The sequence below is a fragment of the Gymnodraco acuticeps genome, unplaced genomic scaffold (genome assembly GCF_902827175.1).
Source record: "Gymnodraco acuticeps unplaced genomic scaffold, fGymAcu1.1, whole genome shotgun sequence".
NCBI classification, from domain to species: Eukaryota; Metazoa; Chordata; class Actinopteri; order Perciformes; family Bathydraconidae; genus Gymnodraco; species Gymnodraco acuticeps.
Genome location: NW_022991040.1, coordinates 36,434 through 107,953, shown reverse-complemented (window position 1 = coordinate 107,953; position 71,520 = coordinate 36,434). Strand labels below are relative to the sequence as shown.

The window sequence follows — 71,520 nt, the reverse complement described above, 5'->3', positions numbered from 1 at the left end:
AATTAATGTCTACTAATGGTTGTGCCATATCCCTAAACATTGTTTCCACCCACTGTAACATGGCTACTCCAAATAACTCTTTCAGGAAACCATTTTCTTCTATAAATTAAAAATACCTACATGTTTCAAGCACCACATATTTCACACACTATAAAAGAATGTCCCCATATTTTCTCCATTACTTTAAATCTCACTGTTATTTAGAACATAAGTAACTTTTGTGACTGGACATATCTGCAATGTCGCCACAATCTGCTGGGGAATTTTGTTCATAGATTTTGTACGTACAAAGCTGTACTTGTGGGTTAGTAGCCTGTTTCTACTGTAATCATTTTCAATAATTGTGCTCAGGTCACCGGTCGGTTGTCCATAGTCTTAACAGGGGGTGTTTCTGGCACAGACTAAAACATGGATCCAGTGTATTTTTAGATTCCCCTAATCTGTAAATTCCCATCACCTACATATCCCAATCACTTAAACCCATCTCATCATTTGATACAAGAACTGCATATATGGGGGGTGAATCATCTTGATTGTAATCGCCTCACCTTTGGGACAGAGTATTTCGAACTCCTCCTCTTGTTGCTCAGCTGATCTTTTGACTCTAGGGATAAGTGAAACTCTCTGAAACACAGCTGGAGTTGTTAGTGATGTGGGCATTCTCTATGAGTGGACTAATGGATCCATGTCTTACTTGATATTGTACTCCCCATCCAACCAGAAAGGTGCCAAGTGTAATGAGCACAATCAACAATGCTATTCTGACTCTTATCCCTAGGGGACCCCACAATAGCTTTGGCTTTGTTCTTGACATCATCTCTATTTTCTCCCTTGCTGTCAGTTACAGAATTTAAATAATGAGTACTATAATAACGTATACACAAATTGGACTCTTTTTCAGATGTAAAACAAAAATAGGTTTTCACTTTAGTGTACAATCTATAAAAATCTATAGACAATTCGTCTTTTGAGCTGTTTCTATCTTTATCTTATTTCTATTTATTGTTTTGTTCCAGCTCTGCCAAATCAGTCCTAACTCCCAATAATGTTCTGGAAGTTGCCAGTGAAGGGTGACAATGTGTGAGGTGGTGTCAATTTGCTCCTTTTTCTTTACCTTTAAACCGGAGCGCGTGTGAAGTTCATTACAACTTCTCACTGTTCCGTCCACCGGGGATCAGCTCACTGTCTTTTGTGAACTTTCACCCTCACCCAATCACCTGGCCGAACAGGAGTCTCTTCTGGTATCTCTGTAGCTTTCTTAGCCTGTGTAGACAAAACTTGGATAATATTACTCAGAGTTCTGACATATTCATTACTTTTATTCGTCTAATATCTAAAACTGGACCACTCCCTCCTTGGAGGAGGCCCAAGCGTCGGCATACCTTTTGTCGTTATGAGACCTATTATTAACTACATGTTATTATTTATTAACTACAACGTCACTGAAATCAACATATCTGTATAATCATGACACTCCCTCCTTTGAGCAGAACATGCTCAATTAATATTGCAATGATTACCCTATTCTGAACAGGACATGTAAAACCCATAACGTTGCATTAAATAAATATAACTTCTCCGTGTACCCATAAGGTGTACAAAATATCGTATGATGTATGGCTTTCTGATGGTATAAAAACATATTCACTAAAATCTGCCATTAGCACAAAAAATGGTTTACTTGTTGCAATAATGGCTTTTGTCCTGGTATTATGCATCATTGTTGCTGCGAAAAACAATACCCCTGGTGTCGCTAATGCGTCTCAATAATTCTAGGATTAGAGGATTGTTTGATACTGCTGAACAAAGATATGATAAAATAATATTTCTCTAAACTAGAGAGAAAATGCGAACTATTCTCACAGAGGGTGACATGCATGAAGGGCTGGTGGCCCTCACTCAAAATTAGATAGTGCCTTACGCACTACATTATAAATCAGTAAAATTACTCAAGAATAAATAAATAAAAACTGATTCTTGAAACTGTTGTAAAAACCCTACAACTTCTTCATCCAAGCTCTCAATCAGTGTTATGTTATCTAATCTGCAGCTCATTGCCTTAAAACAGATACTTCAGACCGATTATAAAATTGTGTTTATGAGAAAAATGTAATCTGACTCCATAAATCACATAATTGTTTGACTAAAAAACTACACTTCCACTAACAATAAATGAAGTTCCCCTTTAAACACAGCCCCGGTCTTCTGACGGGGTCTATCTATGTACTGGCTGGAAAATGTTGTGCCAGTCTCTGTCGCTCTGTCACTGTTCTCCCACTAACAGTCACTCTCTAGTTCTGTTGGGTTCTTGTTGACTTCTTCACTGGTTTGAGACAAGCGACCCTATCGGACACCTCCCTTTGTAGCCAGACTTCACCACAGCAGAATCGAGTTTCTGTTTTTAGGTCTCAACAGCTCCACGTCAGGTGTATCACCGCCCCTTGAACTGCAGTCAGTGTAAACAGGAGGATTTGGTATGGATCCTCCATCTTGGGCGAGTACTAGGTTTCCGTCTTCATATTTTTTTGTGGAAACCCCATCGTCTTGACCTCACTAGCTGTGTAGACACAATAGTTTTCTGTGTGGGGGAACAACATCACTCGTAATCTCTATCCTTCTCATAATTACAAAAATAGTCTGCTAAATGTTCTACTATGTTTTAATCTTCTACTAATCTGTGGATGCTTTATGTGTAAATGCAATATGCTACTCACTATCTCTTTAAATAACATTCAACTTCTACCTCCTGTGTTGACAGATATGGCTCAATGTAGCTGGGTTTCAAAATACCCTTGGGCTGAGGATGCATCATCTGTTGGTCTGGCCCACTGAGCTTCCTCATTGCTGTGATTGATACCAGGGTGTCAGTTACATTTGGGTCATGTTTGGCACCCCTGTTCGTCTTTTACATCTCTGGGACCCCCTGCCTCCGTTGTCATCATGGAAACCTCCTGGTTGTTGGTTCTGCTTCTGATTTTCTGGCACTATCTGAGATTTAACAGTTTGAGGTGTCTGCCCTGCATTCTCTGGTTCTTCCTGAGCTTGAATTGTTGGAGGTGTCTGGCCTGCCTTCTCTGGAAGTTTCCCCTCCCTTCTCCTTGTCTTGTTCCTACAAGCTACGGTGTCTTTTGTTTTTTCTGCTATGTCTTCCCTCACTGGCAGGTCTGCTACTCGGACCACATTTATGCTGTGTGCCAATAGGCTGGCATATTCCAGATGGAGTATCAGACTTGTAACTCTTATAAATCTTTCTTCATCTTCACTCCATATAGTTCTTTTAATTGGAAAGGTTAAAGCATCTGATCAGATTATTACCCTTTCCTTGATATCTGCAGTTGAGCCTGGCTCTGCGTCTAGTCCCAGTTTAGTTTGCTTTGGTGACATGCTCTCTTCATATTCGAATTAATATTATTAAGTTATCAAAGATTAAGCACCAATCCTCTGACTAGCACCGTCGTTTCTGATAAGTAATATCCTATGTCATCCGAACCTAACTTTAAATCTGGGCTTTTTTAAGTTTTTTTTTTCAAAATAATAAAGTTAATTAAAAGATACAAATTATGCAAATTTTAAAATCTGAAATTATAAAATAAAAAATTGTACAGTGTATGGTTTTGACTTTAAAATATGAAAATTAGAAATCTGGTGAACATCTAAATCTACTGTGTACAGTGCATACCAAAGTGTATGAAATTATGTAAATGTCCTAACTTGTGTTAGCTTCAATAATACATTTGTTTGCTTATTTGAAAAAGTATTGTTATAATATCTTATAATTAGAAACCACTTGCAATTCTATCCTGGCGATCAAGCATGTGTTTATTTATAACTCTTCAAATTAAACTTCTATTGAGTGTCACCTCTATGTAATAATTCTGTACTTCCAGCAGAGTGCGCTATTGTAATTTCCAGCTTAATCCACTAGGGATTACTGTTGCAAAACTAACCTCTATTTAACAAGAAAAGCTTATTTTTCTTCTTAAAAATGGAAAGAGAATTACACTAGGTAAGAACACTACACTATGGTAAAAGAACACAGCACATAAACGCCAAAACACATCTGCAAACTGGAATATTTTTAAAAAAAAACTTCAATTTCAAGCAGAAAATAAACTTCTAAAATCAGATCCCTACAAATACCAAACTTCCCACGGTAAAATAACCTGTCTATTTTATAGTTCCAACTCTGCAAAGAAATGATTTATCCTTCTCAAGACGGAGTGCCTAGCCTCATGTGAGTAGGACTGAGTACTTTCAAATGAGCATTTCACAAAATGGCGACTGCCATTGCTCATTGTAAACACGAGGACAAGACGGCAACTGATTTTCCAACCTTTGACCTGAAGAACAAAGGGATTTGAAAACACCTCGTGGCTCTCAGAGCGGAGTTGAAATAATGAGGGTGATCTTTTAATTCTAGAAAATTCAACACAAAACAACACTGCAGTTTAAAATAACATTTATATGTAATTTACAATTATAAATGGGCCTCATACCCTTACGTCACAGCCTTCAACCTGTGTACGTAATGTTTTGACTTTAAGAGCCAGTATGGTTATCTCCTCTGTTTGAACACGCTATCATGGGACAAAGTAAGAAGCTAATCAAACACTATCAGAAGAATATCGTCTATCTAACGCACAAATGTCGCATTTCTCGTCGTAATCCACGTGCAATGTCTGTTTGAAAACAGAAAAAACAACCACTGAAAGCTACAAACTTTTCAGGCCTTTTCCTCAAATAGGACTTTTTTTAAATAAGAAAGCCCCTTGCTGTAATTAAAACACTCACTCAACTGTGTTCTTGTCTCAAACAGTCCCCACTGTTTAATGGCCTAAAACCATTCACGTTTAAATTAAGACGTAACAAGAAACACTTTAAATGATTGCCATCATCACACAAAGAACTTTTAAAAAGAAAAACAGCCTCACACTGTCCTTAACACAAACACTCACTCCGTGATGTTTTGTCCACTGAAAGCTTCAAACTTTTCAGGCCTTTTCCTTGAAAAGGACTTTTTTTTAATAAGAAAAACACAAACACTCACTCCAATATTCTCAGCTTCCACTGTGATTGTGTTCTTTGTCTCAAGCAATCCCGACTGCTAAATAGCCTCAAACCATTCACGTTAACTTAAAACGTAACAAAAAACACTTATTGGAGCAATTAGCCTTCTGCCGACATGTAATAACAGACAAACAAATAGCATGCAGGGTTAAATATAAGAAAAAGAAGAAATTTGAACTCACCCTGCTTTTGAAAATGCAACGCCACGTGTTATGATTGTTATTGTTATAAATTTGGTTGTTTTAACATTAATTTCTCAGCTATTTTCAGGAACCGGAAGCAGCCGTCCAACACACAGTCCTAAGATTGTTCTGCATAAACTATTGAAGAATTTTGACGTAAAAGGCTTCTTCTTTACCGTAGTTTGAGCTCTCTGTGTGTCGAACGGGTTTGCCAGCGGCTCCGGACAACAGCCGCGTGTATAGTCTCTCCCGGTGCAACGAGAATCACGTCTTCAGGAGCACCTATTGTTAACTGTGTTCTTATTCTCAGCGTCCAGGAAAGAGAAGCTTAAAAAGGAGACTAAATGGAGTCTCTTGAGGTTCAAAATTGGTACTTTAATTAATAAAAAAGGCGCGGTAAAGTCACAAACAGGATATGGTCCGTTGGAGAGAAAGTCTGCAGCTTCCTCTCCAGGTGCCGGTGTTGCAGTATAAATTGAGTCATGACAACTGGCGACATTCTATTATTTTCGTCATAGGAATCCGGGGCGTGTACATTGAGGACCCATTGTGGATTTACCAGGAAATAAACATGTCGATCGCCTCGTTTGTCGTTTACGTTCATCTTTTGCTATATCTGCCTTCCTAAGATCACTTTGCTGCACATTCAGTACTCGTATGTGAGGTTGTGGGTGAGAGGTCGATATCGTGACGCTTACAGGGAGGTATCGAACATTACAAAGTAGGTGACTGTGTGGATGCCTGTTCAAAACATTGCAAACTTGAATAAATCATTAAAATGATATATTTGTGTCCGACTTTCATTTGTACATCGTTCTTAATGTGATGTATAGTAGCTTTGATAGCTGCCCATACCTTCAGACAGCCTAAAAGTAAAACACAAGTTGTTTATTCACAGCCCGAACGCTCATCGACATGACTGGATCATCTGCAGTGTTGGGCAAGTTACTTCCAAAATGTAATACAGTACATTACTTATTACTGTCTTTTTTAAGTAATAGGCTACGTTACATTACAATATTACTGTCTCTGAAATGTAATGAGTTACACTACTTTTATATTAGCCTACTTTTGAGTTACTTTACCAAAAGAGCATCAGGACTGTTTGAGGCATATGATAGCTATGTGATTAACATGATGATTCAGCCTCTATGGAGATAGACATATGACAAGCATGATCATTTCTGACGTGGAGCTAATCTGAAGTAAACATTGAATACTGCTTTCTATTCCTCCATCTTGTGACTGTGTAACTCCCTCTCTTGGATATCAGCATGTGAAGGACACTGTTCAGGAACTAGTTGATGCTCTGTATGTGATGACTACTTCCATTCTGGAGAGGATCAGAAATACATGGATCCTGAGATTGAAGCTCAAGCCGAGGACGAGTGAGATTGTTCTAACAATTTCCAATAAAGGTTATTCTGAAACATAACTATCACTGTTGTCTTTCCTTCTATAACGGTAATGTAGGTCAAGAAAAACTTAGCATTGCATAATATTTAAACTTACATTTAGGCACTATAAATGAAGCCAAAAATATGTCAAGTTGGGGCTTAGCCCTCCAAAAAGTGCATAGTTGCAACTTAGGCAGTTAAGCATTTTATATCAGTGGGTCCTAATGGTGCAACACGGAAGGCAGACAGAATTGCTAAGACACAGGTGTCACATGAAATTTAAATGTTCTGGAAAGTTCCTTATACAGCTTTAGCCTTTTTTATCTCATGAAGTCCCTAAGTGACACACCCTGAACAGTCTGGTGGGTCATGGTCCTTGTCATTTGCTTTTATGTCCAAGATGTCCATGTGCCACGCTAACACATGTGACAGAACTAGCTACATTTGGAAAGGTTTTTTGTTGCTAAAGTTAACATTCAAGCCATTTAAGAATAAAAATGCTTCCATGACATGTCATTTGTTAAACATTAAGCTGTCTTCGGCTCTTTTCGGCTGTAATAAATGTAAATGTCCCCTCTGTGGGACGAATAAAGGTATTCTGATTCTGATTACATTTAACCTGTTGTGGAAACATTTCTTGATGAAATTGATATGAAACAAATGCCATAAATATTGCTGTGACACTGGTGTAACATCGGGACTTTAGCCCTAAACATTCACAGTAAACCCGGAGTGACATATATGCACAATTAGAAATAAGATTATGATCTGGTCAGTTAATTTAGCTGATTCAATTATATTTAGTTAACATATTATTTATTCTTCAATTCAAAGTATGTTCAAACAAATGTAAACCAAAAAATCATCCTTGTTAATTAAGTTATAAATAAGAGTTACTTTACCATTGAAGCGCAAATATTTGACACTAGGGGGGGTTACTTGTCAGAAATGTGTTCTAGGTGGTCTATTTAGTCTAAATGACGTTGCCCTTAATTTCCCCAAAAGTAGAAATGGGTCCGGGTTCTTATGGGTTAAACGTATAGGCTTAAAGGCATAATAGAACTACCGTATTATATGTATTCAACTTGTGCCCCGCTGGACTTACTTTTCTGTGGTTGACCGTTACTGTGACACATCACTATAGCCACGGAAGATAGTTTGTGTGATTCATTCCCATGCATCAAGGTTATTTTCATGTAGCCTAATTGTTTTTCCTGCACAGTATAGAGTCTTGTTGTGATGAGAGGGATACAGGTATTTCATTAAAAAAAAACATGCTCTCTGGAGAATAGCTACAGAATTTATACCACAATTTAATCGGAACTTTTTCATTTACAAAGCCATGTTGGATAAACTACCATCTTATATCTGCTCCCTGATCTCTCTGCGAATTGAAAGTACTTATTGCCTGAGATCGCATGCTGTGGTTTTATTAAATGTGCCAAGTGCTAGGACTGTCTTAGGGAAGAAAGCTTTTAGATGTGCAGCTCCACTAACATGGAACAGTCTGCAAAAAGAATGGAAAATTACCAAGCTAGTACCACTACATGTTTTTAAAGCTCGGTTGGATGCTACAAAATCAGATGCTGTTGGTACCTGTACTTGTGGTTAAATATGTAAATTGTAATCCCTGTACATTTTGCTGTATGATGTCCTTTTGTTGTTCTTTTGTTTATGTCTTCTTGTGGAACCTACTGCTGCAGGTCTCCCTTGAAAAAGAGATCATTGATCTCAATGGGATTTTACCTGGATAAATAAAGGTTTTGAATTGAATTGAATTGAATTGAATTGGAGCTGATCACAACTTGTCATGAGTGATCCAGTCATCTCGATGAGCGTTCGGGCTGTGAATAAACAACTTGTGTTTTACTTTTAGGCTGTCTGAAGGTATGGACAGCTATCAAAGCTACTATACATCACATTAAGAACGATGTACAAATGAAAGTCGGACACAAATATATAATTTAAATGATTTATTCAAGTTTGCAATATTTTGAACAGGCATCCACACAGTTACCTACTTTGTAATGTTCGATACCTCCCTGTAAGCGTCACGATATCCACCTCTCACCCACAACCTCACATACGAGTACTGAATGTGCATCAAAGTGATCGTAGGAAGGCAGATATAGCAAAAGATGAACGTAAACGACAAACGAGGCGATCGACATGTTTATTTCCTGGTAAATCAACAATGGGTCCTCAATATACACGCCCCGGATTCCTATGACGAAAATAATAGAATGTCGCCAGTTGTCATGACTCAAATTATACTGCAACACCGGCCGTGCAGAAGAGAGCGTACAAGCATTCGTCCTTCCCGCTTCCTGGCTGTTCGCTCCTCCTCTCTGTGAGCTGTAGTGACGTAAGGGACTTCCCCCTCTTGTTCGTCTGTGTCCGATATTGATTGATTGATTGATTGAAAAGTTTATTAACAGCTTGTATATTGGGTACAGTACAGTATAGCTCAAAACATACAATTGTTAAGGGGATGCAGACCAGAGAAAGACTTTCGTCTTGTTTACATCAGGGTCCCCCATTTCCAATTCATCATGTCATTTAAGACATATAAGACATATTTGACATACAGATGGCTTATTTACAATTTACATATAGGTGGGTTTTTTTTACATACAGATTGCTTGTTTACAATTTTCATTTTAGATTTCGTTCTAATACATCCTAACCGGACATTTAAGACATACCAAGTCTACAGATATACAGTTAGTAACAGAGTCTAAAATGCGAGTATATACATAGATGGGGGGGGGGGAGCTGTCCATTGAACGACAGGTTGAGATTTGTACCATTACCGGGGCCAGTTTTGCAATGCTCTCCCCCGAAGGTGCTCTTTAAGAGAGGTTTTGAAGGTAAGTATAGTTTTACTTTCCTTTACAGTTGTGGGAAGAGCGTTCCACCTTGATGTGGCATAATTGCGAAACGTGTATTCCCCCTTTTTGTGCCAAATCTGGGTTTCACATGATTTGTGGAGCTCCCTCTGGTGTTATGATCATGGTATTCCTTGACCTTTGGGAAGAATTTTGACATGTACATGAGTACCATAGAGGTGTAGTGGATCTTGTAGACCAGGCCCATTGCAAGTAGCTGTACTCTGTCGTCTACTCTAAGCCATCCTAGGTTGTCAAAGTGGGCAGAGGTGAGGTGGGTTCTAGATGAAAGGTCAAGCAGTAGTCTGACCAGTTTATTTTGCGCTGTTTGAAGTTTTATTTTTAGCGCCTTGGAGGTGCTATGGTACCATGACGTGCAAGCATAGTCATAGTACCCTTGAATGAGTGCTCCTGCCAGAGTTTTAAGGGTGTTTTTGTTTACCAGAGAGGAGATCCGGTATAGGAATCTAGTTCTTTGATTGACTTTTTTTATTACATTGGATGCCATTTTGTCACAGGAGAGGTTTGCCTCAAGAATAGATCCTAGGTATGTAATTTCCTTCTTACTTGTGACAATAATGTCGCCCACTGCAACTGAGAAGTCGTCGGATTTGCTGAGATTATGTTTCGAACCGAAGAGAATGGACTCTGTTTTACCCAGGTGTAATGATAATTTATTATCGCGTTAAACAGAGGATTTCGACATTTTACATTCATTGCTTACTTCCACATGCCTTTTCTCCTCCTTATCTCTTTCATAACTTTATATGTAATGCATGTTAACGGCGTCAATAGCCACTTTAATGATACTAATGGGCGGTAGTCCCGGATGTCGGCAAGAAGGATTTTCAGAATAAAAGCTTGATTGATTGATTGATTGAAAAGTTTATTAACAGCTTGTATATTGGGTACAGTACAGTACAGCTCAAAACATACAATTGTTAAGGGGATGCAGACCAGAGAGAGACTTTCGTCTTGTTTACATCAGGGTCCCCCATTTCCAATTCATCATGGCTTAACAACTGGACGCACAATAACTTCTGGTTTTTCAGTATAAAACAGCATTTAAACTGACGGTATGTTTAGGGTACATTATGCTATCAAAACATTGATTTTAATTTCTTACAGTACTGTACTGTACCCAATATACAAGCTGTTAATAAACTTTTCAATCAATCAATCAATCAACACCCACCCGGCCATCAGAGTCGAACCCGCAGTGGGTCGCGTTTGCCATTCGATCAGTGAGAGGAGAGGAGAAAAATGCATCAAAAATGGTCAAAATCCGTTAATATATGGATGAGTGGGGGAGGGGGACACAGGGTTTGTCAAGCAAAGCACATGGTGTAGTCCCAAACGATAGCTGAGGATTCTGGGTAGTGTAGTGTCTTCGGCCATCCTAAACTGAACAAATACTTGTTTCTCTGAATCGAAGGGGAAAATTACAAAAGCATTGTACACAACTTAAACCAATCAATGTTGTGTAATCAACAAGGATAATCTGGTGTTTTTGAGTTGATGAGTAGGGCAGATATCACTGTAAAATCAATCGACAGTAAAGAGAATACTTACTTCCGGGTGTAAAATCCTCCGTTATCCAATGGGAATGGATGCTCACATTGCTCTCCGTAATACAATAAAGGGGACATGATCAAATCGGAATATAATGTTCTTTTAAAAAACGTTAACTAAAGGGAACAATCTATTTGACACAGCTGAAGCTCTGGCCTTCCTTAAAAACTAACTAATTTAATAAAAATCACAGTTGTATTACACACAATGCACTGTTTTTTGAGAACAAAAATTCGTAACTAATGCACCATAATACATTCTGACGAAAAATAAAAATGATTATGAATACAAATCAAATAAAAGAAGCCTCCCGTGAGTTACTACAAGCTATAAAGTAGATTTTAAAAACGTTTTATAGAATAAAAGCTCACTGCAGGACGTTGTAGAAATGCGTGTGTGCACCACAACAAAAGAGCCTCATTCACTTTACATTGGGGTTGTTTGCGTGGTGCAGACACGTAAATGTAACAAAGTTCGTGAGTCCACCATGCAATGCGGTGTTAAGGAGTCGTGGTGGAGTCACGCATTCTGGTGAGATCAGATTGGCCTGTACAGGTAGAGTTATTTAAAGCATAAATGAGTCGGTTGGGTTGTGGAGGTGTGGTTGGCGTGGCCTGGGCCTGGTGGTGTGGCCCAATGTGATATCTTTTCATGGGGCCCAAAATCCCTGGCGGCGCCCCTAACTGAGTGACAACCATAGACTGTATATATAAAGGTGACAACACTAGCTAAACTCTGTACCGTAGGCTACGGCTATTATCGCGAAGCATGGATAATTTTGATTTGATTTCATTTTATTTTCATTTGGGTATGAATTATAATGATATTCTGCAATCCCTTGCAGTTAAGCACAGTGTCATCCTTAGCAAAAGGCACTTGATTCGGCTGCTGAAAATGCACGGTTTGAAACGTAGTTGAGTAAAGTTAGAACGATATTGGCAGATTCGGATTTCACGGATCAATAACTCATGAACAAAACGTTATTCAGACACAAATTACGTCTCCTAAGTATCGTGGTAAGGTTGACAACGAACTACAATCACATGTTGATCAAAAAAGCCAATATGCGCCGTCCTCGCTCCAAGCTGGACACATTACATTGGTCTCTATCTGCAGCCGGAGAAGAAACGAGTGCTCAGGGACCGTCTGCAAAGTGCAACTCTGAAAAAAGAGAATATAATAATATTCAATCACTTCACTATTCTACAGTATATTACAACCAAACTCATTACACACATCAATAGTCTTCTGTTGCTCATACTACATCAGAGAGTTTGGAAGAATATGGTTTGGAATAATTTTGGTGAATATTTATACTGTATAATAGTAACGTTATTGAAGATGATGCCATATTTATTGAAGATTTTACACTATAAATATTCACCAAAATTATTCAAAAGCACATGTCTCCAGTTTGGAGGACAGCACGTATTGGCTTTTTTTGATCAAAATGTGATGTAGTTCGTTGTCAACCTTACCACGGTACTTAGGAGACGTCATTTGTGTCTGAACAACGTTTTGTTCATGAGTTATTGATCCGTGAAATCTGAATCTGCCAATATCGTTCCAACTTTACTCGACTTGTTGTCACTCAGTCAGTTTCTATAGACTATCTGGATTTAGTTATTGCGTAATAATTATTGTGTTCCCACGAATTACTAATGCGTGGGAACATAATAACTAATTCGTGGCCACGCATTATTAATACGTGGCCACGTATTAATATTTTTCTCACCAATGTCACCAGGGGGGCTCCGTAGGATGTTTAAGTTTGGGAAAGAAAATGTATAACCCAACCCTGACCTATTCTTTCCCATAGCTTTGTACCAAACTGTTTTGAGAGCTCCTTAGTCTTCATGGTGCTTTTTTTTTACTTAACCAATGTGTTTGTGGGTTGATTTAATTTAGTGGTTTAAATGAAACAAAATAGGATAAATGCCAAGGGGGGTTAATACTTTCGTAAGGCACTGTATCTGAACAAAGCCAAACCATTAAGGACTAGCACCAATCTCTTCCAGTCTGGTTCAAAGGCTGCAAAAAAGATGGGAGACAAGACAGGTTTTAAAAGGAAAAAATGGTCAGAGCATAACAGGCGGTGTAGTTCATGCTGCAAACAACCTTCTATTCAGCACCTGTAACACAAAATTAAGCCAGCAAACAAAAGGAGAGGTACAGTACCCCTAGTGTAGAGGAGGGATCATCACAAAACAGTCTATGACCTCTTGTAGGCCACATATGACGTACACATTCCCCAAACTCTACTCTATGAAAGCTTTAGCGCAAGTTCAATAAGGAAGACCTAACTCGAGTCACTCACACGTCACTCTATGGCTCCCTTCCCCCCTCATTAAATATGAGGGCGTCACGCCTCAGCAGCCAATCGCTGCACATGCCAAATGCCTTAAATACCTGCTCTTCCTCCCTGTCAGTTGTCATTGCAGATGATCACACGCAATGGTAGTTGCAATACAATACTGCTTCTCGTGAGAAAAGCCGTAAGAAACAACTAGCTCAAGATGTCCAACTCGGACAATTCGGAACACGAACCTTCTCTGGAACTCTCCGATCCCGGTTCGGCTCCCCACAGCGGCTTATCAACAGAGGAAGACTTCCTCATCGCCCGGCTCCTGCAGCAGGGCTTTCCCACAGCCCCAGGCCTCACTCTCTCTCAGCGGCGATAGCTCTCGGACCAGGTCTCCAGCGTAGCTCCCCAGTCCGGGGCAGCAGCTCCAGCCAGCTTCCCAGAGAGCAGGACGAGGCCGCAGCCGCGGAGGTAAAAAAGGGCAGGAAGTCGAGCCCCTCCAGGATCCCGTCCCCCTCCAAAAAATCCACCCCTTCTCAGGCTCGCCAGTCCGGGAGCGTCACACACCCCTATGGAGAGTAGCGCGGCCGGCTCCCTGCAATCCCTGGCTAGCTCCATGATAGCTATCGATGCTCGCCTCCAGGCTCTGGAAGACTCCGGCACAGGAGCTTCAACTTCCGTTGCACTCAGGTACTAGTTTTAACGAAAACGTTTGCACTCGACCCTTACACAGGGTTGGGTCGTAACGGAATACATGTAACGGTGTTACGTAATCGGAAGAAAAAGAAAGAAAAAAAAAAAATCAGTACATTCAGCTGGCGTTACATTTGAAAAAACGAGTAAACTGAGTGCAGTTACTTTCGTAAACCTGAAGTGAATACTTATTGGAATTATTGGTGGAAAGTTTCCTCACAATGTAATATTCATTACCGGCAGAACCGTGTGCACAGCGCTGCAGCGTATCTGCGAGCGAGAGATGCAGCGTGTCCGTGAGGCCCCGCCCCGCACGCAGATGAGAGAGAGAGAGAGTTCTCTTTCAAAACATATTGGAAGGTAGAAACGGAGATGTTTAGATAAAACGTGGAAGATAACGTTTATGTAGCATTTATTTATTGTCGAAATGATGACATTCATAACGGGATCAAATCTAACTGAATGGCCTGCTGCTTCCGAATGCATGGGGCAAGTAACTGGGAAAAGTTTTAAAAGTGATTACATCGTTTCAGATAATAAATAATAACGATAATGTATTCTATTTAGGGGCGCCTTTCAAAGCACCCAAGGACACCTTACAATGCATACACTTTTCCAAGGAAAGGTTTTAAGACAGTACAAAGAATGCAGTCTGGGTGAGTTTTTCTTTTTATGTACGGTGCAGATGAGAGAGCTGTCAAGAATGACACTAAAATGTTGTGTTCGTGCTCTTCATAAGCCATTAAAACAGTAAAATACGTGTCTCCCGTTCACCAAAACATACCCATCTGTTATGGAAAAGAAAGTATTCTAAAGAGAAAGAAGAGGAAAAGATGAAAAGGAGAAAAGATAAAAAGAAGAGGAGGGAGGAAGAGGAAAGGAAGTATTCTAAAAGTAATCTGCCACCGGTACCGGCGGGATCGTGGTTAGTTTCCGATGCGCAGAAGAAAAATCTGGCCCACCCTATATTTTTACAGGCCCACCCTAAAGTAAATTTCTGCCTACGCTACTGGTCCGCACAGCAGCAACAACCAATCACATGAATCTCTTGCCCCCGACACACAAAGCAATAGCAATGTTAAAACTAAGTAAACTGGAAAAAAAAAAAAAAAAAAAAAAAATCCCCAACAGGTGAAAACCTACCAGTTTCACCCACTGTCTCTGCCTCCTCCCTCCATGCCTCGCTCCTCTGGTTTGTATCCCGGTAGACGAACAGAGACTGATCATACAGCACCGGGTGATTCACTACCGCCATAATGAATTTTCCCTCACATTTTTGGAATATGAGGAATTACCTGCGTAGTCTCTCCCAACATACACGCGGTCTGATTGGCTAGCGCTGTACCGGCAGATTTGCATAAACGGGATTTCATTGGCTGACGCTTCTGCCGAGGCGCCAAAAGTTGAACATTGCTCAACTTTTTGAAGCGAGCAACGCCAGCAAACGCACCACGTCGCTTCCCAAAATACAGTTCTACTAAAAGTGACGTCACCCCATTCAAAGTGAATGGGCAGAAGCATTTGGAAGCTGTAACGCACGCCACCGTGTGGACGGGCCGTCACAGTGGCTCTGCGCCAGAAACATCAACACATTAAAAATAAAAATAAAAAATAAATAAATAAAAACATTCTGGAATATCACCCCTCCACTCCCATTAACATCCCTCAGCCAGCAGCTGCGCTATCTACAGATTCCGTGTTTGTTGACTATCTCCCGTCAGGGCTCTCCCAAGGCTTCAGGGTAGGGGTCCTCCCATCTCCCACAGTGACTTTCGTAGCAAGAAACTTACAGTCAGCCGCTAAAGAACCCAACATAGTTTCCCAGCTCATCGACAAAGAACTTCTCAAAGGATATATAATCGGTCCTTTTAGCTCCTCCCCCTTCTCAGTGTTCCGTTCAAATCCCATCGGAATAGCCACACGTAAATAAAAGGCTGATTTTCGATCTGTCCGCTCCCTGCTCCGGCCCATTCTGCAGCGCCAATAGCATCATCCCTCCAGATCAGTTCTCCCTTCACCATGCCTCAGTGGATAATGCAATAAAGATGATCAAGTTCACAGGGCACGGAGCTCGGCTCTCCAAAGCGGACATTACCGATGCCTTCAAATCATCCCCATTCATCCGTCTCAGTGGAACTTGTTCGGTATTAAGTGGGAGTCCAAACTCTATCTTCGCGTTCGCACGACCTTCGGGTGCAGAAGCAGCCCCTGCATCTTCAATTCCTTCTCGGAAGCGCTCTATTGGATCCTGCTGAACATCGTCAGAATCCCCTCCGTCCTTCACCTACCGGACGACTTCCTCCCCATAAACCCGCCACAGGACAGCTCAGGGATCTCACTGGCCAAGCTTAAACACTGCTTCAGGAGTGAGGTGACCCTCTCTCCAAAGAGAAAACGTTAGGTCCCGTCACACGCTTAGAGTTCTTAGGCATCATCCTCGACTCCATAGACATGAAGGCGTCTCTCCCCTCCGACAAATCGCAGCGCATCCAGGACATCACCAAGTCATACTGCGAGCAACAAGTTATCACAAAACAACAGTTGCTCTCCCTTCTCGGACACCTCAACTTCGCCATGCACGTCATCCCCCAGGGGCGCTCGTTCATCTCCCGCCTCCTGGACGCAGCATCAGCGGTCGACAACCTCCATGACTGCGTTTTCTTAGACGAAGGCTGCCGTTCAGACCTTCGGTTCTGGTCCCTCCTGCTCGCCCACTGGAACGGAATTACTTTATTTTACGATGGCCTCGTGCGTTCCTCTGACTCAATGAGGTCTTCACGGATGCCACCCATCCATGGGTTTTGGGGGGTTTCTTCCAGGGAGAGTGGTTCGCAGGGTCATGGCCCCGTCAATTTCTACCCAAGCAAGTTCTCACTAAATCCAGCCTATCACCCATATCATACCCGGGCATTCCTTCAGGATAGGTGCAGCCACCTCTGCTGCTAATCAAGGTCTCTCTACCTCATCCCTACAACAACTAGGACGGTGGTCCTCCTCCGCCTTCACAACCTTCATTCGTATGGACATCAGCGCCGTACGGGCTTCCCAAAGATCTCTCAGACCCTAACTATGGTAGTTATACATATAACTGGTGGTGGCTCAAACACATTCACAAGTATACATGTCTCACTAAGGTTCCCGATATTCAAAACTGCATTCCTGTCCTAATTCCGCGGGCCCCGCCCACAGGGAATAATGTCTCGTCTCACGCCGCAACTACAGGTAACGGGCTTCATCTCCGGCACACAGGTATTTCATTCCCAGGCCTTGCTCAAACACATCAGTGTAAAATGTATTTCCTGCAGTCCGCGTGGACTCGGGCCACCGTACACTCCGGTGTCAGTTACAAAACAAAGGAAAATAAATGAAGAGTAAAGATATATATATATATATATATATATATATATAGCCTGCGAAGTCAGGCGTGGCGGAAGGCCACCGTACACTTCGGTGCCAGTTACAAAACAAAGGAAAAGAAATGAAGAGTAAAGAAAAAAAAAAATATATATATATATATATATATATATATATATATATAGCCTGCGAAGTCAGGCGTGGCGGAAGGCCACCGTACACTTCGGTGTCAGTTACAAAACAAAGGAAAAAGAAATAAAGAAAAAAAAAAATATATATATAGCCTGCGAAGTCAGGCGTGGCGGAAGGCCACCGTACACTTCGGTGTCGTAGCGGAAGGCTACCGTACACTTCGGTGTCAGTTACAAAGGAAAAAGAAATAAAGAAAAAAAATAAATAATATATATATATATATATATATATATATATATATATATAATAGCCTGCGAAGTCAGGCGTGGCGGAAGGCCACCGTACACTTCGGTGTCAGTTACAAAACAAAGGAAAAAGAAATAAAGAAAAAAAAAAAATAATATATATATATATATATATATATATATATAATAGCCTGCGAAGTCAGGCGTGGCGGAAGGCCACCGTACACTTCAGTGTCGTAGCGGAAGGCTACCGTACACTTCGGTGTCGTGGACGTTGGGCCACCGTTACAAAACGAAACCGCTCGCTCCTCGGCGTAGTCAAGCCCTGCTGGCCAGGCATGCGACCCGCAGGTCGTTTTCAGATAAGACCGGCACTGATTTCGGCAGTCAGAGTCTCAGCATGACCAGTAAGCTCCGGCAGTGATTCCGGCACAGTGTCGCTCATATACGTGTTAATCTATTATCTCTCCTCCCCAGATCACCAGTCACCCCACAAGGTAAGCAACTCAGTTCATCTCAGTATTCATACTTCACTGGTTTTGGGGATTTCATCGGAGCGGTGCTTTCCCTCCTGAATGATTATCCTGCAAACCGGGGGCCTAATCGCCAAACACCATTACATTCTCCTGTTGTACTATCATGGCAATCATTTCATTCATATGACGTGTAAACAATAAATATGTAATTCTTACATCACGTCTCTCCGGTTTGAAATGAAAGCTTTAGCGCAAGTTCAATAAGGAAGACCTAACTCGAGTCACTCACACGTCACTCTATGGCTCCCTTCCCCCCTCATTAAATATGAGGGCGTCACGCCTCAGCAGCCAATCGCTGCACATGCCAAATGCCTTAAATACCTGCTCTTCCTCCCTGTCAGTTGTCATTGCAGATGATCACACGCAACCCGCCTCCACCCCTCTCGCCTCCTTCAGGACAAAGCTAAACCTTCCTCCTTCAGACTGGTCTCACCTACTCATCACCACCACCAGTGTCTAGACCCCGGGGATTTCATCGGAGCGGTGCTTTCCCTCCTGAATGATTATCCTGCAAACCGGGGGCCTAATCGCCAAACACCATTACATTCTCCTGTTGTACTATCATGGCAATCATTTCATTCATATGACGTGTAAACAATAAATATGTAATTCTTACATCACGTCTCTCCGGTTTGAACTACTCTACTCAATAAAATAGCTAGTTCATGTGCCACAGTTGACAAGCTCTTGTTTTCTTATAACAGAGCTGTGCAACTAAACAAACCTTCAACATAGCCCAACTAATGTGAACACACATTAAATATCTATACAAACGTAAAAGGCCTTTAATAGCTGGAGGACAACAATCTCACATAAAAATGACCTCAAATTCCCAATTTGCCGAACAATAAAAATCTTGCTGATTCAGTGACTCCTTTCAATCAAAATCTGATGAAAGGTTTGCCTCATTGATCCGATGTTTCCCAGAGGACATTTGTATTTCTGCTGAGCCAAGGAGTGCTCATGATAAGCAATTATTTTTGGTTTCAAATAAAATGCCGCTATTCATGTAGGCTGCATTACAGTTTACAGCTTCAAAAGTGGTCGGTATGGAAATGCACTGATTACTTCACAAAGAAATAACTGTGCAGGCAGGCATTGATATTTTTAGAACATTTACATCTATAAAAAAGTATTTATGGGCACAGAGGAGGGACAGGAATAAAAGCTGCTTTGCCTGAGCTTAGATTCCTTGTGTTTTACTTCTCTGTGGCCCTAAGGTATGCAAAGGGAGTAATAAAGAAACACTTTTGATCCTTATTTAACACCCCGATAGGGCCACTTATCATTAACTACTACCACTACTTACTAAAACCACGTCTGGTGAGTTTTCAATAACAAAGAAGTATAGTAATATATCATATATTGACTAAGTTAGCTATACATATTAACACAAAGCCCTCCATCAAAATGTTTTTTATGAGAAAGAATACCATTTAATGTTTAAGATTATTTGGGGAAATAAATAGATCCAATATATTCATGTCTCAGTGTGTTTATAGCTATGAACAGTGAGATATTTTACAATCTCAGGCCTACAGCTGGCAATATCTCAGAATTAGTAATGTGAGTTCACTAAAAGTAAAGTGCTGAAACAGAACAAACAGCACACTTTAAACAATCTGATGTTGACGATCTACTCGCATAATTTTAGGTAAAGTTCATGCAAGAATGTCTTTCCATATCCTCAGATTGCAATGTTGCTCTTACTATATTCACCTTAAACGCTTTGTGAGGTTCGAAACTTCAGACCAGTTGGGAAATCAGAGTGGGGAAGATAGAGAAGATATATGAACAGCAAACAGCTGCTGAAGTGCTAATGATCAATATATTTCAGCAGCACACAAGAAGGTTGTCTGTGATCTTGAATCCCAAAATATATGTTTAATTCTTCCGCCCTTCACCCTCCCAACACTTTCGTCATTATAGTGAGGTTGTAAAATCATGGGCCACCTGCCCATAAAATCTAAATAAAATGGTGTTCGTGGAGGTTGTAAAATCTGCAAGAAAGTTAGTTAAGTGAGCCAGACATACATTATGCACATTTAATCTGCATCTCAAAAACTGTGAATCTGATAGGATCAAGGTATTTAAAAATGTTGGTGATTGTTTTGAGGCAGCAGTGACCTGTTAAATAAGAAGAAATACGATCATAAGCTACACGTTTTTCCTGTTAAAAAGGTTCCCTGATCAGTTTTCTGAAAAATAGTTGCTGTGATGGAATTAACAAAAGCGTTGGTTAACACTGACATCTGGTGGAAGATGTTTGAGATTTCAATCAAGTTTTTAATATAACGAAGAGAAGATGTACCTGCGGTACTGACAAGGGACTGAGCATGCTGGGCCTGATGATTATTCAAGTTTTGATTATGTTTTATATACAAGTCCCCTCTATAACCCAGTCCACTTTCAGTACATCAGACTGATCTGTCTAGCTCCAGCTTAAACTGTGTAGTCTACAGATGGAAATGAGGCACTGCATATTGTTTATTTAGTGTTGGAGTGTACAGAAGCTCGGTAAATTGATCAAAGATTCGGCTGTTAAACTCCTGATGTCTCTGTGAAAAATATAAATGGAGACCAATGGGCAATCGCTCCAGCTGTAACGCCAAATCAGGCCAGGGGAGCAAAGTGGGGGCGGGACTGATTAATTCCTGCTGTTTCTTTACAGAGACATAGGATGATGTGAAGAATATCAGTCTGTTTATGAATTCTATGGAGGTAAATAAAAAATAACTGGAATAATAGATAGAAGGATATATGTCATCTTCACATCAGTGATTATAATGCAACAACAAAAGGCTATAAAGCATATTCAAATACAAAAGACACTAGTGTATTTATATACCGTATATAATTGATCATACATTTATGATTAATATTTCATATATCAAATCTAATCACTGAACATTTTCATTTAAATCATGTGAAAATATTATGCGAAGAAACCTGTTAGCTTATGGCAATACAGGATCTACTGTGTAATTCAAAGATCATGTGAAATATAAAGAAACAATGTATTTAGAAGGTCAAAGTTTGATATTATCCAAATATTGATAACAGTCAATATTATTGTTACATATAATATATACTTATATTATATTTTGTTATCTCTTAATCTATGGTTTATGTCCTTCCCTTAACACATGCACATCCATTGGGCCCTATTTTGCCGGCTGTTGTTGCAAACTGGTTAGCAAAAACCAAAAAATATAATTTGTATGAAAAAAGAACAGTCTCTTGTACATATAAATGACATCTTTGGGTGATTAGACAATTTTGAATTTCCTATTCCATTTCAGCCTATGATTCATGTGTGTTTAAATGTAAATATTACAAAGATGGTAAAAGGTATTGATATAATCTGCTTTATGCAAACAGTAATAAGAGTTTAGAACAAGCTACAGTGTGCAGACTAAGTTGGCTGTTACAGTGAAATAATGATTTTATTCAGTCAGAAGCATAGCTACTGTACACTTCATATATTCTACTCTTGATGTAGAAAAGGCATCAAGTCAACTTGTTGCATTCAAGCAATAATCATACTCCTCGCAAAAGTTCTTCAGTCTCACTTCTTCTGTCCTTCATGACACCTGTAAAACCGGAATATTGGGTAACACTGAGGATTTCTGTGAGCAACCACTCCTGTGATTAGTTTTCTTTTTGTTTACTCATGCTGCAGGAGAATTATCACTGTCACCATCACCACCATGGTTCTCTCAAAGAAAATAAATATTTGAATCACAAATGGATGCTTGACACATTTGTCAGGTCTCTCCTTACAATGAAATATTTAGTCTGTGAATCTCGTTAAGGATGGCGTCGCTGTTGGAGCTGTCAGATATTCCGCTGTCCGCAAACACAGACCCTGTGGGAAAGCAACACATAGTATATTTTAATAATATGCTGGCATATAGTATTAAAGATTATAAAAAATCAGGTCTGCCATTGCGACCTGTGAACTTACCATTGCTATTGGTGCTATCACTGATGGTGGAAGAGCTTCGAGAGGTTAAGTGGGGAGCTGAGGTGGTTGCTGTGGCAACCGAAAGATTCATCCTGTTCTGGGTGGCTGTCCGACTCCAATCTGGCAAAAAGTAAATATGACCAAGCTTATATAAGTTTTAAAATGCTTTTAAAATGTATTTTCTTTTTTATTGGCCAGTGTCAGAATCAAATAATGTAAGTGTTATCAACTTAAAAACATTTATTTTACTTGTATGACTAAGTATTTTCTTGTAGCTGACTTGTATTTGCTAAATAGAAGAAGAAGATAGAAAAAGTAGTGCCTTTTTACTGGTTCATAATTAAATGTTATTATTATTATTATTATTATTATAGTTTTACAAAGAACTGCTCATATAATGATGTCCTGAAAGTCTGAATCTAAAAGTATGTGTAGTATGTCTGTGTGTTTAGATGTGTGAGTATGATTTCTGACATACATTTAGGCCATCACTAGGCACCTGGGGCTTTCACCTCATGTTCAGTCAAATGATACTATAGTATAAAAACACATTTACTGCTTACCTGAATTCTCAGCCAAACGCAGTTTCCCACAGCAAAGATATGTTCTCCACTGCCTACGGACATTCTCCTTCACAGCACAGTGGAAAATAAAGACAAGAAATCCTGTACAGAACAAATGATATAGAAAAAAATGGGATACATTTGCAAATCATAAACTTATATGAATTGATCATAAAAAGCACATAAATACAAGTCTCACCTTGCAGAGAGTTGAATATGGTGAAAAGGTAAACAAAGGGTAAGTAAAGGGGTCCCCAGGCAAACAGAGCAAACCCCCAGGTGAGGCCGAGCAGCACGATTAGACCAGCAATGCTGCGCAGATCTGTCATCACCCCCCTGTTGGGAGGCTGGTTCTGGGGGTTCTGCTTCTTGATCCGGGACAGCTGGACCATAACAATAATGAAGACCAGCAGGCACAGAGCAAAGATCAGGAGGAAGTAGGCTACCACTCCCACATAGAAGGCGATGTCATTACGCAGCCAACAGCTACAGGGTAAAACATTAAAAACAAGGAAAAGTTAAGTCTATAGTTAACTACAAAAAGGCTATCATTTTAAAAGAAAATTGTCATTATGTGCCAGGTAGGGTTCTATGTCATATGCCTATTATGGTGTTACAAGAATGCCACAACGAAACAAATAATGCAAATGTTTTGATGAATAAACAAGGTGGTAGCATTAGGCATTAATGGGTGCTATGGTGTTTATTGTGATACTATATTGCAGGGGGGTCGCTTAAAATCAAATCAAACTTTGGATCCCTCAGTGTAAATGTTACAGATGCTCAAGAACTCAAGACTACATTTTACTAATTGCTTGTTTGTAGAACTGTACTGTGCATACATATAATTACACATTATACAGTGATTGCACAAGATAGATATATTTGTAAATGGCAGATTATCGTGACAGAGAAAAACAGTTGTTAGATTATCTTATTTTCTGCTTGGGTTGAAAAGTCTGACTTCTGAATTTGGAGAAAGGAACCTGCTCAGAGAAGGAGCCTAATTAAGCTTTTTCATAGTAGATATTTTAAACCTGAATACTTGAAGCTTGAAGACATTTAATTTAAATGTTTTAGCCTAATGATAAAATTAGAGTACAGTAAACACATCACAACAGCGACAATGGATTATTTTTTTCATTTAAATAATGTTCCTTAATTTATGTTTTCTATTTATAAATAAAAATTACTTTCATCAAAATAAAGCAATACCATTATACATTTGTAATATATTTGCACATGTGTTTAAAATTAAAACACATTCAGCTAGAACACAGAAACAGTCTTGGACTGCTGGCTCAATTTATGGTTTATTGAAAAAACAATCAACAAAAGAAAATAAATCTTTTTGAAAATGTGTTCAAAAAAACTGAGAGATTTAAGCATAACTTACAAGTCGTCTGAAGTGCCATCTGTGTATTTTCCATATGTGACCACACCATAGTTGTCTTTGTCCACTGATATTACAACAATCACCACAAGAAGAGGGATGCCTGCAAAGACCAGATTTTAAATCAGTAGAACAATTTCAGTATATCCCAACAAATTATGGGAAAAAATGATAGATACTAGAATTGTTATATCACATATTTTTTGAAAACATTCAAATAAATATACTGTATTGCATATTTGTAAACATGTTGACAATTTGGAGGTTCATTTTACCCACCCCAGCCTATCAGTGAGAACTTGAGCATGTATCTGCTGAGGTAAGGAGTGAAAACTCGGACGATGCTCAGGTACATGTGCAGGGCCTCAAGCCCCGCCCAGGTAAATGATGTAAGCAGGAAGTAGTGCAGGAAGAAGGCAGTGCTAATGCACAGCCCAACCGCTGGGTACAGTGCCAGCCAGCCGTCCAGCAAGAAGACAAGGTTGAGGAAGAGGAGGGAGAGGCAGAGTTGAACCAGGATCTTGGCAGGAATATCCCGCATCAGTTTTCTGCGTAGAAAATTATTTTTAGGATACTTGCAGGCAAATAAATTGGCTTTATCCTTTTTTATTTTTGCTTTATAACCAAATAATTAAATCTTGGATTAAAGTAGACTTGGTAAAAACAGATTCTTACTCAAATAAAAGATAAGTCAGTAAAGTGAGTGCAAGGAAAATGGCAGAGATTCCACAGCCGATGTAGGTGATGAATGTAAGAATTTGTGCCTGTTGACGATCAATAATTCCTTCTCTGGACAAATCCTTGGGTACACAAAATAAATAAACAGTGAATACACTTAGCCCAACAGCAGCCTGTAACCATAATAATTTCTCTCTTTAACCATTTGATACAAGACAGAGTTAGATCATACCTACCAAACAAATATAAACCAGCATAATAAAAAAAGGCAAAAATACACACCAGCAGAATTGCAAAACTAGTGAGATGGTTGCAGCTGCAGGTTGTTTCTTCCGGAGTATTATTGACAACAAAGCAGCCAGCAGAGCTCCAGCCTCCTCCGCCTGAACACGAGAAACAACAAACAGGGATTTCAATACCTTTAGAAATGTAACAAACTCAATTAGCATGCATTGCACTCACCATTCTGAGTGAAGTCCCAAAATGTACAGGAGGCTGAGTAGTTTCCCTGCAAATCAAATTAAAAGTACAAACACACGTTTTATTTGTAGATCATTTCTAAAAAAAAACGTTTATATTATTTAAGTTGACTCAAAGACTTTTGTTTATCTGAACATCAAAATGCAATTACTTGTAGATTTGGATTAATGCAGGACACTTTTTTGGATGAAATAACTACTATTATTTGTGTGCACACTCACATCTATCGGGTTGACATTTCGGATAGTAAACTGAATGTTCTCAGCCAAATTGCTGATTGACAGATTAGTCACACTGGCAGCCAGGACTGGACTGACAAGGGTTTGGTTGTTTAATGCATCATCCTACACAAAAGATAGACAGCCAGAATCTTTTTACAGGAAGGTTATATGATAAATGACTGTCAAAAACATGCATGGTGTTATCTAAAAAATAAACATTTGTCTAATAGAGAAAATCTGCTTGTAGATCATAAAATGAACATTAGAAAATACTTCAATATTTTTGAGAAAAACTCTGTAAGAGATGAATAAGTACCTGGAATAGGGCAGGTTTGGTGTAAAAGGTGAACTGGACCCTGTTTGCCAGCTGCTGGTCTTCAGGACTGAGACCCGCAGTGAGGGAGGAGGGCAAAGAAACAGACCCAAGAGCAGAACCTGACCTTTTGGACCTGGATCTGCTGAGTGCACGGAGCTGGTTGCACAAATTGTTAATACATTGTTAACATAAAAGTTTGGCACTTCCAGTTTTAAGTTTTAAAAATCACTTTGTTCTGTCACTATGTTTGCATCTAGAGACATTTGCTCCTGTCATTTTGTACAAGTTTTCTCTCTGACTGGAAAAAACTTAAATCGCTTTTGTCAACAGAGTAAATGTCAATTGTTCAGGAGTTGTCGTTCGTCTGAGAAATGTGTGTAGCAAAGATAGAAAAGTGTTTGCCTACATTTGTGGGGGTTTAATTAACAAAAATGTCAATACAAATAAAAAGAAGAAGAAAGAATGATCATATGATGAATATTAATTTTACATAAATGTTGTCTTATTTTTATTTTGTCTAACAATTAAATTCCAAATTAATTTAGATCATAGCATAATAATTATGTTGTCAAAGGAATGTTTGCTGCCCTGTTGCCTTTTGGTTTTAGAAGAAGTGGATTCATTTTTGTAGAGAATTCTATACAATTGGATTTCTGCAACCTGTGCTGGCCACTAGAAAGAGAGCAGTTTTTAGGTAATTCTGCATAGGATTCTTTGCGCCTTATGAAATACGATGAATACAGATGACAACAATTTAAAATATTGTCTACCTGGACATTATCAGTGTTGAAAATGTTAAAAGATGTTTGTGGAAAGTTGGTCCCATCGATACTCCTCACTGCTAGAACCACTGAACCAGAGGGAAAGGATCTCTCTGTCACCAGGGACAATCAACTTAAGACCTACATCTTCTACCACTTGAACCAGTCTGTATACAGAAACAAACACAAACAATTATTTGAAAAAAATCGAATGAATATGAATACATATGGCTAATGGTTGTGAAATAAGTACCTGTTCGCAGATGCAGAGAGGGCCACTGAGTTGCCCTCCATCAGGTTGCTGACACGTTGATGACCTTTTGTCCCACTGCCTTAGAGACAGAGGAGCCATCCAGAAGCTTCTTCCAAGTTCCCAACCAACTGTGCAACCTGCATCCCCAATCAAATTATAAAGTTAACTCTTAAGGATTCCACATTTTCTTGCAAAAAAATGTTCTTCTTGCATACTGTAATGAACTGTAGCTTCACCTGAGAAGAGTTCAGCTGAGAGGCATTTTGTGCTTGATTCAGCAGCTCGTTTGCTAGTTCCTCCTGTGCCTCTTGACTTGTAGTTGTCTCTGCAATGGATATGGACATAACACACACAGTACATCAAGTTATAAAGTGGCCATTGTATTGATAGAATATATCAGTTTTCTACTTTGGGGTTTGATCGAGGATTCCTCCCTATCTGCTACACAGAAAATCATTCTATCCAGGCAGATTAAGGAACTACACCATTAATAAATGTATTGTTGTAATGCTACTAAAACGATTGCCTCATCGATGACTTCCTCAACAAGTCATTTGAACTTTAAACAGCTTTCTAAACAGCAAGCTTTTACAGCAAAATTATGTTGTCTAACCTATACATACCAGGTAACGTTGTGGTTTTTATGGGGAGGGTGTTGATCTGGAAAGTTGTTATAGAGGAAGTCAAGGAAACCTTTGCAGTAGTAGTGTTTTTCCAGGACGGATGTGTACCATGCTTAGTTGGTGTGGTTGACTTTGTAGTTTTCAAATGAACTTCTTCTTTAGTGGTCAGGTTAAAGTCATTGGTTGGACTGCGTACTGTGGTACTGTGGTTGAATCTTGTTACTGCAGTTTGATTGTGATTGATGATGGTATTGACAGCATTGGCCACTGTGGTGAAGGTATCATTTTTGTTGGTTGATGTGGTGTAGGGTCTAACTCTAGATGTGGTGGGATTTTTAGTCTGGTTGTTAAGTGGATCTGCTGTAGGTTTAGTTATGTTGTCAACAACAGAGGTCAGATTGTCCACAGTTGAGTATTTTCTCGAAGTTATATCACCATTGAGAGTTACATTAAGTTGTTGAGCAGTGGGAGCAGTTGTGGTCAGTTGTGTTTCAATGATAGATGCAGTGGTTACATTGTCTGTTGCTGTTTTGTTTTGAGATTCAGTCGTTGTAGTTACATTCTTTGTGTAATTGTTAGAGACTGTAGTTACATTTTTTTCAGTTGTGTAATTGGGAGATGCTGTAAATGTGTTTATTGTTGCATTATTTGTTGTAAATGTACTATTGTGTAAGTCCCAATTGGCATCAGCTGTAGTTAGGTTATACTGTGTTGTATAATTGTTTGAAACTGTTGTGTGATTGTTGGAAGCTGCAGTTACATTAATCACTACAGTGTGGTTGGGAGAGGCTGTGAATGTGCTAACTGTTGTGTTTTTTGCTGTAAATGTACTATTGTGTAAGTCCCAATTGGCATCAGCTGTAGTTAAGCTATACTGTGTTGTATAATTGTTTGAGACTGTTGTGTGATTATTGGAAGCTGCAGTTACATTACTCACTGCAGTGTGGTTGGGAGAGGCTGTGAATGTGCTAAATGTTGTGTTCTTTGTTGTAAATGTACTGTTGTCTTTTCTGTAGCTGCCAATTGTAGATACATTGTACTCTGTTGTGTGATTGTTAAAAGGTGTAACTCTAGTAACATTGTTCTCTGTAGTAGGATTGGTATAAATTGTAGTTGCATTGTAATCTGTTTGTGGTTAATTGTAGATGTAACTGTAGTTGCATTGTACTTTGTTGTGTGGTTGATATAAGGAGTAACACTAGTTACATTGTACTCTGTTGTGTGGTTGGTAGAAGGAGTAACTGTAGTTACATTGTTCTCTATTGTGTGGTTTGTAGAATGAGTAACTGTGGTTACATTGTAATCTGTTATGTGTTTGTAGATGGAGTAACTCTAGTTACATTGTACTCTGTGGGTGTGGTGGTAGAAGGAGTAACTGTAGTTACATTGTACTCTTTTGTGTGATTGTTAAAAGTTGTAACTGTAATTGCATTGTAATCTGTTGAGTGGTTGGTATAAGGTATAAATGTAGTAGCATTGTATTCTGTTGTGTGGTTGGACAAAGGAGTGACTTTAGATACTTTGTACACTGATGTGTGGTTTGTTGAATGAGTAACTGTAGTCACAATGTTCTCTGTTGTGTGGTTGGTAACAGGAGTAACTGTAGTCACATTGTTCTCTGTGTGGTTGGTAACAGGAGTAACTGTAGTCACATTGTTCTCTGTGTGGTTGGTAACAGGAGTAACTGTAGTCACAATGTTCTCTGTGTGGTTGGTAACAGGAGTAACTGTAGTCACAATGTTCTCTGTTGTGTGGTTGGTAACAGGAGTAACTGTAGTCACAATGTTCTCTGTGTGGTTGGTAACAGGAGTAACTGTAGTCACATTGTTCTCTGTGTGGTTGGTAACAGGAGTAACTGTAGTCACAATGTTCTCTGTGTGGTTGGTAAACAGGAGTAACTGTAGTCACAATGTTTCTCTGTGTGGTTGGTAACAGGAGTAACTGTAGTCACAATGTTCTCTGTTGTGTGGTTGGTAACAGGAGTAACTGTAGTCACAATGTTCTCTGTGTGGTTGTAACAGGAGTAACTGTAGTCACAATGTTCTCTGTTGTGTGGTGTGGTAACAGGAGTAACTGTAGTCACATGTTCTCTGTGTGGTTGGTAACAGGAGTAACTGTAGTCACATTGTTCTCTGTGTGGTTGGTAACAGGAGTAACTGTAGTCACATTGTTCTCTGTGTGGTTGGTAACAGGAGTAACTGAAGTCACATGTTCTCTGTGTGGTTGGTAACAGGAGGAACTGTAGTCACAATGTTCTCTGTGTGGTTGGTAACAGGAGTAACTGTAGTCACATTGTTCTCTGTGTGGTTGGTAACAGGAGTAACTGTAGTCACAATGTTCTCTGTGTGGTTAGTAACAGGAGTAACTGTAGTCACAATGTTCTCTTGTGGTTGGTAACAGGAGTAACTGTAGTCACAATGTTCTCTGTGTGGTTGGTAACAGGAGTAACTGTAGTCACAATGTTCTCTGTTGTGTGGTTGGTAACAGGAGTAACTGTAGTCACATTGTTCTCTGTGTGGTTGGTAACAGGAGTAACTGTAGTCACAATGTTCTCTGTGTGGTTGGTAACAGGAGTAACTGTAGTCACATTGTTCTCTGTGTGGTTGGTAACAGGAGTAACTGTAGTCACAATGTTCTCTGTGTGGTTGGTAACAGGAGTAACTGTAGTCACAATGTTCTCTGTGTGGTTGGTAACAGGAGTAACTGTAGTCACAATGTTCTCTGTGTGGTTGGTAACAGGAGTAACTGTAGTCACAATGTTCTCTGTTGTGTGGTTGGTAACAGGAGTAACTGTAGTCACATTGTTCTCTGTGTGGTTGGTAACAGGAGTAACTGTAGTCACATTGTCTCTGTGTGGTTAGTAACAGGAGTAACTGTAGTCACATGTTCTGTGTGGTTGGTAACAGGAGTAACTGTAGTCACAATGTTCTCTGTGTGGTTGGTAACAGGAGTAGCTGTAGTCACAATGTTCTCTGTGTGGTTGGTAACAGGAGTAACTGTAGTCACAATGTTCTCTGTGTGGTTGGTAATAGGAGTAACTGTAGTCACAATGTTCTCTGTGTGGTGGTAACAGCAGTAACTGTAGTCACAATGTTCTCTGTTGTGTGGTTGGTAACAGGAGTAAACTGTAGTCACATTGTTCTCTGTGTGGTTGGTAACAGGAGTAACTGTAGTCACATTGTTCTCTGTGTGGTTGGTAACAGGAGTAACTGTAGTCACAATGTTCTCTGTGTGGTTGGTAACAGGAGTAACTGTAGTCACAATGTTCTCTGTTGTGTGGTTAGTAACAGGAGTAACTGTAGTCACATTGTTCTCTGTGTGGGTTGGTAACAGGAGTAACTGTAGTCACAATGTTCTCTGTGTGGTTGGTAACAGGAGTAACTGTAGTCACAATGTTCTCTATGTGGTTGGTAACAGGAGTAACTGTAGCACAATGTTCTCTGTTGTGGTTGGTAACAGGAGTAACTGTAGTCACATTGTTCTCTGTGTGGTTGGTAACAGGAGTAACTGTAAGTCACAATGTTCTCTGTTGTGGTTGGTAACAGGAGTAACTGTAGTCACAATGTTCTCTGTGGTGGTTGGTAAACAGGAGTAACTGTAGTCACAATGTTCTCTGTGTGGGTTGGTAACAGGAGTAACTGTAGTCCATTGTTCTCTGTTGTGTGGTTGGTACCAGGATTAACTGTAGTCACATTGTTCTCCTGTGTGGTTGGTAACAGGAGTACTGTAGTCCACAATGTTCTCTGTGTGGTTGGTAAAAGGAGTAACTGTAGTCACAATGTTTCTTTGTGTGGTTGGTAACAGGAGTAACTGTAGTCACAATGTTCTCTGTTGTGTGGTTGTAACAGGAGTAACTGTAGTCACAATGTTCTCTGTGTGGTTGGTACAGGAGTAACTTAGTCACAATGTTCTCTGTGTGGTTGTAACGGAGTAACTGTAGTCCAATGTTCTCTTTGTGGTTGGTAACAGAGTAACTGTAGTCACAATGTTTTGTGTTGGGTTGGTAACAGGAGTAACTGTAGTCACAATGTTCTCGTTGTGTGGTTGGTAACAGGAGTAACTGTAGTCACAATGTTCTCTGTGTGGTTGGTAACAGGAGTAACTGTAGTCACAATGTTCTCTGTGTGGTTGGTAACAGGAGTAACTGTAGTCACATTGTTCTCTGTTGTGTGGTTGGTACCAGGAGTAACTGTAGTCACATTGTTCTCTGTGTGGTTGGTAACAGGAGTAACTGTAGTCACAATGTTCTCTGTGGTTGGTAAAAGGAGTAACTGTAGTCACAATGTTTTTGTGTGGTTGGTAACAGGAGTAACTGTAGTCACAATGTTCTCTGTTTGTGTGGTTGTAACAGGAGTAACTGTAGTCACAATGTTCTCTGTGTGGTTGGTAACAGGAGTAACTGTAGTCACAATGTTCTCTGTGTGGTTGGTAACAGGAGAACTGTAGTCACAATGTTCTCTGTGTGGTTGGTAACAGGAGTAACTGTAGTCACAATGTTCTCTGTTGTGTGGTTGGTAACAGGAGTAACTGTAGTCACAATGTTCTCTGTTGTGTGGTTAGTAACAGGAGTAACTGTAGTCACATTGTTCTCTGTGTGGTTGGTAACAGGAGTAACTGTAGTCACAATGTTCTCTGTGTGGTTTGGTAACAGGAGTAACTGTAGTCACATTGTTCTCTGTGTGGTTGGTAACAGGAGTAACTGTAGTCACAATGTTCTCTGTGTGGTTGGTAAAAGGAGTAACTGTAGTCACATTGTTCTCTGTGTGGTTGGTAACAGGAGTAACTGTAGTCACAATGTTCTCTGTGTGGTTTGGTAACAGGAGTAACTGTAGTCACTTGTTCTCTGTGTGGTTGGTAACAGGAGTAACTGTAGTCACAATGTTCTCTGTGTGGTTGGTAACAGGAGTAACTGTAGTCATATTGTTCTCTGTGTGGTTGGTAACAGGAGTAACTGTAGTCACAATGTTCTCTGTGTGGTTGGTAACAGGAGTAACTGTAGTCACAATGTTCTCTGTGTGGTTGGTAACAGGAGTAACTGTAGTCACAATGTTCTCTGTGTGGTTGGTAACAGGAGTAACTGTAGTCACAATGTTCTTGTGTGTGGTTGGTAACAGGAGTAACTGTAGTCACAATGTTCTCTGTTGGTGTGGTTAGTACAGGAGTAACTGTAGTCACATTGTTCTCTGTGTGGTTGGTAACAGGAGTAACTGTAGTCACAATGTTCTCTGTGTGGTTGGTAACAGGAGTAACTGTAGTCACATTGTTCTCTGTGTGGTTGGTAACAGGAGTAACTGTAGTCAATGTTCTCTGTGTGGTTGGTAACAGGAGTAACTGTAGTCCCAATGTTCTCTGTGTGGTTGGTAACAGGAGTAACTGTAGTCACAATGTTCTCTGTGTGGTTGGTAACAGGAGTAACTGTAGTCACAATGTTCTCTGTGTGGTTGGTAACAGGAGTAACTGTAGTCACAATGTTCTCTGGTGGTTGGTAACAGGAGTAACTGTAGTCACAATGTTCTCTGTGTGGTTGGTAACAGGAGTAACTGTAGTCACAATGTTCTCTGTGTGGTTGGTAACAGGAGTAACTGTAGTCACAATGTTCTCTGTGTGGTTGGTAACAGAAGTAACTGTAGTCACAATGTTCTCTGTTGTGTGGTTGGTAACAGGAGTAACTGTAGTCACAATGTTCTCTGTGTGGTTGGTAACAGGAGTAACTGTAGTCACATTGTTCTCTGTGTGGTTGGTAACAGGAGTAACTGTAGTCACAATGTTCTCTGTTGTGTGGTTGGTACAGGAGTAAGTGTAGTCGCATTGTTCTCTGTGTGGTTGGTAACAGGAGTAACTGCAGTCACATTGTTCTCTGTTGTGTGGTTGGTAACAGGAGTAACTGTAGTCACATTGTTCTCTGTGTGGTTGGTAACAGGAGTAACTGTAGTCACAATGTTCTCTGTTGTGTGATTGTCAGAAGGTGTAACTGTTATTGCATTGTAATCTGTTGAGTGGTTGGTAGAAGGTGTTACTATAGTTACAATGTTCTCTGTGTGGTTGGTAACAGGAGTAACTGTAGTCACAATGTTCTCTGTGTGGTTGGTAACAGAAGTAACTGTAGTCACAATGTTCTCTGTTGTGTGGTTGGTAACAGGAGTAACTGTAGTCACAATGTTCTCTGTGTGGTTGGTAACAGGAGTAACTGTAGTCACATTGTTCTCTGTGTGGTTGGTAACAGGAGTAACTGTAGTCACAATGTTCTCTGTTGTGTGGTTGGTACAGGAGTAAGTGTAGTCGCATTGTTCTCTGTGTGGTTGGTAACAGGAGTAACTGCAGTCACATTGTTCTCTGTTGTGTGGTTGGTAACAGGAGTAACTGTAGTCACATTGTTCTCTGTGTGGTTGGTAACAGGAGTAACTGTAGTCACAATGTTCTCTGTTGTGTGATTGTCAGAAGGTGTAACTGTTATTGCATTGTAATCTGTTGAGTGGTTGGTAGAAGGGTGTTACTATAGTTTCATTGTAATCTGTTGTGTGATCGTAAGAGTGAGTAACTGTAGTTGCATTGTAATCTGTTGTGTGATCGTAAGAGTGAGTAAACTGTAGTTGCATTGTAATCTGTTGAGTGATTGGTAGAAGGTTTAAACTGTTGTAACACTGTACTCTGTTGTGTGGATTTTTAGAAGGTGTAACTGTTGTAACATTATACTCTGTTGTGTGATTGGGCAGAGGCTAAAACTACAGTTGGCATTGTACTTTGTTGTGTGATTGTTGAGAAGTTGTAAATGTAGTTACATTGGACATTGTTGTGTAATTGGTAGAAGGTGTAAATGTGCTTGTTGAAGTTACATTGTACACTGTTGTGTTATTAGCAGTGGCTGTAACTGTATCAACTGTTGTTGGTTTGAACTCTGTGGTTTGATTTGGAGCCAATGTAGCTTCGTAAAGTGTTGAAACATAGGGGCTGCTGTGGTGAATTGTAATGTTGAGTTAACAGAAGATAATGGTATGAATTCTGTTGTGTCTTGGTCTGCTGTGGTTGTGTTTGGCAATTTTGTTTGGTCGGTTGGTGTTGTGTTATCTGGCAAAGTTGTGTTTTGTACTGCTGTACTGAAAGTCATGTTTTGTAAGGTCGTTCTTAGGACGGGCTGTTCTGTTGAGGACTGTGTTCTGTTGTTTGTTGTGAGGGAAATAATGATGTTAGGATCAGCTGTCCCTTGTGGGGCATTTGTCTGTTGAGATGTTACAATAGTGTTAGTTTGTTTAGTAGGGTTGGTCACAGATGATGTAAAAGCTTCAGAAGATGTAGAGAGAAGGTGTTTGTTTGGAGTGGAAGGCATAGTTGTGCTTTGCATGGTTTCCAGAGGGCAGCTGTCAGTCAGAAGTACAGCAAGGCTCTCCTTTCCCTCACTACAAAAAATAAAAACATTGCAAAACATTTTATAAATACATTGAATGAACTTTATTGTATAGGCTAGTGCCTTGTCAGGTGCCAACGTCAAGATTATTAGAATATTTAATATTTTGTCTTTAAAAAACACTTTCCACTAATTGTATTGAGAAACATTGAATAAGTCTGACATTTTGGAAATAAGGCTTTCTTTCTCAGAGTTGGATGAAGAGATTGATACTTCTCTCAACTAGATTTGCCAACTAACACCTACAAGATATGCTGAGAACAGTGTAATCCAACCGCTGACTACATTATTATACATACTAGCATTTCCTTTGTTTGTGAGTTCCTACATTTCACAGGACAACTATAATGACTATAATGTTAACCCAAAATGAAAAACTATAAACCAAAAAACAAACAAAACATTTCAATTTCAATTTTCTAAAGCCACCATGAATATATGTATATGAACTATATTTGATAGATTTACCATTTAAGCAGAAGTGGGGGTCAGGTTGGCAGACGTCTGACATCAGCAGGTCACTTTCAACCCAGGTCAGGTTGGACCCCAACAGAGTACGGACTGCCAAACCAGGAGGACCACAAACCACTGGGGACACAAAGAGTACGGTCAATAACATATAATAGATGTTAATATAATAACAACATATTATATTATATATAATAAGGAAAAAGAGATACACTTGTAGACGAACCCATGCGTGTAAGTGGCTTTTCATTTGTTATATAATTGTCTCTGTCAATAATTTGCTTCAGAAGTTTTTTCAGGAAACAACCATTGACAGGTCCAGACATCTCCAGTATCACCATGCAGCTGTACAACCTAATACCAGCAGAAAGGATGTAAAACATTCCTAACATCAGATCCCGGAATTGATCCTCAAAAACATCAATGGTGCCTCATTCTGTATTGAAATGTTATGATTGTCTTTATCCGTCTGTATTCATCATTGACAACAGCAAGTAATCTTTACCTCTGTTCTGTCCCGTGGCATTCCAGATGAGCATGCTGGATAAAGTAATAATTCAGAAAGCATGATTAACAGCAACCTCAATGTGATTTTATAAGGTTTTGAGTAAGTATCAAGCAGCAGAAAACTTTACCTGGTAGCGCTCTAAAAATATCTTGGCACTCTGACCTGGAAACAAATAATTGTCACATTACGTCTCTTAGGTGAACTGTTATAATTTCTCTCCATGGTCTCCATGTATAAATTGTAATTGAAAATTAATAGAAACTCACGCTGACATTGACAGACACATGCGGGCAAGTCCAGCCAACTGTTAAATACGGTAATAAAGTCAGTACATAGGCATGTAAATTCAATAAGAAGTTATGTAAATTATACTTTGCTGTACATACCCATGTTTTTAGGAGGTTAACATTAACAGAGACACTGTGAATATTTATTCTAATGGCAAAAAAACTGTCCTAAAGAGGAAAATTAAAAACAAAGGAGAAGATGTCAGGGGCATTTTATGGACATATTTGTTACACCCTACCCTACCTTTCAATTAAAGGAGTATTTCAGTAATTTGGGAAAGAAGGACAACGATAACGTACAGCCTACAGATATAGCTACATAAGCTACAGACAGGATATGGTTAGCCTAGCACAAAGAATGGAAGAAGATGGAAACAGCTTCATGGATCTAAAAATAAATAATGGTAAACCTACCAGCACTACATTTCACTAATTAACTTCCTATATCTTGTTTGTTAATTAAACTATTTAGCCAAGTTAGCTCTTTCCACCTGATTTCAGTATGTGTGCTAACAAAGACTTTTTTTATAATCCTATATATTCAAAGTAGACACTTATAACATTACTAAGCTCAGCCGGCTACAGCCTTATATTTAGCGTGTAAATATGTGAGTGAACCTTCTCATGCTAATATGAACATTTCCGAATATAAACCTATAGTTTGTTATTTTTACAACATCCATGTATTCAAAGGACACACTTACTTATAACATTACAGGCTATATAATTGGGGGTTTGGGCACATGTACAGTATTTACACAAAACATAGAGATTTTAGTACAAAATATTCAAACAGTTGTTCTTACTTGAAGAATTGCAGAAAGCAGTGCAGTCACAAAAGCTAGGCGCTTCACCTGAGGTTGAGAGAATATGTTTACAGCAGCGGTGGCAGAAGTGAAATGTACTTCATTATATTGGGTGTCGGCATTACATACTGTGATATTCACTGCAGCCAAATTCTTTATCAGGTTGTAGGAGCTTGGTATGAGTTGGGGTTCTAAGAAGGAACTAGGAAAATAAACACTAATAAGAAACTGGGTATGCATGTTCAAATAAGCTTATTCAGAATACTTTACTCACCATGTCAGCTTGGGGTTTGTGTTAGCTTGACAAATATCATCCAGTGAAGAAGTGGATGTACACCTCACAACCTGCCACTCGAGGGCTCCACATCCCCACAAATACCCCCGACCTGATGTGAAACACAATTAAAAGGGGGAAGATAAGTAACTGTGAGTGGGAAATTCATTGTGTGTTATTGGGGTAAGGCATGATGTTATAAATGTCATCTTGGGAGAGGGAATTAATTATGTCAATAAGAATCCTCACAAGAACAGTGCAACACATTTGTTTTTCTGTTTCTAAATTTAGATTTAGTTTGAGATAGTTTACGACACACAAACATACATACAATCATGCACACGCATGCACACGCATATACACACACACACACACACACCATATATAATATGTGAGCTCCTGCAGTGTCATTGTATTGACTGTGATCAAAGCTGGACTGCATTTTTGCTAAATAATGTGTATGTATGCGTTAACCCCTAATACTATATGTCTGTTTGTTATTTAAAGGGACAACCAAAAATCCAAATGTAAAAAAGCATGAAGTATCCAAAACATAAACAAACACTGCCAGTTGAGATACACAAACAAATTGAAGAAAAAAGCATATTTGGAGAAACCTGTCATGTATATACTTACAGGGCAATGTGTGTGTGTGTGTGTGTGTGTGTGTGTGTGTGTGTGGTGTGGTGTGTGTGTGTGTGTGTGTGTGTGTGTGTGTGTGTGTCTGTGTGTGTGTGTGGTGTGGTGTGTGTGTGTGTGTGCTATTAAAAAATGCTCACCGACTCTCTCCACCTCTCCTGTGATTCTCACTTCTATTTGTGTGTCAGCAGCTTGCTGCAGTGCAGAGTCTCCAGCACGCTGCAGTTCACATGCTGAAACAGCGCGGCTGAGCTGCAGCAGCACATCGCAGGTTGTTTGTCTGTAAACAACGCATACACCCCACTGTGATCAGATAAAAACTAAATAACATTTGGAAATAAATACAGAAACATACTGACATGCTGTTACCTTATGTTACTTTTTGCACTGCAGTTTACCTGTACTGTCTGAAAAGAGAGAGAGATAAGTTATAGACATCATGTCTGCCATGTATCATTTTGTTTATTCTGAAAGCGAAAGGGTGTTGCTTGGTTTAGGGAAAGACTGACCTGAATGAATTTGTCACCTTGACAGAAATCTATAAAGTCTGTTACCCGCTGTGCAGTATCACTTCTATTAGTGGCGGCAACTGAATGCATTTGACACCTGAGTGAAAGATGGAGAGACAGACATGATAATACTGTGCAAAATGATGGGATTCAAATACATACAGTTTAGCTACGTACACATAGGTGACAAAAGCATTATAACATATGAGATTAACTTAAGGTTAAGAAAGTACTGACATACAGAGTGAAAAACACTAAGGTACACACATGGAAAGAGGATATAATCCATAGTTTGAATGAAGGGGGAAGAGCAGATAATAAAAGATCAGTGAGTTAAGATTGTAGACCCATCATCAAGGTTTATACTGCACTCAATGGTTGACAGTCCAAATATAATAAATCTCAGATGCATCACAGGGTTGTAATGTGCTACTCAAAAAAAGAAATAATCCCGAGCCGGCAAGACTTGTTTGTGACGAGCTGGCATTTAAAGCTTTTAGCGGCATGACACAAAGGAGTGTTGACCAAACAAAGACGATGAAGAAAGATTGTCACTCTTACCAAGTTGTGAACATCTTGTTCAGTCTTACTGATGCTCTTGGCAGTCACATTTATAGTCATCCAAAAGTAAGCACCTGCAGAAAATAAATCAAGTTGTAAGGCCATAAAATATGACAAAATAAAAGAGTAATTGGATAAAAAGTGGATGTTTCTTACTGTCATTGGAGCAGAGTTGGCTGATGTCACAATTTACTAATGAGGACCCTAAAATAATAGAGGAAACTGCTTTTAAAAGACAATTAAAACATAACAACACCAGCTTTAGTTGTATTTCTTCTTCTTGTGTTCTCTTATTAAACACCCATACACATATGCAACACACATCCAGACTAACCAGATGTTCTGCCAGCTGGGGTTTGGTCAACCGGAGTTGTGATTGGAGTCTTTTGGGTGCTGGTTGACATCTGATTGGCCGAGCGTGTGTCTGACGCAGGAACAGTAGTGTAGGGCCAGGACTGTGGCGGGAGATGGTGTCCAGTCTATTGTTGGTGAATCTGTGGGTGTAAATGACACATTTTCTTGCTTGTCAGTTTTTTGCGTCTGTGCTGTGATTGGCTGGGTGTGTGATTGACGGAGGCTCGGTTTGATAGCTGTTGACTGTAGTGCTTTCAGACGGTGTTTGAAAATAGAAATGAAATACAGACAGCCACCAGGTCTTGAAGTTTGCATTAATTACCTTTTTCAATGATTATTTCAATTATTTTCTTATTTAGGACAAAACTATAAAAAGTAGGCCCATTTCAAAATAAAATAAATTACAATTTAATAAAATCTGAAACAAATCAAGGTCAAAACCTCAAAATTAAAGGCCAAATTGACCTATGTTACTTTAAATTACTTATTGACAATATGATATGTTGTTAACTGTCGGAAATGATGGCTAAAAAAGATGGCCAAAACTACAAAATGAGTTGTTATAAAAGAAGAGCGCAACATCTTTCAGAAAACCATTGTAAAATGGTCACTAAACTTAAGTTACTTGATTTAACCTATACAAATTTTTTTTGGACATAGTCATAATTTCTTACCTGTGATCTTAGAAGTGTGGTTGCATCCATGAGAGACAGCGTTGCTATGACAGGACTCAAGGTAGATGTAGGGTAAGGCACTTTAGGTACAAGGAAGAAGGAAGAAGGATGTTAATATCCTTGTAGATTGACATAATTAGAGGCATTTTTAATTGTATATTATTGTCTTAATTACCAGGTGGTGGTGAGAGAACCTTCCAACTCCAGTTGTTGGTGCTGAAGCAGGGAATGTAATGCTTGATTACCATGATTCATAATGATTACATGATTACATACAACATACATACATACATACATACATACATACATACATACATACATACTACAGACATACATACATACAACATACATACATACATACATACATACATACATACATACATACATAATACATACATACATACATACATACATACATACATACATACATACATACATACATACATACATACATACACATACATACTCAATGTATGTACATATACAGGCGTACATCAGATTAATACACACCATTTAACGACCTTCTGAAAACACGTGCCCCACGCCTTAACCGTCTGTGGTCTACAAGACACATGACAACATGCAACATTCAACAAAGACATGATCTAGAAACATGCACAACTACTGTTACTGGACAAGTCTTGGAGAGGAAAACACCCAATAAACATATACAATCCGTGTATCTACCATCCAATTGTTTTCTTTATTAAACACGTAAACGGAAGAGCGTTTTGAGAGGCCTTTTTGCTTTTTACCTTACTAAATGGGCTAATGGTCAGTGGCAACGGGGGGCGGGGCGAAACTCACGGAAGTGATTTCAAAACAAAAAGCGGTTTGATTGATTGATTGATTGAAAAGTTTATTAACAGCTTGTATATTGGGTACAGTACAGTACAGCTCAAAACATACAATTGTTAAGGGGATGCAGACCAGAGAAAGACTTTCGTCTTGTTTACATCAGGGTCCCCCATTTCCAATTCATCATGTCATTTAAGACATATAAGACATATTTGACATACAGATGGCTTATTTACAATTTACATACAGGTGTTTTTTTTTTTACATACAGATTGCTTGTTTACAATTTTCATTTTAGATTTCGTTCTAATACATCCTAACCGGACATTTAAGACATACCAAGTCTACAGATATACAGTTAGTAACAGAGTCTAAAATGCGAGTATATACATAGATGGGGGGGGGGGGAAGCTGTCCATTGAACGACAGGTTGAGATTTGTACCATTACCGGGGCCAGTTTTGCAATGCTCTCCCCCGAAGGTGCTCTTTAAGAGAGGTTTTGAAGGTAAGTATAGTTTTACTTTCCTTTACAGTTGTGGGAAGAGCGTTCCACCTTGATGTGGCATAATTGCGAAACGTGTATTCCCCCTTTTTGTGCCAAATCTGGGTTTCACATGATTTGTGGAGCTCCCTCTGGTGTTATGATCATGGTATTCCTTGACCTTTGGGAAGAATTTTGACATGTACATGGGTACCATAGAGGTGTAGTGGATCTTGTAGACCAGGCCCATTGCAAGTAGCTGTACTCTGTCGTCTACTCTAAGCCATCCTAGGTTGTCAAAGTGGGCAGAGGTGAGGTGGGTTCTAGATGAAAGGTCAAGCAGTAGTCTGACCAGTTTATTTTGCGATGTTTGAAGTTTTATTTTTAGCGCCTTGGAGGGTGCTATGGTACCATGACGTGCAAGCATAGTCATAGTACCCTTGAATGAGTGCTCCTGCCAGAGTTTTCAGGGTGTTTTGTTTACCAGAGAGGAGATCCGGTATAGGAATCTAGTTCTTTGATTGACTTTTTTTATTACATTGGATGCCATTTTGTCACAGGAGAGGTTTGCCTCAAGAATAGATCCTAGGTATGTAATTTCCTTCTTACTTGTGACATAATGTCGCCCACTGCAACTGAGAAGGTCGTCGGATTTGCTGAGATTATGTTTCGAACCGAAGAGAATGGACTCTGTTTTACCCAGGTGTATTGATAATTTATTATTGGCGAGCCAGGTGCAGATTCTGCCGAGCTCGGAGCTGAGGGTTTTTTCAACCTGCAACCCGTTCCTGTCAGAGACCAGCAGGGCTGAGTCGTCCGCGAACAGGAACAAGTTGCAGTCACATGCTGATGACATGTCATTTACATAAATTAGGAACAGTAACGGACCTAATATGCTTCCTTGTGGAACACCACAGCTCACTGGGAGGGGGGGGGGACAGAGTACCGTTTACCTCCACCATCTGTTCTCTCCCCTCCAGGTAGGATTGCATCCAGCTCACCGATAGTTTTATCAAAACCAATTGCTTTTAGCTTGTCAATCAGAATGGGGTGATTGACAGTGTCGAAAGCCTTTTGTAGGTCCAGCATCACCATGCTGCAGTACTTGCCCTCGTCCACCTCTTGTTTGATGTGGTCGCTCAAATAAAGAAGGCATGTGTCAGTGGAGTGGGATGTTCTAAAGCCAGATTGAAATTCATAGATTAGTTTATTTCCGCGAGGTACTTTTCGACCTGTTCATATACTATTTTTTCCATGACTTTCGAGATGGAGGTAAGTATAGAAACAGGGCGGTAGTTGCCTGGGTCCAATTTGCTGCCCTTTTTGTGCAGGGGGGTTACTCTTGCAATTTTGAAGTCTTTGGGTACTTTTCCCTGTTTTATGGAGAGGTTAATTATGTGAGCTATGACTGGTGAGATGGCGGTTGCTGTGTCTCTGAGGAATTTGGAGGGGATATTGTCGTGGCCAGTGGCCTTGTTAGGTTGGAGGGCGCTCAGTTTAATGAGTACCTCTGCTGTTGTTACCCTTGCTAGACTGAAATCATCTTTGCGTACCCCTAGGTTTTTGTAGTAGGTCATGATGTGATCTACTCCAAAAAGCCCTGAGTGGGAGGGTAATTTATTTACAAGAGTTGTGGCTATGTTTGTGAAAAAAATGTTCAAGTACTTGGCCACATCCAGTTTGTCTGTGATGAGCCTGTTATCTGTCTTTATGTTTAAGTTAGAAAATCTCGTTTTGAGTTTTTTACTGCAGCCAAGCTGGTTATTGAGTAATTTCCAAAGTTCACAGGGTTTATTTTTGTTTTCCTCAGTTTTGACATTGATGAAATTCTTTTTGGCAGTTTTGATCATGGAGCTTACGTCATTTCTTAGTCTGTTTCTTTCAATTTTGAGTTCAGTCACGTGGGCCTGGAGTTCACTGCTCGTGCTTTTGGAAAGCATTGACTGACTTTTATGAAACTCAGAGCATTTTTTGTCTCTGGTTTTCATGGCGGTCAGTATGCCGGAGTGCATCCACGGCTCATCGCGATTTTTTACCCTGGTTGTTCTTGGGGGGGGCCAAATCATTGAGTATTGCAGAGAATTTGTTTTTGAAACCAAGCCATGTTTCTTCAACTTGTGTACCACTGAGCTCATCTGACCAGTCCAGGCTCTCCAGTTCTAGGTTAAAGGCCTCGCTAGAGTAGTTTTTGAGGTCTCTAGATATGACTGTTTTGTGACAGCCGGCCCTTTGTTTTAGCTTTTTGCGGGTACAGAATATCATATAATGATCACTTAACCCGCATGCTATAACCCCTTTACTGGAGATCCTGGACTTGTCAGAGGTCAGAATGAGATCAATGGTAGTTTGTGTTGTTTCACATACCCGGGTGGGTTGGGTGATTAGCTGGCTGAAGCCGTGCAGATCACAAATCCTACTGAAGGACTTGAAGACGGACGTGTCTTTACGTTGCATATCCGTGTTCCAGTCTTCCAGTTTCCAGTGATAATATTATAAACAAAGGAAAACAAAGTGAATTTAGCGATCACAACGAAAACGGCCAAGACACATATTGAGCCCAGAAAATGGATGTTATTAAGGGCTGTAAATATAATAAGCCTCTGTCTAAAATGGACAACGTTGTTAGGAGATTTAAACTATAGGTTACAGCGATTCTGCACTGCGGTCAACTCCGCCGCCTCTCGAGTTTTTTCAAATCAGCTGCTCTCTTCATTCCTGCTATATTTGACGAGTGATACAAATATGTTTTACTATGGTTTTACCACAAGTTCTTATGGAAACTGACACTGTTGGACTCGGTTCTAGTTTGACTTCTACCAGAAATAAAATGAAGTACTTTTGCTGTGTACTTTGTGAGTAATCCCCTGTCAGAGTCCCCTCCTTAGTAGGCTACATAATGCATGTTTTTCTGCTATCTTTGATGAATGATAAAAATATAATGTTACCATTAGTTCTTAATGAAATTGATACTGTTTGACTTTGTATTAGTTAGCCTACTACTAACAATACATTTAAGTACTTTTACTATGTATTGTTTGAGGAATACTCTGTCAAAGTCCCCTGCTGAGAACAAAAGCCACTTCTGCTAAGTTTGATGAGGGAATTCTTTTTTGTTACCATTAGTTCTTCGTGAGATTGATCCTGTTGGACTCAGTACTAGTGAAACTACCCCCAGAAGTACTATGAATTACTTACTGTGTACTTTTCCAACAATCCTCTGTCAATGTCCCCTCCTGAGTACAAGAATGCATGTTTCTCTGCTATTTTGAATAAGCGTTAAAAAAAAAACCTTTCTTCATGATATTGTTGGACAGAGTATTTTAAGAGGATATGGTGGTCCATATTATCAGAAATACTTCCAGTCAGTACTCTGGCAGCAGCATTTTTACACCTTGGAAAGTCTTTAGAGACTGGCCTTCAGCAAAGTGACACACCCTGACTCTTGTTGGCCTCTTATGACAATGCTGTCTTTTAAGGACTATTTCTCTACTCCTAGTTCATTCCTCGCAGATTCTTCCATCAGTCGTGGAACGTATTTTTATTTCCTTCTCCATGTTATACTTATACTTACTTGTAATAGAACATTTGCATGTTGAACTGCTGGATATCTTCCCCAGCCACAAGGAAACACAATAAATGGATTCATAATTTTTTTTAAATAATAAAAATGTATACATTAATAATGTTGTGTGCCAACATTTTGAATTTAAATATAAAATGAAAAGAAAGTTTACTCTGAAATGATTTCTCACGAAAACCTTTCTAAATTATAGTAAATTGTAAAAAACGTTTTAGTCAATATACATTTTTCTGCCTAAAGTAGTTGAAATTCAACATAAACTATATCAAACACCAATGGGCAATTAACCCATTTTTGCCCACTATTTAAATTGACTTTGGTTAAAGTTAACAATATTGATATTATATAGATATATAGCATATCATTGATGCAGTCTTTCTGAACACTTTTAAAATAAAATACTGCAAATGAAGAATATTTGTAATGTTCTGCACAGATAGTGCCTTAACTTGAATTTGAAAACACGTGGCAACTTTATTAATACAGCAGATGAAAAGATTTGTGGAAGGATACATTCTTCATGGGCTTCAATTGCTCTCTAGATAAAGGGCGTTTTATGGTTGCTTGTATTATCCTCAGATAGTGGTTTGTTTAAATAACTAGTGACATTTTAATAAATATTGACAAAAAGGGCTCCAAAAAAGGCATATATAACCTGGCCGGCATAGCCAGTCTATATTTCTTCAAGCACCACAAGATCCAGAGTTTATAAAGTACAATTCTGGGCCATTGATTGTGTTATTTCTCCAAACACATACAGTGAAAATGCCTGTTTTGAAGCCTTAAAATGGTGCAGGAAAAGGACTTTACATTGTATTATATACTTAAAGACAGTACTATTCAGTTAAGAGAAGAGAAAAAATTGAAAGAAAATTGTTATAATGGGTGATGTAACATTAATGACAGACATAATATGAGGTCCTTGGCACTCAGACTTTAGAGGGGTCATGTTGGGATCATGGGGCATCACCCTTACAGCATCAGGACAATATCATATGGAGTCAGACACTGGAAGTGTGCTGGAGGCTGATGCGTTGATTGGGACTGATGGAAAGATGAGGCTGATGAGAATGAAGAATCTGCGAGGAATGAACTAGCGGCAGAGAAATAATCAGTGTTGGGACTAACGCGTTACAAAGTAACGCGTTACTGTAACGCCGTTATTTTTGGCAGTAACTAGTACTCTAACGCATTACTTTTTAAATTCAGTAACTCAGTTACCGTTACTACATGGTGCGTTACTCCGTTAGTTTTTTATATAGTCAACAGCCAGGCGAACAGAGATGAGAACTGTACTTAAGTACAGTACTTGAGTAAATGTACTTAAATACTTCCTGTGTCACATGCGGAGACGGACTGTGGGCGTGTTTGTGTTGTTTACTTAGTAAGCTAAAAAGCAAAAAGCAAAAACGCCTCTCAGACGCTCTTCCGTTTACTTGTTTAATAAAGAAAAACAATTGGACAGTAGATACACGGATTAAATACTATTAAGATTTTTTTTAAACATTTATATTTTATTAGACATATACTATTAAGATTAATGTTCTGCATGCACTTTGGTTGGTTCAAATCGGAATTTTGAAGAAGAGAACGCTACAGTAATACCGGATATGATACATGCTTAAGGGCTTTTCTATGACAAATTGCAATCATGCTTTACTATGTTTAGTTAGTATTCTACATTTATGCATCATTAATTGCATAATGACAGGATAGAAGAGATAAAGCTGTATCTTGTTATGAATGCAATTAGTCTCACCACACAGAAGGTTGGGGTCTCTCTGTCTGGCTCTGGGACTGGTCACACCCCAGTAGTGAGTGTTCCAGCCAATCACAGACCCGTCTTCACAGAGACCATGGTTACCCAGGTCTCCCCACATGCGGAACAGGTACAACTCCACTTCCCCCAGCGTGTCTCCTGGGGGCTGATCTCTGGGACGGCAGCCCAGCCACATGGAGCCGGCAGGGGGGATGGCCTGAGCGATGACTGTCCTCTGTGCCACCATTTTCCCATCAACCTGAAACATTTACGCAGCATGTTTTGCTTTATTCGCAAATAGAGACAGTTTAAATATTTGAATCTCTTAATTGCTTGGCTCAAGCTGCCCCAAATGTGTTCTTGGTCATTAATAGGATAATTCTGGTTTTCACAACATGGATCTTCATTTTGTAGTTTTAGCCATCATTCCAGAGCGAGAAACATGTTGCACTCCTGTTACAGTACCACTACTCCTGTTTTAATACTAGTTTTAATTACAAACTCAGGTTAGTTAAACTGATAAAATACAATTAATACCATTTCAACTCTTTATTAAGCTGTTTGGATAATTTCACTATACTTTTTGTTCAAAACGTGTGTTTTATAAGGTCTATAATTTAAACATTACCGATAAATTATGTTTAACTAAAAAATAGGACCAACCTTGTTAAAAAACTGTAGTTATTCTTTGAGTCATTGCAATTAGCTTTGCAAGCTATATGTGCAGCTTATCACACTGAATCGTGCCTGTAATACTGTTTATTGTTCAGGGCATTGTTTTGTCTTTCATTCAAAACCTCACCCACATGATATGGTATTTGTTCACGATAAATGTATTGAGTTGTCTAAACAATAAATTAGTAAAAATTAACTACTGAAGTGCTTTACTTAGGTAAAAACTACACATACTTTTACTTCCATGTCTACTACACTACACTTTTTCTATATTTACACATTAATCCATCAGTAATTATTCAGTACAACTTCGACCTCAGTAACTTTATCAATTTAGGACTTTTACTTATAATGGAATTTTTTCTAAATGTGATATTGTTATTTTTTGCTGAAATTAAGCATCAGAATACTTTATCCACCAGTTAACATACTAGCTCTCTATATTTTGTAGTGTTACCTCCAGGCTAAATGAGTTGTGTTGTACGTCTCTCCTCAGACATACTCTATGCCAGTGTTTTGGGGACAGCCGGATGGGAAATCGGTGTCGGACCCTTAGCAACCATGCATACAGTGCATCTTCATCCCCCTCCAGACCCAGCTCAGGTCTGGGTGCATAGACCGAGCTGTAAGAGAAGGCCACCCAGGCTCCGGGGACAACCACGCGGATGTCCACACACAAAGTCATCTGAAAGAGCAACGGCATGGCGGCCCTGTCCTGCAGGGTCCAGTGGTCCTTACAGCCATTTAACACTGCCTTTGTGTCCCCCAGGAAATAGCCAAATGCTGAAAATGGGTGAAAATGGGTGAAAGAAATGCAGATTAATCAGAATCAGTATCAGAAACTTGTTGGTTAACACATCTGAGGAATTTGCCTTGTATATGGTGCATACATAAACACAGTCAAAGAAGGTACATTGTAAGAAAAGGACCAATAAATAAGTAAAACAATTATAAAAAAACGATTTTAGGAAAACTATTATAACATTAAAATATAGCAATGTTTACATGAAATATAGATGAACTATAGATATACCCGTTCAAATAAAGATATTTGCAGTATTGGTACCAATACTGGAAGTGGAAAGCTGTGCATATATAAGAGGTATTAAAGTTTTGGAAACACTTTATATTAAGGTACACAAATTAACCATCAACTAGTTGTTAATTAACATACATATTAGCAGTATATTGGCTCTTTATTAGTCATTATAAAACACTTATGAATGCCTTATTCTACATGACCATATTCTACAAGTAAAAAGCCATTAGTTGAGAGTGTTTCCTCAATAACCCTCTAATTAGTGCTTATTTATTGCAAGTAAGGAAGTTGTTGTACATGAGTTTTGGTCTTAATATGCTCTGCTCAATATGGGCCTAATAAGGCAGCAGTACCACAAGAATAGTAACTCTCCCATAATAACACTTAACAAATATGATCTATTGTTATGGAACAAGACATTAAACTATAAGGCCTACTTAACTAAGACAAACAAATAAGAATATATACAATCTAACAGTGTAGTCAAGTGGACAAGGCAGCAAGCTGACTAAAGATACCACTTTTTAACTGTAAAAATATGTCCCTAAGTGTGTTATTTCAAGTTAAAAGCTTCTTTAGTGCAAATAAATACTATTTCCATACATTTAAATCATTATGAAAAGTTCCTCTATATTTCCTCTTTATGTATGAATATACCTTTGGTTGGACCAGCTGCTAGCAGTGAAAGCCAGATGACAAAAAGGACATGTGTCCATCCCCACCGTCCTTCAAAGCAAAGGCCATGCATCGTCCTGGAAACATTAAGTTACGTAAATTCACAGTAAATTATAAATGTTTCATTAAAAAAAGGTTTTATGTTGGGTCTATTTGCCTTTGTGTTGTTTTTTTGTGTCACATCCCTCTGATGATTCATTCATGGGTATCCCAAATATTCAAATTGAATTCGTTAAAACTTTCATTATTTCTGTATTCCACTTCCCTTTCGTGCAGTCCCAGTTTCTAGATCTGGATATGATGAGCACAGTGTATTATTGTTTAAATCATGGGATTACCCCTAAATTCTCCTTTACCACTGGTAAACTAAAGCAATCTATTATTATCAGTGGCTTTGTCTACTTTCACAGATTGACTGCAGGGCATGGGTGGACACAGTAGATAAGGTTACATCTCACATAGATGTAACCTTACCTGAGGTTACATACTCAGTCCTTCATAAATCACAGTTTTTTTGTTTGCATGTGGTGTTGCACTTCTCACTTGTATGCTTGTAAAATGTAGATAGTACAGTATCCCACTACATTGGCCTACTTTGCAAAATAATGGCTCAAATTTCCAAATTCAAAGGAGCAACATACTGACATTTTTGTATACGTTCCAATATACAATTATTAATTAGTATAGCACCTTTAATTGAATTATTATTATGTTTTTCAGATTCATAATTTGCAAGGTTGATGTGAAGAACTTGTCAATACAAATGTTCTAATGCAAACATCAAGAATCATTAACATTTGTGTTTCTGTACGCTAGGCAAATGTCCAATATACACTCTCATTTCGACTCTGTTAGTGACTCCTAAAGAATATATCTGGCTTTTTAGCTCCAACATGTTCACCAGCTAGAATCATACTTTCTCTGTTGCATGTTTAGTGCTGGAAAGATATCAAAACACTTGATATTGGTTTGCTGGAAAAACAAAGCAATTAGCTTAAAGACGCCAACAATATTAAAGCTGAGCGGAACTACAGAGATAATACTTGTTGATTTTTTTCATTACAGATAATCCTTGATTAAGAATTACACTTTGACTTAAGAAGTGATTTTTTTTACTTTGTATCTAATGATTACTACATAAAAACATAAATTACTAAGTACAACTCATAATTATTTTTTGGATTTCTTTTTTCTTTTGCTTCTATTTGCACTTTGTAATACATAGATATTTTGTGCATGTTACTTTAATGCTGTAGGCTGTTTTATAGTATGTTATAGCACATCAGTTTTTCACATGAACTGTGGTATCTAAATATTGTCTTGTCTTCACAGAAAGTGAAGAACATTTTCGATTTTTCAAAAATAAAAATGTAATTAGTTTAGTGTCAAATTGTTGTAAGGCACATTTGGCAGTCTTCCATTCTCTTCTGTACAAAAGTGGATCTAAGCAATTGTAAACATTTTGCGTAAACATTTCTCCCTTTAGATGTAAAAGTATTTGGATCTGTGAGGATTGTGTTTGATGTTTTTTTTCCCCTGGAATTTCTATTTTTAACCTTCACATTAATAAATGTGTGCACACGCACTTTGATACACGTCAATGTTGAATGTTTTTGATGGAACTGTAATACAGGGAGTAGCTGCAATAACACAGAACCTCATGTCGACATACAGGGTTTTCCAGCTAAAGTATGCAGCATGGATGTCATTGAGTTTGATGATTTGCACTGACACAATCCAATGATTTATTTTTGTGATTTTATCTTGATATCATGCTTCACTCGACTAAAGTGTTTCATTGTTTGTTCAAAGATTGATCTACATTTATCTAAAACTTTCAATAAGGGATGCATTCAAATTAAGAGGTTAAAGCTTAGTGACAAATACATTTAACACAAATTGTTAACTTTCACCCATGTGAAACACATTTCCATTCTTTGGGTTATTTCTTGGTCAAAAAAAGTGTATTTGTGTGGCTACAGTGCTGTTTAAGATAAGCTAAATATGGCTGATCATATATGTGAAACTATACTTGTGTTATCGGTTAGGAGGTGACCAAGCAGTGGTCTGTGCGTTTGATCATCAGATCAAGGGGGCGTTGGGGAACTCCAGTTCGAAACCCGCTCCCGCCCCACTGCGTCAGGCCGTTGTGTGCTTGGGCAAGACACTTCACCCGAATTTGCTCCTGTGGGTATTGTCCACAGTAGATGACCATTACATGTATGATCTGTATGTGTAATGTGTATTTGTAAAGCGCTATAATAAATATAAGGATTATTATTATTATTATTATCATATGTTCTGTGCGTCTGAAAGAGGAAACAGATACATGTAAAGACAACAAGACAACAGAGAAGCTTTGAAGTTATTGCCATTTCTAACCTCAAAATCCAACTGTCTGACTTTCTATATTTGAACTTAAACAGTAAAACAACACAAAGAGTTGCTTGAAACCTTTCTTTACTGTTACATCTATTTTGAAATATAAAACCTCATATCTAAAATCAACAGCAAATAAATTGTAGAATATTACAGTAACAATTTGTCTTTAAATTGCTTACCTGGTGCTTTTAAAAGTATGTGGGTTTACTTGCGTGAAAGTATGTACACTTGCACATGTCTCTCCATGATTCCTGTGAGATCATTCATCCATCCAAAACTCCCACCGTTAAAGAATATTTTAGAACTTCTCTCTGTGTTTTCTCCTCTCTTCTTCCCTTCTGTTGCCTCCTCTTCTTCTCTTCTCTTATCTGTCCTCAGTTGCTCTCCCTCATATCGCCTCTGTCTCTTACACAAGAGCATCGTCTGTAGCATCAGGTGTTTATGTGTGTGTGCTTGTGTATGAGAGAAAGTGGGTGTGTGCGAGGTGTGTTCAGGAAATCATTTCTCATTTTGAAATGTGAAAAGGGAGTAGAGTAGACCAAATAATAATATACCCCTACAGAGGTGAAAAAGTAAGAGGGAATAGACAAATAGAAATGATAAACAAAACTATCTATCTACTGTAGGGCTATAGATGTATCTGTCCACTATATCTATCTATCTATCTATCTATCTACTGTAGGGCTATAGATGTATCTGTCCACTATATATATATCTACTGTAGGGCTATAGATGTATCTGTCCACTATATCTATCTATCTATCTACTGTAGGGCTATATATGTATCTGTCCACTATATCTATCTATCTATCTTTCTTTTATCTTTGTCTTTTTTTCTTTCTCAGTATGACTAGAGGGCAGCAGCTGGTCTTACAGGATGCAGGTCCAGACAGTTCCTGGACAGGGTATTAGCTTTTATCTGGTGTGTGTGTGTGTGTGTGTGTGTGTGTGTGTGTGTGTGTGTGTGTGTGTGTGTGTGTGTGTGTGTGTGTGTCCATACTGTAGAAGGGTTTGCATGTTGCAGCATACAGTATAGGCTCAAATATAATATGTTGGAATCATGTTGATTAACTGGTTAAACATCTTCCCTCTCGCTCACACACACATTCTCATACACAGATTCACACACACACACTGACGGTGTGGCTGTGAATGTGAAGAATGGCATCTGACGTCAGCTTTATAATGAATCAAAAGAGACTAGACTAATAAAAGACAAGAGCAGCCTCAGGGCAAACCGGATCTAGAAATCTCAGTGTGTCTTTACTTGTCTATAATGTGTGTGTGCGTGTGTGTATATATATGTGTGTGTGTGTGTGTGTGTCTCTGGGGGGGTAGAAGCATCCAGATGATAACTGTATGCATGTCTTTTCACTACAGATCAAGTGTCAGCCTTTGTACATTTTTCTAAGAGGTAACAAAAACGTTCTCAGATCAGTGGAGCAGAGCAGAACTGCAGCACGCTACTGTTCTTCTTCAGTGACACAGCATTTTTAAGGTCAGTTAGTTGTCAGTGTTTGTGTGGGTATGTGTGTGCGGGACCTTAGTTCAAGATCAAGTGAATCAAAATTCAAAGGGAAAACTTTTGTTGACTAAGAGCATCTGGACTGTCTTGTCCCAAGTATATTAAAGAGTTTTGAATATGTACAGTATATGTGATGTTATATTCCCTCTTCTTTCCAGTCCCAAGGATAAAGGTATATTAAAGAGTTTTGAATATGTATAAGTGATGTTATATTCCCTCTTCTTTCCAGTCCCAAGGTTAAGGTCACCTTGAGAGGTTATGGTAAAGTAAATAAACAATAGTACTTCTCAGTTTTATAGTCAATTTCGACTTCAGTGCGAATACTTTTACATGCATGTCAACCAGAGACTAAATTCAAGTTTTAATCAAAAAATATTCTTCTCACTTACTTTTTGTCCAGGAACTATCGGCCTTCACAGCCTTTTTTGTGAAGACATTTGATACGTTTAAAGAACAATGTTTCTTTTAAGGATGAAAAGGAAAAGTATGAATGCAACTGTACATGATTACATTTTGATCCAATTATGTCAGAAACTATAACTGATTGAAAAGGTGAAAAAATGGAAAGGAAAATGAGTGGCATTACCAATGGCATCAACAAATGTTTATCTGATGAGCCCAATAGTAGTTCCTGTCAAAATACCTGCAGAATTATTAAACATGTTTTTTATTTATTATTCAGATTAATTAGTTAAATAAACTTTCTAGTGCAGCATGTGTTTTGAAATAATTAGATCCAGTAGGGTAACTTCACAGATTCAGATATGAATTGAATAGAACATGCACCAGAGCGATACCCTTTGTGTGTGGAATATATATTTAGAAATAACTGTATTCAGCCATGTTATTTCGTAACTACCATGTTCTACAAAAGATGACGTATCAGTTAGTAGTTCATTTCGCTTAGAGGTCGTGCATATGCTCTTAAGAAAGCCAATTGGCCGTGCTAATGGGTGGGAAGATGACGAGTGATCTTGCCGTTGTAACACTGATGGTTGTAGTGCCTGCACAAATCCTGAAGAATAGTTCCATTCAGGCAAGTGTCAGAAAAGCATGGATCAACAATAGGAAGCACTCCCACACAGAGACCTTCAAGATGATTGCAGGAAGAGAAGAGTAAAAGGAAACTTGTTTTCCTTTGAGAGGAGAAATGCAGGAGGTTGAAAGAGAACATACATAAATTCAAAACGATATAGACTTTAACTAAACTACTGTTTTTCCTTCCGTTTTATCTCTATATTATAGAGATAGCACAGAAGGAAAAACAGTAGTTTATTTGCCAACGTCACTTCCTGATGAAAGAAACTGCTCTCAGACCATATTATTCATCACAAAAAGTTCTAAGTGAATGAATCAAGCTTTTATATGTAACTAGATTTTTTGCAACAGTATTGGTTCAAAAGCATGCAGTTTTCCAGTTATTTATTTTGTAATATGGTGTTTTCATCACACCAAAGTGAGCAAATAACGGTAAAATTGTATTTTACGTCTTAAAATTAACTAAAATCATGATGATATGGCCTACAGGATATAGCAAAAGCAGTATCTGTTGAACTGTTTTACCTGAAAAAAAGAGATTTCATTCACTTAGGGTTAAACATTTTACTTGTCTGTTTCTATAAGGGCTGGTATGAATGAACCTGCTCAGGCTAGGGGGGAAATGGCAGACCCACACTAGTACTAAACATGTGGCCCAAGAGAAGAAGGAGAATATGCTAATCTGGTAATCAAAGTATACTAAACATTAACATCTGGAACAAACACCCATATTGCTGTGTTTATTGTTGTCATACTCATTTGGCCACAGGAAAGCACCACTTACCAATCTAACGATAATACAAGTAATGTTTGTATGTTCTAAGCATATTTAAACCGTTCATCCGTTCAACTTTACATCTGGCAGGGGTGTACCTTTGGAGGAACCAATGACATGCAGTGTTAAGCATGCGGCCATTTGTACACTAGACGTAGGGGCTGGTTCAAGGGTTCTAAAAAGTCAACCATTTTTTCCTCTGCAGGCTTTTACATGTTATGGCTTATTGACTGCAATTTACTTTCACTAATAGATGCTGGATTTACAAATGTTATAATAACAGTATTCTTTCCTTTCCTTACTGTAAGTCACTTAAAGTGCTCTTGAATCTTCTCAAGAACTCAAGGTCAGCAGAGCCCTGAAGCACCACGTTGCTGCATAGTTTGTTGGCCGCTTCATTATTAATTTTAAAAGTGTCCTGTGTCCAAGTTGCATATTCGACACTGCACGTCATCGACTTCCTGCGAAACACTGACAAAGAGTGAAGGACATACCCACATCCAGACAGCTGTCTTTCTTAATAGGGTATTGTTGCACTCTTGTGGCCGGAACAACAATTGCAGCAAAAACATTGTTAAAACAGTTTCACCTGGTAAAAAAAGTTGTTTTTCCCCCATGTTAAAAACAGGAACTTAAATCATCAAGGGATGTCATTAAACACAGACAAACCATTTTTGATCAGACTTTTTCACGATCTGTATGAGTTTTCCTTGTGTTATTTTTTGATGTCAAGATCTGTCTTTGTTTTCCTGTTTTATTTTGAAAAGTGTTAACCCGTGTTATGTCTGTTGTTACTTTCTGTCTCTGTGTTTCCGTCCTGTTTGATAACCTGATAGTGTTCACGTGGTGACCCTGTGTTTCTCTTCCCTCCCCATCTGTGTCTTGCTTGTATTTAAGTTTTGGTTTTCTTTCAGTTGTTGTCAGATTCTTGATGTTGGATGTTTATGTTGAGAGAGTTTTTTTGGCCTTGTTTTGCCCAGCTCTGTTAATTCACAAACAGACAATAAAGGACTTTTCCTTCAAAGTAACTGTGGGTCCTAACTGCTTCGCTTTCAAGCCTTGACAGACTTAGAAAACTAGTTGACTTGTTACAGCAATAATTGTGGCTTATGATGAACATTATGACATTTTCAAACTAATGAAAATAAATTCAATATTTTGTTTGCCCATTGCACAAAGAAAACTTGATCCATAACCACCAATGTCATACTGTGTTTCAAAGTGGTTGTACCCTTAAGTTTTAACTTTGCCTAAGCACTTTTACCTTAAAGATAGAACATTCGGAAAAGTCAAAGCATCACTATATGTATAAAACTGTGACGTCTATTGGTTTGTGGACCAAGGTTTTAAAAGCCATATAAACTACATTAAAACTTTATCATGCATCAAAGTCAAAACCACTTGTTTTCTTGATTTGACTTTATTTGTCCAGCATTAAAGTAGAAATACTCGAGTCATACAGATGATTGCCTCATATCATTGTAGCTGTATGTAACTGATATGGTGAACACAGATAGCAGTAGCCAAACAGTGTGATCAGATCTAAAGCAACTTTTGGACACGTGAAAATTGTGGCTGCTCCTCTGGGATAACGTCACAGCCAGACCTGACCTCAGCTGATCCTCAACATCTTGGCTGTTTGGAAAAGAGCTCATTAATATGCCACGCAGCACTAGAAACAAGCAGGTAACCATGGATACACTGCATTTGACCCTCATATTTCTCTTTGTTTCACTCGCCACTAGACTCTCCTTTACTGTTCCCTCTAGACCCTCCACCTCTATTTTTTTTCTTAGTGACACTCTCTTTTTCCTCCTCGTTTTACACGTACTGGCATTCTTCTCTTCAGCCCGAATAGCGGCTGCTCAGATTATATTGAACCAATTCCCAGCCGGCAGTCACCAGGGCAACCGAGAGCCCCTCATCCCATGCTCATACAGTGGTGATCTGGTCAACCACACGAGTGCTGTCGTTAATTTCCACGCACTCCACCTCCTGTCTCTGGCCGTCTTCTTCAGGTCGGTTTCCCGGGGTCTTGGAGGGAGGCAGGAAAGTGAGGAGGGTCGGCAGGAATGCGAGCGTGTGAAGGGCTGAGCAGCCGGCCGTTAGGGTGAGGCAGCGGAAGAGTGTGTGTGTGAGGTTGGAGCGTACTGCCCCAACAGGCACCAGGGCGGCGCTGTAGCAGATAAGCGTCTGTAGAGAGGGCACCCCGTGTCTCTCCAGGGCCACCCTCACCCAGCGAGTCCTGCTGTCCCCTCGACCTGAGGCGAAACCGCAGAGGAGGGGACCACTGCAGTCCGCAGAATGTCCCAAGGCTGAGATCAGACACAACACAGACATGCAGTCCAGCTCCACACCCCATAAGGTCATGAAGCCCAGCACCCCGAACTGAACCGAGAGCACGGTGAGGCCCAGCCACACAGAGACCAGAGGCTCCACTACAGCCAGAGAGGAGAGACCCAACAGGAAGAGCACCGCCAGCAGTGAGTGTCTGAGGGGGGAGCTGACCGCTGCAGCGTAGCGGTCCAGGTAGACGAAAGAGGGGTTAAAGATTAGGAAGCGGACGCGCGAGGTCAGCGACAAGCGCCGCAGCGTGTCCAGCAGCACTGACATCTCCTCCCGCTTGTTCTCCGTTGTCTTGGCCACCAGGAAGATTCGGGACGCCGCCACATCTGGCTCCTCGCCTTGACCACGCTCCGCAAATATGATGTCATCAGCAAAGTGGGCAAACTGAGGCTCGCGGAGAAAAGAGTGACGGAGCGTGTGGGTGAAGTTTTCCCGCGGCTGGCTGGTGGACTGGTTGTTATCTGTCAGGTAGTTCAGGTATGCTTCTAGCCAGCTGATTCGCTGGAAGCCTTTGGCATATTCCAGCAGGTCCCGTTGAACTGAGGCATTCCAGTAGGTGGCGCTTTCATAGATGTAAAATCCAATGACAGGGGAGTATGAGCTGAAGTAACGCTGCTGGGCACGGGTGTACAATACTGTTGCTGTATCCATGGCAACCAGTGCACTGGGGTCTGAACCCTGGGTCACCTGTCGATAAAAAAAAATATTATTTACAGATTGAACAGTGCGTCATGGTTTTTGTATACAAGTGTGTCTGAAAAGAACATATTTCAAGTGCAATAAGTAGTTCCAAGCCTTATGTTCAAAATAAACAGCATATAAAAACTCCAAAACTTAGTGCATACAATCTTAATTCATTAATCATGTAGAGTATTATAATTATATATTTTATACATTTATATATATATCGTGTATTGTGCTTTAACTATATCTCTCTTCTTGTGATGATGTATTTACTAGGTGTTTTATTACTCATGTGTAATGCCTGTCAGTAGTCAGTAGGTCAGCATATGCAAAACTAAACTACTGAAACTCTAAGAGATTAAACTATTTAATTTGTTAAATGTTTTTGAATGCATTGCACCTTTAAAGACCATCAGCATAAACAGTTAGCTGTATGATGTAAGTCAGTGTCATTTAAAACGATAAATATATTAAGCTATGGTAAATATCAATACATTGTAGTGACACTATGATATATATGTACCAATACATTTTTTAACTCTGGGAGCTACACATCATGATCAGTCAAGTGGTGAGTAAGTGTGTACGTTACATACATTTACTTAAGTGAATTGATGTTCAGGTCAGTTTAAATGTATAGAGAGACAGACAATTTAGATTCTGAATGGCACTGTACCAATGTTGGTAGTAAATAATATTGAGCAGTGCAATGAGAAACACTGCACTGTCTAAATGAAGTGGAAGATGTGCTTTGTAATCTAGTAGTATAAAACTGTAAAAATAAAGTGTTGCCTCACCTGCAGGAAGCCCATCAATCCAAAGGAGATGTACACCAGATACAGCAGAACCACAAAGGGTTTGACATAGGTGTTAGTGATCCAGTCTCCATAGCAACGCCTCACACATCCCAGCAAAAGGTGAGAGTCCTGAGGATTAGGGTCCATGTGAGCTGTGGAATGTGTGTGTGGATGTGTGAGTGTGGAGTTAGCCACATGACCGAGCCCATGCGTGGCAGGGTTGTTTGCTGTATGTGGGTGTGTGTGTGTGTGTGAGTTAGGTTAGAGTTTGGTGTGTGAGAGTGACTGTTGCCGACCCCGATTGGTGGGTTGGTGGTCTGGGCCTCATCCTGATAGCGAGTGTACATAAGACACCTGTACCAGGCCGGCTTAGAGTCCAGGCGCTCCGGTTTGGGGACTCGCCGGCAGAAGCAGCCATGTCTGTACCCTGTCTCTAAGTACCCAGTGAACACCAGACAGGAACTGTAGAAGGACAGCATGTAAATGTAGCTGATGATGACAGCCAACATGGCGGTGCGGCAAAATAGCCGGACGGCCTCCATGTTGGTCAGTGCGAGGCAGCCAGACCCAGGGTCATCAGGTGGAGCATGGTGGAGCCGGAGAAACGCAGCATGACGTCCTCAAACACACTCGCCACCCGCTCTCCTTCACATGCTGGTCCTCCCGAGTTCGCCTCCATGACGACAGCATCTCGAAAGAGCCGAAGAGGCCATGACCTGAGGGGAACCAAACAGTTGAAATTCACAGATTTAAGATGGTATTATTTTGGTTTTGCAGCCCATGATTTACTGTTGGATATGTCTCCAAACATAAAAAAGCTAATCTCAAATCAACACTTTTCCTTTTCCCAGAATGCTGTGACTGCCCCCCACTTTTCTTAATTCATTCCTTAAGGAAGCATGTTGCAGGTTGCACAAGGAAGGGAAAAAGCTGCCTGCTTTTAAATGGTCCCCTCTGCATTATTCCACACATCAATTCAGTTTGAAATAGAAATGTGAAACGACAGTTGTAAGACACAATGATGGAAGTTCAATTTTCTTTGGATTAAACAATACTAGTAGCTGCTACAGGACACGTGAATATCACTTCCTGCTAATAAAGGGGATAAAAGAAATTGAACAAGGTTTTTAATATTCTGAGAGTAGTTTAAGTTATTAGTAATAATCTAGCAGCACAACAAACAACAGAACGTCTTTAATTTAATGTATTGCTTTAAATAGAGTTATATCATATAAGATTACATATGTTTAATATGTGCACCAACTCCATTTGCATGTCCAGTCTCATTGGCATTCACGTACATGTTTATATACAGCAGATGTTTTTTATGGTTTTCTCTACTGTGGTTGCCATGACATCCATTCGTCATCATGACAGCCCCCCCCCCCCCCCCCCCCCCCCTTTCTCTCTTCAGTGACCCTTACCATGGCGAAACACTTAACACCTTAGCAGAGGCGTAACCTACCGACACTTCAGGCGTGGGTGCATCTGAGAAACTATGCTGATCATGTGAATGTGTGTGTGTTTTATATGTGTGTGTGTTAGAAGGAGAGGGAATTAAACAGTGAATGACAGTGGAAGAGGTGAGCAGGTTAATGTTGCAGAGAGAACAGATGTGCAAAAACGAGAGTCTGGGGACGGCACTTGCCCAAGGATTCTGACATTTAACAGAGCTTGAGACAGGCCAATGGACAACAGACACACATTATGGTACTAATACATGAGGAAATACAATCAGGGGTGTGTCTTTTTGCCAGAACCCTTTCAGACCCTGGATATTACTGTTGAGTCATAAATGGATTAGCATTTCACACATGCAGCCTTCCAGACATAACAAAAGCCTGGGTATAGTTTGTATTTGTTTTTTTCAGTGACCTCACTGCAAAATATTAAAAAAACAATTCTGATAAATAACCTGCTTCTATTTTTTTTTTAAAGTAGGCTGAACTTCTCAAATGCATAATAGGTACCTTTAAAGCCAATAAAGGAACTTGATAAACAAAGTACACACTCAAAAATTAGAAGAATATCATCAAAAATGACTTGATTAAAATGATATACTATATTCAATATTGACTTGAAACGTCTGACACATTTTGCAGATCACTACCAAACAAAACTTGAAATGAACCATGGTCAAATAAATGTACCGTAAATGTATTATATAATTTATATTTATATAACTATATATATTTAATAATCTACATAATCAATTCACCCCCCTTTGTACACAAACACATGAGATAAATCAACATATCAGTTTGTGTTTGTGCAAGCTTTGCAAGCAAATTAGCTCCTGTATGAAAACATTACTTGGTCTCTGAAAGAGAAAAATGCAAAATGTTGTACAGAGTATTTCTCCCCTCTTTCTCTACTGTGTAATCACATCCTTCTTTCTCTCCTCCCACCTTTTTCTGTCTACTGCCTACATGATTCGGAATAATCCTCCTGACTTCCTTCTAACCACAGTTTAACTTCATTTCCAGCTAAGAGAATCCTTATCTGAAGCCCCAGTTGGAGTGATATTTCATGGAGCCTCCTCTCTGTGTCTATTCCCCTGTCTCTTCTGTGCTCGCTTTGGTTATTTTAAGCCTAACAGCAGCCTTTCCTCCTCCACATTACAGAGTAATTATGGTATGGACTACATGTGTGTGGTAGCGGTTACGTACAGCACATCCTACAATATTTTTAATGCATGCACTCAAGATGAAGTGCAAGTATGCCTTCACCAGATGGAATGCAGTGTGTTCAGCAGGGGGTCCTGCTCCTAGTTTGTTGAATTCTTAATTTGGGCGCCCTGGAAGCTTACCCTTAATTGCAAGTCATCTCCTTTCTCTTTCGTCATTTCCTTTATTATCTTGGACTACAATATCTAATAGGGCAAAAAACCACTCAAATTAAATGAAAACATTTAATATATATATTTGCTGCATTTGCATTATATCCCTTTCGTTCGTTTTATCACCATCAAAAGTAAATCAGTAACTTTACTTGTTACCAGATGGACAGTTGGTGTTAGTTTGTTTCTGTCACCAAGTCAAAATGTGGTCCTTGAGACACACATTGAAGCGTAACTATCACACAGACGGTTTTGAGATCAAATTAAGGCAGAATTTTAAAATGCGAGTGTGTCTGACTCTGAGCAAGGGCAATGGAAATGGGGGGTATATGGACTCTGGCCAAATGTTGCATGGGTGATCTCTTTTGATCGACTATCTCAATATCGATATTGCGACAATATTGTTGCTTTCACAAGTGTAAGTGCATCAGGTGGTTTTAGTAACACTTACGTATAAAATCAACCTTCTCATTGAAGTATTTTATGTCCTATAATGAAATGAAAATCGGGATTTGCAAAAACTGGAAGCGCTGTGACATGGTCACTGTCATAATGTCTAGTCCGCAATATTTTATGAATGATTCATTTTCAGTACAAAGTCTGCTTGCTGCATTTACTGTATTGGCCATACTAATAGGGAGGCGTGTGGTGCAGTGGGTTGTGTGTTGGTGTTCGGATCAGGGGGTCACAGGTTCAAACCCCACTGCAGTCAGCATGTCGTTGTGTTCCTGGGCAAGACACTTCACCCCCAAATTGCTCCTGTGGGGATTGCCCACATTATTGAGTATGTAAGTCGCTTTGGATAAAAGCGTCTAACAGGTGACATGTAATGTAATAGTGATGAGTTGATAGATCCAAATTAAATACTGTTTATTTAATTGATTTATAAAATTCAGTGTTTCTGCTATAATTTATATGTATTGAGTCACACTTGGCTGCTGTTTAGTGCCACAGAGATCACTGGTTTAATTTTACAGTAACTTACATAAAACAAATAAAAATAAAGAGGACACTGTTATCGGATTTGTTATTGGCAGAGAATCTGACGCTTATCTAGCGTCATAGCGGTATATATAAAGTTTGATTTGTGCATCCCTACCTTGGTCAAGCATTCTGCGACATGTCTCATGTATTTACCTCCTCACATCAAGTCTGCAATACTGCTATACAGTTTATGGTTCATAAGATGTGACATCCAAAACTGGAAGTCGGCATATTGCTACAGGATTGCTGGTTAAGGGGTTTTCAGACACTCCAAGCATACCGACCTATTAAAAATGCCCTTTTATTCAAATAATCTATAACTAATATGGGATTATTTATGAAAATGTTTTACTGGTTCCAGACTTCCAGAACCCTAACATACTTTTTCAGACCCTTTTGATTATGTTTGTAACCCCAGTCTGAAAATGCATTGTTACTGCAAAGTCTAGTTCATCCCCTGCCACTTGTCAGTCATTTTGACAATCTGTCTCCTTCAAAATGGCATTCAGCCCGAGGCTGGCATCTGCAGATCCCATAAGAGGAACTGGAGAAGCAGACAAAAGTCTGATATATTAAAGCAGAGGCAGTGTTCATCATGGCTCGAATCTTCCCTCCATTGTTTTGAAAGTTTTTTTTGTGTATATCGGAAACAATCTGAACAGAAAGATTATTTACAGACAAATGGAGGATGGAAACATGGACAAACAGAATAAAAATAACTTGAAAAGTCACCTACATGTGTTATTTAACTGTAAAAAAAGTGTTAGTTTTAAACCTACCAAGCATGACGAAAGGGATGCCTAGGTACGTAGAGTTGTAGGGTCGTCCCGGTCAGGTTGAGTATCCCAGCAGCAGTGAGGCCTGATAGAGTGATTGACAGCAAAGCAAGCAGTCCCAACCAGGGTTTGGACCTCACACAGTCCCTCATAGTGCAGCAGAGCATGGCAAGCACACCACACGCCCCCAAGCTAGCCAACAGGGGGCGGTGTGCCAGCACCGAGGAGAACTGGAAGTCTGTCCTCAGAGAAGAGGAAGTAGAAGGGTGCAGCCCCAGTTTAGGGTGCAACGCTGCGAAATGCTGTAACTCGGCACAGAAGGCATTTTCCCATTGGCTGGCCACCCGGTCCATTAGGCCGCCACGGGCTTGGAGGTAATAGGTGAGCTGCAACGCCCTTGCAGAACGTACACCTTCTCCCTTGGCTCCAGTTCCCTGACCACGCACCCCCCCATTGGGACCCCAGCCCTGCACTCCACCCAGCTGGTGGCCAATGTATGCCTGCCTTCCGTCTGCAAGCTGCGTGATCGGGTACCGCAGTATTGGGATGGAGCTGTTAGAGATGCGAGCTGATTGGATCTCTTCCATGGCACGGATGATGTCATCAATGATGCACACGTTCTTGTCGTCTGGGAGACAGAGGTAGGAGAAGGAGTAGTTGAAGCTGTTGACACCTGTGGCTGGGACCGTCACCGGCATCTGGTAGATTCGTTTGTGGAGCTTTAGAAAAAACACACAGATGCATACACGAGTTAGCTCCCAGTGGCCCAATTTAGCTAGGATAGTACTGTGGCAAGAGCAAAAAAAGTTCCATCAAAGTTTTTCAGTGTACAGCACAGCAAAACTCAGTGTGTGGCTCATTTACTTTGTGTACTTCCACTGCTGCTGTTTATTCGGATGAAAAAGAGAAAGACATGTGTGGGGAGTGTGTGTGTGTCTCACTTGACAGAGTAACAATAGTGGTCTTAGAATCTTCCACCATTTCTAAGGCAAAAGGACAACAGTGCCAGCATCCACAGAACCGGTTACTAAGCAACAGGCCTGATGCCAGTCTCTGCCACAGAGAACATGGGCAGAGCTGTTTCCTACCTCAGAGAACTGCGTTTACTTCAGTAAGGGAGGGTGTGTGTGTATGTGTATGTGTATATGTATGTATGTATGTATGTATGTATGTATGTGTGTGTGTGTGTGTGTGTGTGTGTGTGCGTATGTCTCTTGATTGATGCTATATTTTAAAAGTCCATTCAATAAGCTGTACTGCTGTAAAATTGACCCAATTCTTCATTTAATTTTGGTCGCATTTTACTACCAAATGATGCCAATCTTTCAGTTTTATTGTTAGCAATTTCCTGGAAGGACCTTAAAATTCCCAATCCAAGTGCCTTATATCACTAAATTAACTTTAAAAGCCAAATCAGTCATCTTGTGAGCATGTACAGTTTTCAGGGCTATACACATACATACTTGAATGTATAACTAAATGTATATGTATGTAAATATTTGTGTTTATTACCTGATCATTATTCAAATAACGCTATGTTTATTAATATACAAAACTATTTCCTAAAGTGTCTAGTGTCAATTCCTGTTAATAAGACCAGATTCTGGTCTAATAGTCATTGATGAGTGACACAAGTTACAGCAGGAAGAGAAGAAACAAAAAGTGAGTGAGAAATATTAGATAATATATATTATAATAATAATAATAATAGATTACATTTGTATAGCGCCTTTCAAGGGACCCCAGGCCGCTTTACATGGTGAACAAAAAAACAAACAAACAAACAAAAGGGGCAAATAATATATATATATATATATATATATATATATATATATATATATTATGGAGGTAAAATGTTAACAAATGTTTGTGGCAACTGTTTAGATGTGCACTTGAGGTTGATGAGGTTTGTGGTTATTTTGTTGGACCATTTATATTTTATAAAGATTTCATTCAGATTTCTTGCTGTTGTTTAAAAAATAAAGAACTGAGAGATATATGTTAAGTCTTTACTGCATAATTAAAAAGGAAAATGGAAAGAAAAAAAAGGTTCCGAGATGCTAATGGATATAAATTCTAAAGCAAGGTTCCAAACAGTATTCTACAAACCAAGGGGTGATGTCAAGGTGAATATGTCTAACCTATACAAGGCTTTTCATCCAATAATTCAATAGAATAAAATCATAGAAGACAAAGAGTTTCCAATTATCTCACTGAAGCTAGACCAGAATTCAGGGCAGTGTACTTGTACTCTTGCTGCTCAAGTGAAGAACCTGTCTAGCACTGGCTATCACTGCTATTGCTGTCTCATGGAACAAGTGCTGAGCTGTTCCCACTGTCACAGGTTGTTTGATGGCATTTTGGAAAACGTAGGAATTAAATCTGATGCACAAGTCAGTTATTTTATTCACCTTCTTTTATGCATCAACCTGTTCCTCTCTCACCGAAGAAATAGCCTGGCTCTGTGGCAATCCTCTATGCACCAACGTTATATTCTAGCTTTATGTAAAATGGCTCCCAATAATAATAACAAACACAAACATTAATGGACAGATGGTATGTACAAACACCCTACTCAATAGAACTGAGTGTCTCTGGGCTATTAGTCTGAAAGCTATAAATACAACTGCATAACATCATGAAATAATTTGTTTAATTACTCAAGGGGTGTCAAACTAATACTCAAAGATCCATTAAGCAATAGCAATGAAGAGATAGAGTCCTCCGAGGTCCATGTAACTCCACTTTAAATTAATATGCCCTGCTTCGTAATTGTAAAGGTTTGCGGGGGTTATTTGAATGGGACTGTTGTTCTGTGTAATGACTATCAATCAGTGAGAATGAGGAGGAAGACAACTTGCATTTGTGTTCTGTACTGCAGATACTACAGTATTTCTAAATAGATCTAAGCATTGATTATTTATTTAAAGTTGAAATCTGTAGACGCATTGCAATCAGATTGTATGCATATTGCGATTTAAATGGCACAGAAGAGACATTATATATAGTCTACCTGTGCAGTTAATAGTTGTGTCTTGAGTTGGCATTAGCAGAATCTTCCTAACCTTTGAGTCCTCAAATTACTGACTGTGAGTGGGCCTGTGTTTATGATAAAAAATAGTTTTTGCTGTAAATGGATCCTTCATCTGTTATTTGGTTAAACCATACACTCCAGCACCTGCACTTTGCTCTGCATCGGCCAATAGGCTCGTTAGGCAGGTAAACCTCTACAAAAACACACCTGTTACCTATCCTGCCTCCAAAACGGTGAAACAAACTTCTGATTTATATCAGGACAGCAGAATGTCTGCACCTCTCCTGTCAGACTGAAAACCAACAGGTTAATCTGCACCATTGCCATTCAATTAAACAGGCACACACACAATTGTAATACAGTTTAAGCTCATTAGACCTGATGCACAAACACTAACACGGTATGGCTTGTATGAAGTGAATGTATTTGAATGTTTCTTGCTGTTCTGAATTTGCAAGTTGCCTTGGAAAAAAGCATAATCTTAATGTAATGCCTCTCAAATATCAAAAGGGAGCATTTGATGTTGAAATTGCCATCCATTATGTTAAGCACTTGTGATGATGGTGATGGCTAATGTTTCATTCTGTGTATATTATTTAACGTTCACTGTGTTTTGTTAATGGTGTTAATTATCCTTTCATTCAGCATTTAAAACCTGTTAGTTTGGTGTTAGTGCCTTACCTTTAGTATTGTGTCCAGGTGAACCGGGTCCAGCACGCTCCCCTTTCGGGTGGTGACGATCACGCGCCCGTAGCGTACGGGTGTTTGCAGGTCTGAGTAGAGCGCGTGCTTGGAGCGGTTCACGGGGAAGAGGCTGTCCACCAGGTTGCCTTCTATCTTAGCCAGACTGTGCTTGGGAGCGAGCAAACTCTCCACGTCCTCTTCCACCCGGTAACGGCTGAAGCTGGCACCCAGCAGGATGGAGAGCAGCACGGGCGCTGAGGCAAAGAACACCGGGTGGCTCGCAACGAACCGACCGAGCGCGTGGAAGGAGGTCCTCAGGCCCGCGTGCAACACCTGGCGCAGCATCCTAGCGCGCGGCCGCGGCTCCAGCCTCTCCCACCGACCGGAAAGCCCCGGAGCACTGCCGAGCATCAGGGGCTGCCGGAGGCATCGGTGGGCTCCGTCGTTCTCAGTCTGCTGGAGGAGCGGTGACGCCAGGTGGTGGCAGGATTTGTCCCCCAGAGCAGGAGGTAACCAGCTCGGGAGAATCCAACCCTCCTCCGATCACAGGGGTAACGCTTTCCCCCAAGGTTCGCTCATCCGCTAGAGTAGCGCAAAGAACAGAAAGCTACAAAATGAGCCAGCATTTCTCTGCTCTGCGGTTAGAAAGCATACTGATAGCCTACTTTACATTTAATAGCTACTGCCCTGCTGCGTTCAATGCCTTCTGTAAACTGCATGGCTCTGTGCGCAACAGAAAAAACATCGCCGAGGCAAAGTGGGTCTCATAATTACACCTGTTAAGCTCCCTCCTAAAACAGACTTAACATTCGAGTAGTTATGTTTCTCCACTCGGACAGGTTGCAGAGAAGACACACAGTAGTTGAACTAAAGTCAGACAGTACATACCTAAAGAGGGGAACGGTTGAACCAACACGGTGATGACGGAGATCATCTAAACGCATTCAGAGAAAGATGTTATCCCACCGGTTCTCCGTGTGTCCAGCTCCACCCTACACCAGCAACACAACCTGATGGGTGGGTCCGTATTAGTCGCAGGATAGGTGACGCGGTGTGCACGCACCGGGGATGCCGGTGGAGCGGTTTGTCAAATTAGCCTAATCTGGGTTTTTCTCTGCGGCAGAAGGCTTTCTGTCGTCCGTCTTCTCCTCTCCTCATCGCCCCAGTGGTTAGACGGAGCCCCTGTTCATCCGGCTGCTCTCCTAGCAGCTACTGCTCTCCTCGTTGGGAAGGCACGTCACTAATTACCTGCTTTCAAACCGGGGACTGTTTTCCCTCTCTCTCTGCCTTTTTGTTTCCTTCGCACCGCCCTCACGACCCGCTCTGAGCCCCGTGTTGTGCCCCTCCTCTCTCCGTTCCGCTACATTGCAGAGAAACACCCCTTCCATAGGTTGCTGAGTAGGCTAAGTGGCAGTGTTTGACATTTCTAGAAATGTATCATATGCAGCAAGAACTATTTATAAGCCACATAAATGCTGGCTGCTTTAAAAGTATCTTAATATCGCTTTAATATTCACAAATATTCTTTGTATCATAATGTGTTAAAGTTGCTGAGGTTTTAAAGATAGGCCTAGGCTACTTAAAAAAAGGTAATATCAGAATTATTGCAGGTTAGATGTTTTTATTAGAAGCCTGGCATTTAGAAAGATAGTAGGTCTATCAACATTGTGATGAGGCATTGTGATTTATTTCCCTTTACCTGTATGACAAAGAAAGGCACATTTTATTCTGCATTATTTTGGCTAATGCTATGATTTTCCTCACACAATTTTAAATGATATTACTAGCCTTGCTGCAGATACGTTAAACATTAGGTCTGCTATTGTGTAGCATGTTGCCATAGAAACCAGACGAATTACTTTTATTTTTTACAAGCCCTGGTTCCCATGGCAATGGTGATGCCACCCATCCCCCCAAAACAATTGCATGCACAGTAGTGCACAAACACAGTACATGACACTACACATATCTGTTTCTCCACACACACACACACACACACACACACACACCACACACACACACACACACACACACACACACACACACACACACACACCACACACACACACACACACACACACACACACACACACACACACACACACCACACACACACACACACACACACACACACCAACACACACACACACACACACACACACACACACACACACTGTAGACACACACCTGCTGACTCCCAATCTGCTTTTTGTATGGAGGTGTCTGATACAGTGACATTAAAGGCACAAGAGAAAAGAGAGAGAAAGAGCATTGCAAACTAGAGCTGTGGAAGTAATAATGAGTGCAAACAGCCTGAGATCACATTCTGTGTGTCTGTCTGTCTGTCTGTCTGTCTGTCTGTCTGTCTGTCTGTCTGTCTGTCTGTCTGTCTGTCTGTCTGTCTGTCTGTCTGTCTGTCTGTCCAGGCCAGATCAAAAAGCCAAACAGCAGCATTTGGGGCCGTCTGCATGGGACCAACTAATGGCTTCTCTCTCCCTAGATATCCTTCATTAAAGGCTGTTTGGATTACAATCAGAAAAATACCTTTTAATTCCCTGAGCATGACAGTGTGCTCGAATTTATAAAAAAAGAAAATGTCTTTTAGATAGAAAGATTTGTGTGGGTAGTTAAATATAACACTTTTTAGGTTTGAGCTAAATGTAAAATATGTCTCTTTCCATCTGTTTTGTTTTAGGATTATGACTTATGAAAACATTATAGCTTTGTTATAGTTAGAATTGGGTTTTTAAATGTTCAAATGAAATATGTATATATATTTATAGCCTATATCATTTATATATTTGATAATTAACATTTAATTATCCTGTCAACAGAAAGACGTCTACCAGATGTTCTGGAAATCCGGTAAAATTATCTCATATACACAACTTATTATTATTATAATTATTATTAATAATAATAATCATATTAATAATAATAATAATAAATAAATAAATTGGCAAAATATTACAATGAATATAACTGACAGCATGTGTTACTTTATGTTTGAAAACCAGGTCAATTCACACATCACTCCAAAGACCACACATATTCAATAAAGCAATTGGTCTTTAAAATGGAGCACTTGACAGACAATTGCCTAAGGTCTGAACATGTACATGCAACTGTGGCATAGTCACCGCTGAGAAAAAAACAATGTACCCACGACTAATGTTTCCTAGAAGAAGTTAGATTGAAAAAAAAATCAACAAGAAAAAAGCATCTCTCTGCATGTTCTAATCCGTTATTCAATTAAGCCTCAATTAGCCTTTAATCCACATTACCAGCCCAGGGAGGGACGAGCGGTGAAGGAATGAATGAGTACGTCTCTCCCTGGGGAGGAAGGAAGAGCAGAAAAGGAAATTAAAGACTGCAGAGATATAGGGGGCTCTGGGCAGTTTTTGATAACAAAAGTACTAATTACTGTCGCTAAATGATTTATAGAAGTCCAAATTGAGTGTGAATGAGTGTGTGTGTGTGTGTGTGTGTGTGTGTGTGTGTGTGTGTGTGTGTGTGTGTGTGTGTGTGTGTGTGTGTGTGCAGACATAGGTGTGAGGATGGGGTGGGATGAGGGTAGGCCAGGGGGTAGGTGCAGAGAATGGATGGAGTCCTTTGAAAGCTTGCCCATTTTTACCAGGCTATTTTTTTACCTTTCGAGGTGTTTGTATCCAACAATTGCACCCGCACGCACACACACAAGCACACGCACACACACACACACACACCACACACACACACACACACACACACACACACACACACACACACACACACACACACATATACCACACACATACACACAAACACACACACACACACATATACACACACCACACACACACATACAAGATTGACAGACTAGGGAACTAGTTTAGGCAGTAAAGGGGAGAGTACTTCTTGTGACTCAACCCTGTCTCCTAAAGATTACGTTCCCACAGAACTAAACTGCATTCTCAATTACGTTTAGCTAGAAACGTATTTTCTCCCATGTTACGTTCGTTATGAACGTATCTCAAATACGTTTATTTCTACATATCTTCTAGAAACATATTTTCTCCCACGTTACGTTTCTTATGAACGTATCTTAAATACGTTTATTTTTTACATATCTTTGCCATTTATTGTCTTGCTTATAATAATGATAATAGTCATTTATAAATATCATTTTAGAGCACACATTTGAAATCAGTAGGCGAGGCTGTAATTTTGCCAGCTGTTACTCTCATGAGCGAGGCAGAAAATAATAGTTTTTAACATGCCAAAAAGCTGCTGTGTTGTTTATTGCACCTCAAACATTAAAACAAATCCAGTTACGTGTTTCTGTACTTCCTCTAAGAAGAAAGGACAGTAACAGAAGATCTCTGTGACGCCAGATGTGGTGTTGTTAATGCGATATGATATCCGAAAAACATTTCAGTTTAGGATGGCCGAAGACACTACACTACCCATAATCCCCAGCTATCGTTTGGGACTACAGTCCCATTGACAAACCCCGTGATTAATCTTCAAGCTCTGGGATTGGATGTTGGAGTGGCAGTGCGCC

General features: G+C 39.6%; 6 protein-coding genes, 1 long non-coding RNA gene and 1 pseudogene across 11 annotated transcripts in view; all 8 read right to left on the bottom strand.

The window, feature by feature from the left end:
- Positions 1–5,656, bottom strand: part of LOC117559802 — an 86,723-nt gene extending 81,067 nt beyond the window's left edge. For 2 of the 5 annotated variants that reach the window (XM_034236463.1, XM_034236471.1), the window contains exon 1: positions 5,250–5,656. The gene's annotated coding sequence lies outside the window, so the exon portion shown is untranslated. Of the gene's footprint in view, positions 1–1,114; positions 1,166–5,249 lie in introns of those variants that run through there. The other 3 variants (XM_034236475.1, XM_034236474.1, XM_034236472.1) reach the window with 2 other exon arrangements.
- Positions 5,657–21,791: 16,135 nt separating this feature from the next.
- Positions 21,792–27,604, bottom strand: adgrg2a (adhesion G protein-coupled receptor G2a). The gene is given in 17 exon segments (XM_034236461.1): positions 21,792–22,236; positions 22,336–22,455; positions 22,899–23,000; positions 23,098–23,384; positions 24,295–24,394; positions 24,571–24,839; positions 24,967–25,091; positions 25,252–25,352; positions 25,432–25,477; positions 25,671–25,793; positions 25,987–26,142; positions 26,757–26,846; positions 26,848–26,914; positions 27,001–27,055; positions 27,058–27,109; positions 27,111–27,137; positions 27,237–27,604. Coding segments are annotated over 17 exon segments (1,917 nt in total). The 5' UTR covers positions 27,345–27,604; the 3' UTR covers positions 21,792–22,147.
- Positions 27,605–29,851: 2,247 nt separating this feature from the next.
- Positions 29,852–32,542, bottom strand: LOC117559807 (mucin-2-like). The gene is made up of 2 exons (XM_034236495.1): positions 32,460–32,542; positions 29,852–30,472 (listed from the first exon to the last, which is right to left on the bottom strand). The coding sequence occupies exons 1-2, from the start codon at positions 32,540–32,542 to the stop codon at positions 29,995–29,997; spliced, it is 561 nt and encodes a 186-aa protein (XP_034092386.1). The 3' UTR covers positions 29,852–29,994.
- Positions 32,543–33,086: 544 nt separating this feature from the next.
- On the bottom strand, positions 33,087–34,762 carry LOC117559806 (annotated as a pseudogene).
- A 120-nt stretch (positions 34,763–34,882) lies between these two features.
- Positions 34,883–37,334, bottom strand: LOC117559805. Its single transcript, XM_034236493.1, has 9 exons — positions 37,224–37,334; positions 37,095–37,142; positions 36,388–36,456; positions 36,268–36,305; positions 36,124–36,163; positions 35,999–36,033; positions 35,720–35,847; positions 35,494–35,613; positions 34,883–35,017 (listed from the first exon to the last, which is right to left on the bottom strand). The coding sequence occupies exons 1-9, from the start codon at positions 37,332–37,334 to the stop codon at positions 34,986–34,988; spliced, it is 621 nt and encodes a 206-aa protein (XP_034092384.1). The 3' UTR covers positions 34,883–34,985.
- A 38-nt stretch (positions 37,335–37,372) lies between these two features.
- On the bottom strand, positions 37,373–40,186 carry LOC117559800. The gene is made up of 8 exons (XR_004571049.1): positions 40,106–40,186; positions 39,412–39,571; positions 39,234–39,281; positions 39,078–39,151; positions 38,517–38,613; positions 38,377–38,414; positions 38,148–38,287; positions 37,373–37,480 (listed from the first exon to the last, which is right to left on the bottom strand). It is a non-coding gene; the product is annotated as an uncharacterized LOC117559800 (long non-coding RNA).
- A 67-nt stretch (positions 40,187–40,253) lies between these two features.
- Positions 40,254–51,862, bottom strand: LOC117559804 (adhesion G-protein coupled receptor G4). The gene is made up of 6 exons (XM_034236492.1): positions 51,675–51,862; positions 49,096–49,190; positions 47,857–48,182; positions 46,725–46,983; positions 40,616–40,666; positions 40,254–40,321 (listed from the first exon to the last, which is right to left on the bottom strand). The coding sequence occupies exons 2-6, from the start codon at positions 49,184–49,186 to the stop codon at positions 40,254–40,256; spliced, it is 795 nt and encodes a 264-aa protein (XP_034092383.1). The 5' UTR covers positions 49,187–49,190; positions 51,675–51,862.
- A 4,375-nt stretch (positions 51,863–56,237) lies between these two features.
- ptchd1 (patched domain containing 1) lies at positions 56,238–68,270 on the bottom strand. The gene is given in 8 exon segments (XM_034236460.1): positions 56,238–57,866; positions 58,661–58,908; positions 58,911–59,213; positions 59,216–59,303; positions 59,306–59,376; positions 63,263–63,302; positions 63,304–63,978; positions 66,975–68,270. Coding segments are annotated over 8 exon segments (2,940 nt in total). The 5' UTR covers positions 67,389–68,270; the 3' UTR covers positions 56,238–56,765.
- Between the last annotated feature and the right edge of the window lie 3,250 nt (positions 68,271–71,520).

Bases quoted from the DNA above. Each gene is read 5' to 3' on its own strand.
- LOC117559804 (XM_034236492.1), bottom strand. From the start codon at position 49,186: ATGCATGGCCTTTGCTTTGAAGGACGGTGGGGATGGACACATGTCCTT. The intron at 46,984-47,856 runs GTAACACTACAA...TAAATGTTTCAG, and splicing joins ACAACTCATTTAGCCTGGAG to GTTGATGGGAAAATGGTGGC. The intron at 40,322-40,615 runs GTGTGTATTAAT...TCCCTGCTTCAG, and splicing joins TTTCAGAAGGTCGTTAAATG to CACCAACAACTGGAGTTGGA.
- LOC117559805 (XM_034236493.1), bottom strand. From the start codon at position 37,334: ATGCATACCCAGTTTCTTATTAGTGTTTATTTTCCTAGTTCCTTCTTA. The intron at 36,034-36,123 runs GTTTTCTGCTGC...TACTTTATCCAG, and splicing joins TTAGAGCGCTACCAGGTAAA to CATGCTCATCTGGAATGCCA. The intron at 35,614-35,719 runs GTTCGTCTACAA...TTGTGTCCCCAG, and splicing joins AAAGCCACTTACACGCATGG to TGGTTTGTGGTCCTCCTGGT.
- LOC117559807 (XM_034236495.1), bottom strand. From the start codon at position 32,542: ATGACTACAGTTACTCCTGTTACCAACCACACAGAGAACATTGTGACT. The intron at 30,473-32,459 runs GTGACTACAGTT...CTAACCACACAG, and splicing joins ACCAACCACACAGAGAACAA to AGACAATGTGACTACAGTTA.